At 47.0% G+C, this 71738-nt stretch overlaps 1 protein-coding gene across 1 annotated transcript; it reads left to right on the plus strand.

Annotated features, from left to right (window-relative positions):
- The first annotated feature begins 20889 nt into the window (after positions 1 to 20889).
- On the plus strand, positions 20890 to 49672 carry Chst10 (carbohydrate sulfotransferase 10). The gene is made up of 6 exons (XM_051152750.1): positions 20890 to 20995; positions 35594 to 35725; positions 42687 to 42778; positions 44807 to 45041; positions 47821 to 47926; positions 49083 to 49672. The coding sequence occupies exons 2-6, from the start codon at positions 35626 to 35628 to the stop codon at positions 49618 to 49620; spliced, it is 1071 nt and encodes a 356-aa protein (XP_051008707.1). The 5' UTR covers positions 20890 to 20995; positions 35594 to 35625; the 3' UTR covers positions 49621 to 49672.
- The last annotated feature ends 22066 nt before the right edge of the window (positions 49673 to 71738 follow it).

Genomic DNA, 71738 nt, shown 5'->3' on the forward strand with positions numbered 1-71738 from the left:
GAGACAGACGTTGCCATCATTGAAAATCAAGCATGCCAATTTTGCCCATTCAAACTGTTCTGAGGCCAAGCTGTTTGTGGTAACAGAGTGCAGCTTTTATAAAGCCTGAGTCTGTGGAGGAAGGGAGGGGGCGGGGTTGCAAAAAGAACTCTGCTGGCGGCAGTTTCTATAAGCTCCAAGTGGGAGCTGAGAGACGAAGAAACCCAGGAGGCCGTGGGGAAGCTGTGAGACTCCCAGGACAGAGCTGAGGACAGGAGAGACAATGACAGAGGCTTGGAATGGCTAAGGAAGCTTGGGGGGGGGGGCTTAGCACGCAGCCCCTGAGGGAGAAGGAAAGGAAACGGAGGATTTGAGGATTTCGATAGAGGGAAAGGAGCAAGTGTGTTAATAACTAGAGAGTTGCCCACATAGTGGGGCCCCGGAGGGTAAAGCAGGTTCCGGGAGCCAGAGAAAGGCTCCTTACCCAATAGGTAAGGAGAGACAAATGGGCAGTTGGAGGGAAGAAGCTGCTGGCGAGGCCAACTCTGGAATTTGGAACTTAATATGCTAGATGGTGGAAGCCAGCTGGAGTTAAGTCAACAACTTAGTCAGTTTGAAGTGTTGGGAGGTGGGCGTGGCCGAAAGGTAAATGTAGCATCTTCTACTAATACTACCTGAAGGGAGAGAACTCGGGAGCGGGGTAATGTTGGAGACCATTGTATGTTAAGAGATGTGATAGGCGGTGAAAAGAGAAGACTTTAGTGCGTGACTCCAAAGTTACCCTCTTTGGTTTGCATGTAAGTTCAGTTGAAGCCAGAGTTCTCAGACAAGGAGGCCATTCTTGGATAGTATGGTCCGGTTTTGAACTTCAGGGGTGGACAGCTGGGCCTTAGAGGGTGAGACCCCATATCCTTGGCTGGACAGGAAGTTTAATAAGGGAGAGGTGTCTGCCTGGCTAATTTCCAGGGATGGACGACAAAGGAGAAGGTCATCATCTATTGTATAAGCTTGGAATTAGGAAGAGATGGAGAGAGTAAGTCAGAGGCCAGTACCTGGCCAATTAATGTGGGCTAATCCCAGAGCCCTGGGGTAGGACAGTCCAAGTGAGATGGGTAGGAAGGTGAGTGTCTGGGTCAGTCCAGGAAAAGGCAAAGATGTTTCATGACTAGGGGGTCCAGGGGAATAGAGAAGAAGGCACTTCAGGGAGACACGACAGGTCTCTGAGGGGGTGGTGGAGAGGAAAGCACAGGGGTTGGGTATTACATGGTGAAGGAGATCTACTGCTAGATCGATGACTTGGAGATCCTAGACCAAGTGGTCGGTTCTGTTGGATTTTTTAACTGCCAGGAAGGAGGGAGTAAAGAGGAAAGATGGGGCACAGAAGAGTCTTAAGAGGTCAGAGATAAGAGGCTTTGGAGGGGATGTGGATGTTGATCCTGGGTTATATATTTGTTGGGGTTTAGTGAGGCTGTCAAGGCTGTCAGTAGGGGAGCAGGAAGGAGAGGTGGGTCCCTAGAACTCCGTCAGGACTCAGTAGGTGGCCTCAGCATTCAGAAGGAGATGGATCGCCCTGATACTGTGATGACTGCCCGAGGCTCCCTGTTGGAGATGGCAGTGGTCAGTCCAAGGGAACCCAAGCCCCTCAGTCAAGCATGGCAAGGCCAAAGAGGTCAGCTGAATGGCCATCTGGGCTTGATGTCCCCATGTCTCCAGGGGCATGGGTGCAGTCATCAGCCCAGTGTCTTTATGGATGGTACCTTGGGTGTGGTCTGGGTGGTTTACAATGATTCGGACTGGCCTGTGCCCAGTGACCTTCCTGACCAGTTTTGAGGGAAGGACATGGAGGTCTGAGGGTCTTGGGAGACCAGGGAGCCTGTGCTTTTGCTTTTGACTGGCTTAGAGGCTGTGACAACCATTTGATTCTTGGTTTTCAGGCTTTTCCATCTCTCCCATGGTACACTTTGAAGGTCATGGCTAAGATTTTCCACCTGAAGAGTCAAGGGTCCTTTCTCTAGATGTTGAACTTTGGCCCTAATATCAGGGAAGCGCTGGGCACAGTAGCTCATAAGAGGTTGTTTCTCACCTGGGATCTTGGGATCTACATTAGTATATTGTAAGGGGGCTTTTGTAAGGCAGTCTGGAAACCAAGATAGAATTTCATATTTATCCTGGATGGCCTCTTGGATTATTTTTTAGAGGGCAGAACTTTCTAGGGCAGAGATTTCCAAGGTGAGGATTGGTGGGATTTCAAGCCCTGAGCTTAGGAAGCTCAAGAATTGGTGGGGTTCACTGTTCAGGGATTGGTGGAATATCCTGTTCAGGGATTGGTGGGTTTCCTGTTCAGAGATTGGTGAGTTTCCTGTTCAGGGATTGGTAGGTTTCCTGTTCAGGGATTGGTAGGCTTCCTGCTCAGGGATTGGTGGAGTATCCTGTTCAGGGATTGGTGGGGTTTCCTGTTCAGGGATTGGTGAGTTTCCTGTTCAGGAATTGGTGGAGTATGCTGTTCAGGGATTGGTAGGTTTCCTGTTCAGGGATTGGTGGTCTTCCTGCTTAGGGATTGGTGGAGTATCCTGTTCAGGGATAGGTGGGGTTTCCTGCTCAGGGATTGGTGGGTTTCCTGCTCTGGGATTAGTGGAGTATCTGGTTCAGGGATTAGTGGGTTTCTTGCTCAGGGATTGGTGGTTTTTTCACCCCCCTTTTCCTATATTGTCCAATATAGGACAGGATGACCTTCCTTGCCTTGAGGTAGCTTTGGCTGAGGCTGACAAGGAGGTGCCATCGCTGTGGCAACTCCTGCAGGCAGTACCTCACAGGGCAGAGGCAGTGTCCTCAGGTACTGTAAGGGAGATCAGGGATCACATGGCAAGGTATTCAAGTCTAGAAAATAAAGAAGATGTTTGTTCTTAGGGTTTTGTGGACCAGAGAGTGGGTTTGGGGAGATGGCTCATACCATGTGGCCTAGTCTTCATGCCAGGAGGTAGGAAGTCACTGGATAAATATAAAGTCATAACACACTGCTGTCTTGGGCCTGGGCATGGGGACTGACTAGGCTTACAGATGTAAGGGAGATATCTATAGGAGCACAGCACACTTGACTCATCAACTCTCTATCCAGGAGAGCTGCAACAGTGGGCACGGCCTGAGCTCTAGGAGCTAGAGCACCTGCAGCCTTGTATGCACTGGTTTGAGAACAGTTAAAAAGTATGAAACGATGCATATATTGTCCCTTGCCATAATGTTTCACGTCATTGGTCTTAAAGACGTTTAGTGTGGGAAAGAATAAGTCTTGTTACAGGTGGTAGCAGTCTTGGCGGGCTTTACCCTTGGGGCACCCCATGAATACCTTGTGACAGACTGACTGGAGCCATCCTGGGTCTGGAATTCAGGAAGCCGACCTGGGAACCCCAACTGGACTATTGTCTTTCTAATTGACCCTCATTGGGAGAAGGAGACGGTCCTCCCCACATGACTCAGGCAGTTGGGGAGGAAAGAACAACAAGTTCAGCCTCGGCTGCAGTGCGTGGGGAGCAGCGGACCGGCTGGACCAGCACGCGGGCCAGAGAGACACATAAGGACCCATCCCGTGGAACAGGATACCGCAAGGTTCACTCTTTTGTCCCTTTAACCTTTTTCCTTCTTATATAAGCTAGTTGGGCTGTATAATCAAGTTTAATTATTAAGAAAAAGAGCCAACAGTTTAGACACACGCCATAGGAAATGCACATCATATCGTGACCCAATGCATATGGATGCATGGGTCTGTGTGTGTGCACAGTAGTAGTTTATGAAAGGACAAGAACCACTATTTCCTAGTCAGCACTCTTCTATTATTTTAAATGACAGCAACAAAGCATTAAATTGAATTCTTCACCCAATATCATGTGTAGCTTGAAAAACACAGCTTGCGTGTCATAAGCACTATATAGCCGCACGCTTTTATCATTGCTGTTATTATTAATCTATGATCCCCAGCATCTTGAACAATGCCTGGCACGCAGCATCTGACGGCTGTCTGTGAATGAGAAAATTCAATGATCAGTGCCTTTAGCTGAGTGCTTTCAATAGAGGGGTAGCATAGTGTGCACTTGAAAGGCGTTCTTCACCTTGATTCATAATGGATGAGGCCATCACGTAGGCCCATCTTTGCCTCTTAAAATTAATAGTAAAATAAATCTATCAGACACCAGGAGGGAGAGAAGCTGGGGGTGTGACTGCTGCTGCCAGCACGTATGGCCACTCGCTCGTGCGTGTGAGGCAGCTCTTTTTCCGCTGTCACCTCAGTCAAGGAAATTACTTGGGTGGCACAGTGGCTGAATTTTACCTTGAATTTGGGTCGCACTTTTGACTGAAAAAGGGAAGGCTTATAGATGCAATGTAATGTTGAAAGGAGTCTTTGAGTCTATCAAAGAGGTTTAAGAGCAGGAATAAGCAAGGAACCTTATGTACCACAGGGTTTCCAAAACGAGGGCAGGTTACTACAATCTGTAAAGTTTTAAATAGTCTACTCTAATAAATTGGACTATGCAGTCAAAATCATCCACGCAACTCTGAAAAGCATCTGAGCTTCCAGTCATGTGATCTAATGAAATATTTGGGTAAATAAAATGTTTCCATTCAAATGGGAAACACAGATGAAACGCCACTATTCCTTTTTGTGTTTCAGAGTCTCGGGTCCTAAGAGCTCTGAAGCAGGAGGGAGCATGCACTTGGGTTCCTAATGGCAGTTGTTTCCAAGACGTTCTGTGCTGCTGCCAGAGAATCAGGGAAGTCTTTAGACCGGAAACCAAGAGGGTGCAAGCCAAAATGCTGAGTGTGGCCCTGCAATAAAGAATAACAGGGCAGTGGGAATATATGGCTGCCTTCACTGAGCAAGAAGAGTTTCAGGATGATGACTACACGATCTCTCTGCTTTGTCCCCATAATGTCTGTTCTTGAATTAGCATAGCATTGTACAGCTGGAGATGTCTGGGACTTGGAGAATCCATTGACTCGGAGCCTTGACGGAGTCAGCATTCCCAAACGTTGCTCTAATCAGACTTATGTAGGGAGAAGTTTGTTGTTTGTTTTTAATGCTTAACTCTGCTAGAGTAAGGTCCTCCAGGGGACAGAACTCAGAGATTTGCATTTTGTTTACACATCTAAGGTGGTTTCCTCACAGGTAACATTTTCATCAGAGTCTTGGATAGTAAAGAGAACAGAGCATGCGCATGGTGAGTTTCCAGCTTTCCAGTCCATGTGGAGCCATTCTGAGAACAGCCCTAAAATAATGCTCAGGCATAAGACAGCAGGGGCTTGCTGCTTACAGTCTGTGCACGCTTCATTATTAATAGGCCTTATCTGTGAGGGTTTCATTTTTCCAAGCTACTTGAAGTCAATATTAGAAAAGAAATAGAACCAATTTTTCAAAGTGTCAACCCAGAAATAGTTTACTATAAGAAATGAACCCACTGTTGCATTCTGAGCCACACACTGTGAGGTGTATACACACACACACACACACACACACACACACACACATGCACGCACACACATATATATCTATATGTGTATATACATACATATATATAGAGAGAGAGACAGATAGACAGACACAGAGAGAGACAGAGGCAGAGAGAGAGAGAGAGAGAGAGAGAGAAGAGAGAGAGAGAGATTTAGCTCTTTTTTTTAATCATCTGACCTTTCTATGTAGCAAAGGCTAGCTCCGAAGCTCACAATCCTCTTCTCACTTCCTCCCATGTGCCAGATTATGAACGTGTAACACTACATTGATGCTATCTCAATTTTCATTCTTCATACAACTTAAGGGACAGAAAAATAGTTATATCCTTCAGTTATTGGAGTGAAGATAGATAATTACATTTTCAATCAACCAGAGAGATATTAATTACCTAACTATATGCTACATATACAAAATTCCGTGTGTTCGTTTCTTGTTTTCTTCCTAGATAAGTGCTTCTGCATTTCCCTTGTATAATATCCTACCATTCTTGCCTAAATATAAATATAAATATATGCACTTTGACATCCAGCTTCCACAGAACAGCGGACAGTGTAGAGCCAGTTGGGAACACAACCATCATTCAAAATAGCAGATTGATTTTCTATTAGAAAATTGGTTCCCATAAGCCAGGTGATGTGCCAGAGTCCACAACTAAGCCAGAATGGGAATCATAGCTCTTAAAGACTAGCTAAGCATTCTTTCCATCTGTGGTTCTGTTCCTTAGGAATATAAAGATAAAAGATTGAAGGTGTGCGCGCGCGCGTGTGTGTGTGTGTGTGCGCATGTGCGCGCGTGTGTGTTGCATACGTGCGTGTGCATGAATGCATGCATGTGTAAGAGTCAGATACAGAGTCAGAGAAAAGGTTATCAGAATTGGTTTAAGCAACTGTAGAGGCTAAAGATCCCTGCCACTTGCTGAGGAGACACACACACACACACACACACACACACACACACACACACTCACGGTGGTAAGACTTATCACAAGTGCAAAGGGTAAAGAATCATAGTTCTAATGTCCAATAAGAAGGCAGCTGTCTCATAATTCAAGGACGAAGAGAGTCTGCCCTTCCTCCACCCTCCCGTCCCACGCAGGCCCTCAGCATAGTTCATAGGTTTCTCAGCTCTGGTGAGTGCAGACATTCTCTCTCATCTATTGATTCAGAGGCCGACTTCTTCCAGAAACTCTGTCGCAGAAACATGCTGGGCTGATATTTTACGCATTATCCTGAACTCCCCCTTATCTCAGACAACGCAACTAATAAGATCAACGACTAAAGTGAGTATTTCTTTAAATCATTATGCATACACTACATTAGCACTCACTGATATGCGCTCACATATCACAGAACACACCCACCCAAAGTGGCAATTATCGTGTGTTCACAGACTATTTCCACTGTCCTCAAAGAAACTCTATACCTATTGCTGTTATCAGACCAGTATTGGCTTGAAGCCAATATCCTGGAGACAGAAGCAGAGAGGGGGGTAATTTTATTTACCCCTTATTTATTTACTCCTTATTTAAGGGTCCTTGAGGATGGAGAGGCATTTCCTCAACGCTCCTACTTTGTGACCTCAGAGGCATGAAAGGCTTTTATGTGGAGAAAAGGGGGCGGGGCTGTCCTAGTCTGATTTCTGTTGCTGTGATAAATACCAGGACCAAAAGCAACTCAAAGGGGAAAAAGTTCATTTCCTCTTACACTTCCAGGTCACAGTTCCTCACTGAAGGAAGACAGGACAGGGACTCAAGGGAGGAACCTGTAGTGGAAGTTTTCATTATGCAATGTAAACATATTTTTGTTTTGATCCCAAGTGTGGGATGTAAAACTTTTCTTTAGCTTATCCACAGCTGATAACAGCTCCATGAGAGGGCATGAGATCTTTCTTATCTGGGAACTGCCTCGTTCAGAGGGCTTGGTCTTTGCCAGCTGGGAAACATCCTTGTATGGACTCTGAGCAGGTATAAATGAGAGAGAGAGAGAGAGAGAGAGAGAGAGAGAGAGAGAGAGAGAGAGAGAAGAAAAGGAGGAGGAGGAGGAGGAACAGAGAAAGGCGCTTCAGAGAACTCTTCGAGAAGGCTGCTGTTGATTCATTCTGCTGTTATTGCTGCTGCTGTTTGTCGCTGCTGACTGCTGGAATCCTGATGACGAAGAGTGGAATCGCCCCAAGGAACTGAGTCTAAGAAGGTCCACATCGCCTGCCCATACTAACCTTCTTTCTTTCCTACCTAGGATTGGAAGGGAGGTAGAAGCATTAAGGAACCCCAAATAGAGGAATTAAAAAAAAAAATCAAAGCCTGCAGGAATCACTGAAGAAGGCTGCTCTGACTTGCTCCCTAGTTTCTGTTTAGCCAGCTTTCTTATATAGCCCAGAACCACCTGCCTAGGAATGGTACCTTCCACGGTGGATGGTCCACTTCTACAACAATTAGCGATAAAAAACAAAACAAAACAAAAATAACAAACAAACAAAACGCCCCACAGAAATGCTCACAGGCTAATCTATGGAGACAATTCTCCAACTGAAACTCAGTCAGATAGCTCTGGTCTGTGTGGAGTTGATAGCTGAGGCTAACTGGAAGGGACCTGCAGTGAGAAAATAGGCAGGAAGGCCACCTGCTTGAGGCATGCTTGCTCCCAAGGCCCCAAACCATCTTTGTTACTCAGATGTTGTTTTCCATCTTTATTCACTCTGGAAAAATGGCCATTGTCTCTTGTGCCATACTTGTAGCTCCTGGAGAAATCCATGAGTTTTCTTTTAATTGGATAACAGGAATAGCAAGTTCTTGGCCCACACTTTGATAGTGCTTAAAATTAGCCAGGTGTTCCAGTTTCTGACAACGAATGATAGTTTACCTGATGATGTCTGGGGACCTATGCTCTATGCACTTTCCCCTTTTCTGAAGCACTGGCCTCTATGAAGATCCCAGTCACTTAATAGGATTTTGTTTGTTTGACTTTAGATTTTTTTTTTCTAAGCAAAGGGAAACAAAGAACAATTTCCTAAGGAGAAATTTTGCAAAATAAAGTGAGTCTTAAACCGATGATATAAAACAAAATGATATAGCCTTGGTGGCCGGGTCATGAGTAGCTCTTCCCAGTTTCCGACCCTCTGTGAGGGTCTTAATTCCTGTCTCGACAGGTGTCTTCTTTAGACATTTAATACAGACACACACATGTGGTCCTTTGTGGTTGCTTTGTTTTCCAGTTAGCACAATATTTAAGGCTCACGTGTGCTACGGTATGTATAAGAACTCCATTCCTTTAGGACGTACTGCTTTTTAAATGCACTCGTTTGATGGCCGTCTGGATTGTTTCCTTGGCAACTGTGGATAATGATGTAAGCATTCCTGCCTTTTTTCACAGACATGTCCTTATTTCTCTTGAGTATTTTGAGTATATACTAAGGACTGATTTGCTGGGTTATTGGTAGCTATTCTTTTTTTTTTTTTTTTTTTTTTTAAAGATTTATTTATTTATTTTATGCATATGAGTGCTCTATCTGCATATGTGCCTGCAGGCCAGAGGAGGGCATCAGATCACATTATAGATGGTTGTGAGCCACCATGTGGTTGCTGGGAATTGAACTCAGGACCTCTGGAAGAGCAGGCAGTGTTCTTATCCGCTGAACCATTTCTCTAGCTGCTGGTAACTATTCTTAACATTGTGAAAAACAATACATTTTAAAAAGCAATTACCAGACTACCATTGTACATTTTTACCAGTAATGCATAAGAGCTCTTTTACCCCCAAAATTTGCTAATAGTTGCTTCTATGATTTTTATAGTCATTTTAGTGGATGTGAAATGATAGCTCGTTAAGATTTCAATTTTCATTTCCCTGCTAATAATGATGATGAGCATCTCGCCATGGCTATCGGGTATTTATACAGCTGAACAAATGTCTAGGCAGAACTTTCGCTCACATTTAAATTAGGCTATTTGCATTTTTATTATTAAATTTAAGAAATCTGTAGATAATTTGGGTATTAGTCTGTCATGGATGAATCTCAAATGGCCCCCAAAGGCCATGTGAGAAGGGCTTAGTCATCAGTCTGAGGGGCCATTGGAGGGGCCCACAGTTCTCAGGAGGGGGGTGTGCAGTATCAGTCTGAGGGGCCATTGGAGGGGCCCGCAGCTCTCAGGAGGGGGGTGTGCAGTAGTCTGCCCTACAGTGGCCGCAGTCTCCAGCTCCCCATCCCTCTATCATTCCTCCCCTCGTTCTTTCTCCTTTTTGTGCATTCTCTCTCACACATTCTCTTTTGCTGGTTCTCTCTCTCGCTCCTTCTTCCTCACCATCTTCTCTTGACCCACCCAGAAACTGAGAGTTTTCTCAATAACACTCTCTTTGTCTTAAAGGGGTTTTTAAAACCTCACCACAGGCCCAGAACCAAGTGACCATGGGCTGAACCCTCTGAAATCTTCCTTTTTCTTTCTTTCTTTCTTTCTTTTTTTTGCAGATTTCCTCATGTATTTTTTCATAGTCACAGAAAGATACCACATATTTCTTTATCATGTGTCTCTCTATATAAGATAGATAGGTATAGAGATAGATGATAGACAGACAGACAGATTTGAAATTTTTTTTTAATCTTTGGTTTGTCTCTTCACCTTTTGCAATTGCTTGGATATGTGTACCCCAGATTTCGTGTGTTAAAACCTTAATCCCAAAAGTCATATGTTAATAAGATTTGGAGTTGGATCTGAAGGAAAGTGATTGGATGTCCTCATGAGTAGATCGATAATAACCAATGCACCCATAAATAGATCCATTGCAGACGAATGGGCTCTTGAGATTAATTTTGTTATAAAAGTAAAGCTCCCGTCCTTTCTGGCCTGATTGTGAGGCTCTCCGCTGAACTGTGGCATGTCAAGAAAGTCCTTGCCAGATGCAAAGCAGGCTGATGCCAGCCCCACGCTCTTAGCATTTTCTTGGGATCTAGAATTGGGGTGTAAATAAGTGCCTGTTCTTTATAAATTACTTAGCTTGCAATATGTTGTTACAGTACCAGAAAGCGGAAGAAGACAAGTCTTCTGTGGAAATAAACACCATAAACCTTGAAGTCTGTTTTTGTTTTCTTTTGTGGCCTGTGCTTTCAATACCAACCCTGAATACTACTGTTGTACCTTAACTACGGCCTGACAATTTGGACAACTATGCGGTCCAGGTGGGCCTCAAACTTAGGACTCCAGCCTCAGTCTCCTCAGCTGCTGGGGCTCTAGGCCTGCACTGTCATTCCCACCTTTCTCATCACTTTTTGTCATTGTTTTCCTGGGATGCCAGTGAGGACAGGTACACAAGAAAAAGAAATAGAAGTCATTCACATTGAAGAGAGGAGTGAAGCTCTGTTTGCAGAGGGCATAATACTCCCAGCAGGAAATTCCAAGGAGTTTAAATTTTTTTAAGTAATAAATGACTTAAGCCACGCTATCAGACCTGAGCACCTGCTTCGGTGGGCTCTGGTTTGGGCCTGCTGGGCCTTCCTTTTCCTTCTCCTGCAAGTATTTTCTAATTTCACTTGTGAATTCTCTTTTAACTCTTTGGTTATTTGGAAGGGCGTTTCTGGATTTCCCAAGGTTGGCTCACCACATGGCATCTGTACTGTAAAGAGAGTTCTGACGTGTCCGGGACAATGCATAATCTACTGCCGTAGAGTAAGTTTCCACAGGCATTCACTCTGTCTGGTTAATAGGTAGGACAAGTTAGAGCCTGGCAAAATTAGTGGGTTATTTACTACTCAGCTGGCATTAGACTTTAGGCCTCAAATAATTCCTCAAAGGTCTGTATGCATGGCCCTCACAGTGACCCCATGACAGAGAGTCACTTCTTCGAGGCTAAGCAGGGCCATTGCAGACATGCCCTCTAAGATCCCAAGGAGAGCCCAGCTCCTTCCTCTTTCTCCTTTGCTCCTGGCTGGTGATGAGGCGGGTTTTACTCCACCATGCGCATGGACCACACTGTGGCTGCTGCCTTGCCATGAATCCCAAAACAACAGCATCATCGTCAACCACTGGCTGGAGTCTCCGGAACGGTGAATCAAAACAAACCTTTTTTTCTTTATAAGTTGATTTCCTCAAGTATTTGTCACAGTAACAGTAAACTGACTGACTAGCTGGTCACAGAGTTCAGATGGAGCTGTTGGATGCAATGGCTACCCGTCCAAGGTCTACATAAGATAGACCCATTACCATCCCACCGCGAATGGGGCAGGACTCAAGCAAGCTCCTCTACTAGGGGAGCTATAGGCAGTCCATGCTTCACAGGGGGAAGACCCTGCTACGTGGCCCCAGCTCACGTAAGTAACTCCCACCACGGCTCATGCAGGCAGTCTGGTAAAATGCAGTGGGGCACAAGCAGGCACACGGACAAGAAGGGAGGGGCACTTGAGAAGAAGAGCGGACTTGAAGGGAGACGGAGGAGCATAGCGAAGGCTAACGGGAAGGGACTTTGCTCACAGAGCATTATGTGCATTCTGCTGAAAGGTGCGAAAGAACAAACAAAATAAAATTTTAAAATAGCACAATGACTCATGGAATTGCCATTCTCCAATGTTAAAAAGCTGTTGATGGTCTGAAATGTACTTTTTTTTTTTTGTCAGATTTATTCTGTGAGCATCTCATATGTGTATACATGAGATATGATAATTGCCTACCCTCCATTCTCCCTTACAACCTCCCCCAGTCTGTATCATCAAGTCTCCTCTCGACTCCATGTCCTTTATTTTTGCTTAACGAACCACTAAGTCCATGTGTGCACAGCTGTGGGGGCCATGCAGTGGAGCAGGGGCGCCCTGACAGTGGCCATACCTCCAAAGAAGCCTGGTTCTCCCTCAACCAGCAGCTACTGACTGCCACATCGCCCCACCCCCTACTCCCACCCTACCCCTCACTCCCACCCCCACCCCAGCCTTCACTCCCACCCCTCACTCCCACCCCAACCCCACCCCTCACTCCCACCCCCACCCCAGCCTTCACTCCCACCCCTCACTCCCCCCCCCACCCCACCCCTCACTCCCACCCCCACCCCTCACTCCCACACCCCACCCCACCCTTAGCTGTCATGATCTTGTGTGTGTCTTATGCAGGCAACACAGCTGCCGTGAGTTTCTTGGTGCCAGAGCAGATAATGTCCAGAGGACAATATTTCATCAATTCCCTATATAGTTCAACGTCACAGACCCAGAGTTTCTTGATTTCTTAATCCAGTAACGTTTTGGGTTTTGTTTGTTTGTTTTGCCTTTAATTTGTTCACTTGTTCTTGAGATAAGGGTCTCACCAGTTAGTCCAGGCTGGTCTCACATTCCTTGCTTCCTGCCTTAGCCCCCTAAATGCCCTCGGTTGGGGCTCTAGTTCCATAATCTTTTTAAAAAATTTGTGTGTCGGGGGGGGCCTGCCACATATATGGGGGTGCCACGGAGCTCAGAAGAGAGTGTCAGATCTCCTGAAGCTGGAATTCAATGCAGCTATAACTTGCCTGACATGGGTGTTGAGAACAAACTGGTCCTCTGCAAGAACAAAACCTACTCAACCCCTGAGCTGTCTCTCCAGGTCCTGCTCCCACATGCTTGTCATTTAATTAGGCTATGATGTTAGGGCAGGCTGGTCTGTGAAGAGCATAGGTCTTGAACTACCATTGGCTGAACAAACAATAACAAAAAGTGGATATGATTGCTTTCTTATCTCATTCTATGACAGCAATGCAACTTCTTCCAAATGACGACTCCAGGGCAACTGCTGTGTCTGCCACCTAACATGTGGCACATATCACAAGGAAAAGACTTCAGGTCATATGATATAGCCTTAAGTATGAGCCATACTTAGGTCACTTCTGAGCCAGAACCTTGTCAACACACTCCAGACTTATCGTGTAGCCATCTAACTTCCACAAATGCCTCTTCCTGGGTCCCATCTGTCATGAGATGATTCATCCCTGCCATGGGCACACACTCCCCAGTGCTATGATGCATTCCCTGCACACACACTCCCCACTGCTGTGATGCATTCCCTGCACACACTCCCCACTGCTGTGATGCATTCCCTGCACACACTCCCCACTGCTGTGATGCATTCCCTGCACACACTCCCCACTGCTGTGATGCATTTCCTGCACACACTCCCCACTGCTGTGATGCATTCCCTGCACACACTCCCCACTGCTGTGATGCATTCCCTGTACACACTCCCCACTGCTGTGATGCATTCCCTGCACACACTCCCCACTGCAACACATTCCCTGCACACACTCCCCACTGCAGTGCATTCCCTGCACACACTCCCCACTGCAGTGCATTCCCTGCACACACTCCCCACTGCAGTGCATTCCCTGCCATGGGCCCAAAGACAATGGGACCAATATGAACAAACCTTTAGAACCATACACTAAGATTTTTTTTAAAAAAAAAACTCTTCTAAACATTAATTTACCTCAGGTACTTGTTACAGTATCAGAAAGCTGACTGCTGTATATGCAACTTTCAGAAAAGCTTTCTTGGCATAGTTAGGGCATGAGAAAAAGAGAGAAGAGGGGAAAACAATGGGCATTTCAGTCTCAATACTAGAGGACCTCTAGTCCACACATGCTTAATCCAAAGTGAAAGATGGGGGGCAGGGGGGAGGGTAATGATAGCATATTAATGCCACAGAACTCTTGGAGGGGCTGGCAGCTCCCTACTCACATAGGGTTAAGGCTTTCCACACAGCTCTCCCGGCATCCACTCGGCAGCGTCACCTCCTTGTGCAACAACATTTTTGTTTCTCTAGATGCATCTGTCCTTTCCTCCCATTTTCAAGAAGGACCTTGGTTTGGCTCAAACACAGAGCAGCCCACGTGGGCTGCTGATGACTTTGTGTGTCCCCTAGTGCCACTCCAACTTTGAATTTGAAAACAGTACCAAAGAGTACAGATCAGACACAATTTTCTTTTACAGTAAGGAATTCGAGTTTCTTTCAGAATAGCAGCTCCCAAAGATTATGATCTAAAGACCCATTTACACTCCTTAAAATGTTCCAGGATGCCCCAACGCTCTTAATAATCTCAGCTATGTCCACATGCTTGAGAGTATTAGAAGTCAAAGCTGCAAGGCTAACACAGATAATAAACCATTTAAAAATGAATATCAGGGGCTGGAGAGATGGCTCAGAGGTTAAGAGCACTGCCTGCTCTTCCAAAGGTCCTGAGTTCAAGTCCCAGCAACCACATGGTAGCTCATAACCATCTATAGTGAGATCTGGTGCCTTCTTCTGGCCTGCAGGCATATATGAAGGTGAAGCACTATATACTTAAATAAATAAATATTTTAAAAATTAAAAAAATAAAAATGAATATCCCCATTGTGCCCATTACTACAAATAATCCATTTTAAAGAAAAACAGCCATACTTTTGCTGTTTACATTTTACAAATCTCTTTAATGGTTAACATAGGAGAAAACATAGATTTGTACACATCTCTCTGCATGTTGTCTGTTGCAACACATTATTTTAGTCCAGGAATATGAATAAAATTCTTCACAAAGACAGGTAGAACAGAAGTAGAAATCTTTTATTATTTCTAGGTAATTTGGGCTGATTTTTTCCTTAACATTCATACTCAGGAGTGCTAGCTCATTAAACATTAGTACAACATGAAAACCAAATGTTTATCAATGAGTATATTTGCATCCCCTGACATTAACGCATTGGTATGGGGGTGTCTGCTCTGCTTCCAGAGACTCTAATGGGCATCTTCCAATTCAGTGAAATCTTGAGCTAACTATGTTGGGCTAAGGTTCAATTGCTCAGGTTAATGGTTTGATCACACAAGACTGCCTTTACTTTGGTGTCAGTAACCCACTTCCTCCCGAAGTTTCCACTGCCCCTCAAAATAGCAGCACCGGTTGGCGATCAACAACTTTGAGACTGTCCTGAGCTTCATATTCAAACCGTAATACCACAACTCCAAGTTTGACATCTGGCTAATATATGTCATAGAACTCAGGAAAATGGTTTACTTTTATACAACTGTAAATCTGCAGTAGCCAAATAGAGGTGATGCAGAGGGCTCCCGAGGGTCGGGGGAGGGGGCGGGGGACTGGATCCCGAGCATCCACGAGTTCTCCAAACAAGATCTGTTCTTCAGCCTGGAAACTCTGAGACCCAGAGGTTTTCATGGAGGTTTCACAACAGAGACTGTGTCTGTTAACACAATCTCTCACCCCTCTGAAGCTCCCACAGGATAATGCTCAAGGTCCCTACCTTCTAGTCAAGGCAGTCTTTTTGGCTTCCCTTGAGCCTGTCTAGAGGTGTTTAAGTAGAACAAAGGGCATTGCTATTTCTCAGGAGGCCATTAGGGAGTTATGATCTCTCACTTAGAAAGCAAAGGCCAAGCATATATGCCTTACCCACCTCCATTGTTCTATCATTATATAATATTTTTAAAAACAAGTATAGTTATAATACTACCAGCCTCAATAGAAAATAAAATCCTTAAATTTTGGAATCTTGTTAGATTCACAGCAATGGATGAAAGTATAACAAAAGCTTAAATTACCACAAGATATTAAACTTTATCATTGGCGAGAAATATTATCACTCATTTTCTTTGAAAAAAAAAAAACAGGCCCATTTCACTCATTTTAGAAAAAAAAAAAAAGTCCTTCTACTGCTCAGATTCAGTAGCCATAATTTATGAATCCTTGTTCTTTTGAGTAGAAAAAAAATTGAAGGGATTCCATGATGCTCTGGGCTCAAATTCTGTCTCCAGAAGAGTTGTTTACCCGGCAAAGCATCATTGCCAGGCACTGCCTCCCTCCGACAGCCTCCATCCGTCGGCACACAGTAGGCCATTTCTACCCACTTCTCATGACTAAGTTTTGTGAGCGCAACAAAATACAAAATCTAGAATCACTCAGGAAGACAGCCTCAGCGAGGAACGATCTAGCTCAGGCTGGCTTGTGGCTGTGTCTGTAGAGGACAGTCTTCGTTGTGTTAGCTGAAGGGGGAAGGCTTGCCCATTGTCCTGGGCACTGTTCTCTGGGTTTGAGTCCTGAAATATATCAGGACTCATAAAGAAGGCACAAGGAGGCGTTCCTGACTTCCTCTTCTCTCTCTGCTTCCACACTGCTGATGCCAGCTGGCCAGCTGGCCTCAAGCTTCTCCTGCAGTGATGCATTCTACCCCTCTACAACAGGAAGTCAACAGAAAGCCCCTCTCTTGGTCTTGGTAGTGTGTCTATTGCCAGGATAAAACACCATGACCAGACAACTTATAAACTAAAGCATGCAATTGGGAGTGCACAGTTCCGTAGTGTTAGAGGTCTTGATCTTCATGACTGGGGGCATGGCAGCAGGTAGGCAGGCATGGCCCTGGAGCAGTGGCTGAGAGCTTGCATCTGATAGGCAGGAACACAGAGATAAGTGAGAATGGTGCAAGCTTCTGAAACCCCCAAAGCCCACTCCTCCATGGCACACCTCTTCCAACAAAGCCACACCTCCTATTCCTTTCCAAATAGTTCAACCAAGGGGGGACCGATGATTCTTGAGGAGGGGGGGGCAGTTATTATCATTGAAAGCACAACACTCTTCTAATTTGTTGAATTTTTTTTTGGGTACAAAACAATCAAAAATGTATTTATTTACCATACACTGTCAAAGGTTCAACTAGACTTATTTTAAAACACACCCCCCCACACACACACATACACACTTCAAGACACCAGAGTTGTTGTGAAAGTTTCATTTATGATGTGTAAACATGTTTTTCTTCTAATTCCAAGTGTGGGATTCGGGGGCTGCTCCAGCTGATAACTGCCTGAAGGCACATGGTGTTTGTCATCTGTGAACTACCTTGTGCAGGGAGCATGGTCTTTGCCAGTTGGAGTAAAAGCCAGACCCAGAGAGAGACTGGGGGCTCTGAGGAAGAAGAAAGCTGCTGGTGCTTCCTCCTGCTCTGCCTGGCTGCTGTTGACACAGTTTGACGAGAAGAAGTCGGAGATCCCCTGAAATGAGGGTTAGACTTGCCCTAAGGAACCCAAGGACCCTGAACAGCAGGAAGTAGCCAAGGAGACCTATGTTCCTTCTCCCCCACTAACCTTTCTCTCCTACCTAGTGTCAGTGGGTTGACAGGGAGGTAGAGGCATCAAGGAACCCCAAATAAAGTAGTTTTTTTTTTAAAAAAAAATCAAAGCCTACACAGAATCATATAAATCAAGGAGAAGGGCTGGCCATCTAAGCAAAATACAATACAGTAAAATGATGGCACAAAAGAGAGACTGGACAGCTTGTGCCATGGCTCTTAACTGGAGATGTGCTTTGAGTAAATATCTTGCAGGTACTCCCAAGGCTCTACAGGACATATGCTCAAGGGACTATGGATGTTGGGTCTCTTAGTACACTCTGGATAGAGAGCAAGGCGGTCCTGACATCAAACAGTTCAGGCCACTCCTCTTTGAGGCTGACCACCAGATGTTGAGGTAGTTGTACGTGTGAGGACCTTCACTGTGGCTACACGGTGAGGATAGGCCCTGGGGAGCTCAGAGAGAATTTATTCCTCAGATCTTCGTTCATTATGCCAGCTTCTTCATGCATGGCTCCTACTCATTTGAGAAGACTGTCTGAATAGCTCCTGTTGTAGCCTGTGGTCCGCAGGACTTGAGGTGCTCCCCAGCTGGCCTGGGCTCCTTTGCAGATGTGCACAGCAGCCAGGCCACCATTTTGGAGTCCATCCATGCTGGTGCTGTCAGAAGGCCCCCTAAGTTGCTTTTTATTAAGGTATTTTTGCCACTGCAAAAGGAATGGCACTAAAACACAGATCACAGGAGATACTACTGCTTCCTAGAGGACATTCTCATGTGGGCCATCACTGAAAGAATAGGATACAGGCTGTGCTACCCATTTCATCCCTCATCACTCTGGTGCCACCAGATTGATTGTTTGGCAGTGAGCGTAACAGATAATATCCTTGTGTTTTACCAAAAAAAAAAATCATTTTGTCATTACAGGTCCTGTGAACACACTTTGGAGCTGATCCCGGGAAAGAATGCAATGGGAAAGGGGCGTTAGAAAGGGGAGTGGCAAACGGTTTTGACAGCCTCTGACCTAGGAAATGGATTCACAGGGTTTAAAGCACCCACAGCTGTATTGTCTGGGGTGTCCCGCTCTTGTTTTTAAAAGGGGCTGCTAGCTAAACTATGGGACCTATTAGCTCACAACAGGATAGTATGGAAATACAACTGCAGGAGGAACCGTAGGGCTGAGCCAGTAGTACCATATTGCAGCCAACAGTGCCAGAGACTGTCCTTGAGAATGTCCTGACTCAAGTCAAACATGAGCTCAGGTCTTCCTGGGGTCTTTGAATAAGATGGAGCCTACTTCTTAGTTAAGTAGACTTAATTAAAAGAATTAAGGTCCCAGAAACCGAACAGCCACCCATGTGACCCCTGAGCCAGTGGATCTCAAGTCCCTTGTTTTAACATTGCAAAGAATGGCAAGCAAGGAGAGCAGAAAAAAAGCTAGCAAACCTTTACCAAGGTAGAGAAGCTGCTCCCTGTGAGGAGGGAACTCTCAAACGTGAGCTACCAATTTGGCCTTGGCTGGACCTCTTTTATACCCATCCTTTTATATCCAGCAAACAAGTCTGATTGGGTCAGGCTGAGAGGCTTCTGTGTTTCTGAAGTGAATCGATGTGGGGGGAGTCTGGTTTGGGAGATATGGTGGCAGAGAGAGTACACCCAGGCTCCAGAAAAGCCTGCTGGTAGGAGGCCAGCTACATAGAGGGTGGCAGGATGAAGAGGGACTGGGGGAGGAGGCAAGTGTCACAAGTGCCAGGAGGTGAGGACAAGGGCTGGTGGGTAACTGTTCTTAGGACAAAAGCCAGTGAGTGGTCAGCTATAATCTTCATAAATTGAACCTTGTTAAATTCCCTGCTTCTGAGTTAGGTTGGTAGAAAACGTACTTCTTATCACACAGAAGCTGTGTTCTCAGAGCATAGTCCAGGGCCCGTGGGCAGGAGACCAGCCTTCAGGCTCAACCTACAGCTCTCGAGCTAACTTCACAGATAATGGGGTCGACTCCGCACTCACGATCTGCAGTGAGTTCACGGAGAGGCTTTCTGCTAGTCCTCTGCTGACTCCTTCTCAGATAAGTTCACTGAGAAACCAGAGCTGCCATTTTGTAATGCTCCAAAAGAGAGAGGGGCATGGTTCTCTGTGTAGCCCTGGCTGTCCTGGAACTCCCTTTGTAGACCAGGCTGGCCTCGGACTTAGAGATCCCCTGCCTCTGCCTCCCTATGCTGGGTGAGTGCCACCATGCCCAGCTAACCAGTCCTAATGCTTACACAGGCTTTAATAAGACCCAGTAAAATTCCCATCAGGCCAGTTAGGAAACTATGGATGGGTCTGGAGAGATGGCATGGCGGCATTTAAGAGCAGAGGACCTGAGTTCAGTTCCTGACACCCACACTGGGTAACTCACAACTCCCTCTTAACTCCAGCTGGAAAGGATACCCCATTCTTCCGGACTCAGGCGGCCCCTGTACTCAAGTACACACTCCCACACACAGGCACGAGCGCGCGCGCGCGCGCGCACACACACACACACACACACACACACACACACACACACACACACGCATAATTAAAAATAATAAAAGTCAATATTTTAAGAAGAAACTATGGATGGAGGAAGGTACGGTGCCTGGCACTAATGCTGACCTGTGTTCCTGAAGCTGAGACAGGAGGATTGCCTCGCACGCGAGGCCAATTTGAGCTTCATAGTGAGTTCCAGGACAGCCTGCGCTAAAATGAGGTATGGTCTCACTCCTTTAATCTCAGCATTCGGGGAGGCAAAGGCAGGTGGATCACTGTGAGTTCAAGGCCAGCGAGTCCAGGACAACCAAGGCTACACAGAGAAACCTTGTTTCAAAAAACCAACCAAATAAATGAATAAAAGAAAGAAAGAAAGAAAAACAAACAACTCTTTAGGGAAGAATAAAAATTTGTATTATTCCAAAGCTCATGTGAGCTGACCTTTTCCCAAGTTAAAAAAAAATTAAAGGCTGATTATTGATCTATTTACGTGTTCTACTGCTGTTATTATTGCCTTTTTCCCTAAGTTTTGGGTTTCCGTTCGCCTTCTCAGAGGTGTTTTCTGGCGCGGGGCTGCTGGTTCATCTAATTTCTCCACCGGAGAGTAAGTGGAGTCCCATGGGGACCCGGGGACCTGGGAGACGGGGCCGCGCCATGCCTCCTTCAGGTTTCCTGCAACGCGGACGCGCGCGCGTGCACGGCGGCGGCGACGCGCAGGCCCAGGCCCAGACTCCCGGGCAGCGGTGGGCGGCGGCCTCGCGCCCCGGAGCCAGCACGCACCCCGCTTCCTCCTTCCGGTGTGGCTAGGTCTCTGCACCCCGCGGGCCGCGGGTAGCCGCGCGGAGGCCTAGGGCGGGGCGGCCTCCGGGGCTCCCGGGGACGCCCACAGGCCCCGCGAGGCCGGAGCGGGGTGCCGGCGGCCGTGGAGGAGCGCGAGAGCGCCGGCTGCACGGAGGGTGAGCTGGGGGCCCGGGGGTGGCGGGTCTCTCTGAGGTGCGGTCGCCCATCCCCATCCCGGGTGGACGGTTGGGTGATGGAATCGGCTTTCCTTGGCGAGCTACCTCACTGTGTGCTGGGCGGATTTACAGACGTCCCTGGATGGAGAGATTCCCGGGAAGAGCCTTCATCACTTAATTATGCAATGAGGCGGCGTCCTTGCGCGGGATGCAATGATGAATGGAATCAGTAATACTTGTACCATCCATCATCTACCTCTGCCATCCAGGGCTGGGGATTTGCGTTTGTAATTGGGTGTGGAAAGAAGAGAAAAATTCCCCGCCGGGGTCCCAGGAGCCTGCGGGGAAGGAGGACCAGGGGGAGGAACCTGTGCACCCTTTCCGAGGGAGCGCATGGTTGAGCGCGGCTCCTGGGGCGCTGGGTGAAGGAGCGTGCCGGCAGGTCCAGGGTGCTTACCTCCGACTTTCTCTACCCAGAGGACTGTTAGAAGTTGGAGGTCTAGGAATCAATTTCTGTGCTTTCTAGCTGGAAAGATTAAACAGGTTTTCCGAAGGCTGGTGACCATGAAGTAACAGAGCAGTCAGGTTCTGGTTAGCTGAGCAGCCAGCCCAATTGTCTAGAAATTTGTCCTGACCAGGCAGAGGCCCTGGGCCACAAAGATTTGGCTTATTGCGTTGGTCTGTTCCAACTGTTTGAGACATTCTTAAAATGGGGCAGCTCAGCTCCGTTCTGGCTTGCTGATCGCCAGCCAGGACTTCGTCTTTTTTTTTTTTTTTTTTTTTTTTTTTTTTTAAAGAAAAGCCAGAAAGAAAGAAATAGTTTTCTACCTTCCATCCCCAGGATAATTGGGACATAGTTCATTTTGAAGCAGAATTGGGATTTCAAGATGAAAACAAAAATCTTTGCATGTTTGCTCTTGACTCTGAAGAAAAGACTCTTAAATAAATACCCAAGAAAGTCTCCCCTACCTACAAGTGAAAATAGGGTTTGAGGTGTTTTGTTTTGCTTTGCTTTGCTTTTGTTTGTGGTTTTTTTTCCAAAGCTGAACAAAGAGCATTGAAAAGAAAAAAGAAAAACAAACAAAAACAAACAAACAAAAAAAGCATTGAAAAAAATGTGTAAATAGCCTGGGTCCACTTGTAGTAATACTTGGGTCATTTTTGAAACTTGAAGAGATTATACAATACAGAATTAGGGAAGAGCGGGGGGGGGGGGGGGGGGGGGAGGGAGAGGAGACAATGCAAGACCTGCAGAACCAGAGAGTCTTTTTTTTTTTTTTCCTCTCTTCACACAGTCTGGAATTGTTCAAACTATGTGACATGAAGTTGCGTTTAATTTTAACCCTGAGTTTTTTGTTGTTTTTTTTTTTTTTTTTATAGAATAAAGGCCATTGTCTGCCTATTCTGCCAACAACCCTATTAAATCTGTGATCTCCCTCATCCTGTGAGGTTGACTTTTATCCCATTACTCATTTATCGAGTGACTTTTGTCTGGAATCTGCCAGGTGCTAAAACTTGACAGGACGTAGAACCCAGAGTGTGTCCACTTTTAGAACAATTGATGGTGCTGTGTAAAAATTATTTACCTAATGTCAAGAAATGAAACAGTGGGGTTGGACCAATCTTGGTAAAAACATTTCATTAATACTTTTTATACGAAATCACAGGAATGGCTCTTAAATAGCTGGCACTCTTGGCACATTTGAAATATAGTCTTGTTTAATCAAGCAATACAGAAGCTACCTGCTCTCTGTGAGGAACCTGTTATGCAAAAATATACTCGAGCAGCCCAACTGACTGTCTACCATTAGAAACTAAGTTATATTAAGAAAAGTGACCTAACTTGCAGGGTAGTCTTGGCTTGGGTCTTTTTGTTTTGAGTTGGGGGTTTTATTAGCCTGGTCTGGCTTCAAACCATGCAGCAGGGCTGAGCATGGAGCCTGAGGATAGCCTTGAATTCTCACTGTTATTTTAAATAATCCTGTCCAGTGACAAGAGGAACCATAAACCTCATGCAGGGCAAGTTCAGCATGGGAGATTGACCCCTCCAACCTCAGGCCTCAGATGGTACGTGATGAAAAGTGTGAGCCCATCAGGTATTTAAGATCACTGCTCTTCAGTGTCTGTAGCGCCTCCTTTCTCTCCTGCATAGAGACTTTAGGGAACTTAAGCATCTGACCATGACTAAGTACAGACACGCCCTAGAGATGGTCCCTTACATATAGTAGGGGCACGCACACAGCAGCTAGCACCGAGTTGGTACCGGGTGTATAGCCTTCGGCATCTCCTTTCTCAGTATTTCCGCCTCCAGCCCTCTTCTTGTCTTTCTCGCTGGACAGAGTTAGGATGTTGGAAGGATGGACGGCAGCAGAGAAGACAGAGGGAAATTCTGAACTCTGTTTCAGAGAAACTTGCATTATGAATTTACAGGCTCAGTGGCCTGTGACAGTACTCCGCGTGACAAGTACCTAGGCTGCCCTGTGCTTTATTAAGTTATAGTGTGATGAATTTGTTGCTATATCACAATCCGAATCAAAAAGTATGGTAGGGCAGGTAATATCCCCATTTTTCCAGCCTTGGGGGCTGGTTCTTTTCCTCCCAGGCTTGCCAGCCCCTTGTTAGGGTCAGACCTGTGAGGTTTCCTTTGTGTCTGGAAGGGTTACAGAAGTTGAACACTGTATCTGAGGAGGCTGAGGTATGTGTGCCAGAGTGAGGAGCAGGGCTTCCAGCCCAGGCCCAGAAGGCAACTCGGCTCCTCGGCCTCCTCCAGCCCCTCCTGTTCGTGGTGCACCAGGGGCACTGGCCTCCTTGTAGCTTCCAGAGAGTCCTAGAATCCAGACTGTGGCTTTCTCACCTCTCCCTCACTTGCTCCTCTCCCCTTTTCACCAGTTTTGTTTTTAATCATAGTAAGCTTTATTATATCGGATTATATATTCAAAGATACAAACAGTTTCAGCCCTTTCTCCCCAGGTGTTTTATTCAGCTCACTATGAAGAAAGAACTGAGATCTGCGTACAGTCTTCCCGCGAAAGTCATTGCAGGGTCATTGCAGGGCTGGTGGATTGCTCTTTCAGGGTTTATAATTGGTGCACGCTTTTACATTTATCACTTTGTACACTGTGTGTAGTGTGCATGTGGGGGGTGTGTATGTGTGTGCGTGTGATATGCTCATGCATGCATATTTGCTTGTATGCATGTGTGTGCATGTATATAATGTGTGTGTGTGTGTGTGCGCACTCGTGTGTATTTACAAGTATATATGTGTCAGGGTACAGCGTGCGGAGGTCAGAGGACAACGTCTCACATTTACTCCTGAACCATCATCTCATTGGTGCAATGTGTGTATTTTTAAGATTGACATCAAATAGTTCAGAGTCGCACAAACAGGCAAAGAATCTACGTTGAGCAGGACCCTACTGTGTGGCACACCAGCCCTGTACTAGGTGAAAAGCGCTGACTGCAGGCACCAAGCCCTCAGAGTCCTATCAGGTTATCAAAAAGAGACAAACAATTTGAAATGGCTCTAAGTTTAGAGGGAGACACTGGTATCTGGGGACAAACAATAGTCTGCTGAAAAGTAACTTCACGTCTTTTAAACTAGTGCTCAAAAACAAAGCACCCAGGGTCATTCTTAACTTCTTAAAATGTACCTTTTAATGAGCTGCCAAAAAAAAAAAAAACAAAAAAACAAAAAAAAAAACTTCCAATCTTTGAGAATATATATTCAGGACTAGTGAGCCATGGCAGAAAGACAATCAAATAAGCAAAGCTGTTAGCATTCTGAGAGCAAGATCTTATCTCAGCTGTAGAGATGAGCTGTTAGCCCCCAGCCCCACCTCCTCACCCCCACCCCAGACTGACAGGGAGCTCAAGCTCTGGCCTTGTGCTCTGTATCCCATGCTGCCTGGACTCCAGTGAGAATGACGATGCTGGCTCCCCGCATTCAGGTGTCTGTCTCTTTGCCCCATCCTAGCCAGCAGCTATGTATATTTTCTCTAAGGCTCCTAGCTGCTCCCAGTTCCCTGGGTGTGGCTCAGAGGTTGTGGCCCATAGTCACCTAGCAGCTGGTAGTGTCAAGAAGCCATAATCATGCTAGTGGAAGGCACGTGGGCACGCCCAGTGTGGAATGGTGGCTAAACACCCACCACCTTTAACACTGTTCTATCCCAGGGGTCCTGTCTTTCCTGCCCTCACTAGTCTGCAGAGTGATTACTAATCTGCAGAGATCTCACACCTTGCCTGTCAGTCTATTATTGTCTGTTAATGGAGTGGGGAACATGTGTCGCTGTGTTCTAGGCGGCTCAGATCAGCACTGGGCGACCATTACCGAATGAGTGACTGACTAAAGCCTGACAGTCGACTGGGACCTTGTTACAGAGCCTTTCCTAAACCAGTGTGTCCACATGGAAAGCAGAGAGTAGTGGCTCAGACTGGATCACACAGCAGGAAAGACTTTATGCTTCCACAGCGGAGCAGTGTGGACACCTGAGACAAGTGAATCCATAGGCATCCTCTTTTTAAAATGCAGGAGAAAGAAGGGTTGCATCCAAGGACGGTACCTGCTCTGTGGCTGTCGATAGTCCTTGCAGGCGTCCATGTGTGTGCTGCCTCTCTTTTGTTCCAGAGGCTTCTTGCTTTCTGCATCCAGTCACCAGTTCTGCCTGTGGGTTTTCAGAGCCCACCCTTTGGCTTGGAAGCAGATGTTGGCATCTTGACACGTATAAGTACCACTTAATGCCTGGGAGAAGAAAAGCTCTAAAGATGGATACACCAGCTCCTGGGGCCTGGGGCTCTCTGCAGGGGCGCCCTGTGACCAGAGCAGTGTGAGGCATCTGCAGTTCTGCCACCACCGTCAGCTGCATGTGCCATCGTGGGCTTGTAGTGGCTCCTTGAACCACGGGGAGTTAATTGCAGCAAATGCCAGGCTTTTTGAAGGCTATTTATCACCTGGTTACCGGAAAGCACTTGCTGTAGTAGAACCCTGAAGGAAGGACTGACTGCCGTCCAGTCCCATGGCAGATGGACGTTGGGAGCCCAGGCCTGAACTGCCTGGGATAGTGATCAGCCCCATGGAGAAGATACGTATTCAGGGACTCGGTTTGGAGAACAGGGCGTACTTAGAGAAGTGAGGCTGAGGGGATTGGAGGTGCTTTTTTTTTTTGTTTAGACAATTGGGTGCATTGTCACAGGGCTTCTTTCCCCATGGGCCCCAAATCTTAATCTAGAGTCCAGTTACCCAAAAATGGAAGTGCTAGAAAAGATTCAACTCAGAACAGTGGCGGGAGATGGTCTTAGATTCTAAGTAAACTTTTTTAGCCATTTATCAAGAACACAGGTAATCAGAGCATCAGTGGACTGCCATGGCTCCATGAGATTTCACAACCAGTCCTAAAAATGGAGGGAGAAAAGCTATTACACTAGGATGTGCCAAGAAGAATATTTTTTCCTTTTTTTAATTAAATATTTTTTATTTTTACATATACATTTATATCATTACACACACACACTAAACTCCCTACAGCAAGAAGAACCATGACACAATCAGGAATTATATAAATGTTACATTCTTAGTGTTTTGGCTGTTTGTATTTGACAGCCTTGAAGAGAACATCTTTCCTATCTTGGTGCGTCTAATATTCTGAATGTAAATCAATCTCCATCACATCTTGTCATTATCAACGTAAAACATCTGTCTAGACCTAAAAACATCTTAACCCCTAAACAACTAAGCTTAATCGTAAAACTAAATTATCCAGTCTTCAACCCAATCAGAGACTTGAGAAGGAATAAATTTGATTGCCTGAGTATGTCGGGAGCGCAGGTTAGCAGCTTCCCAAATGTGAAGATGACAGAGACAGTATGCTACCTGAGCAATCACCCAAAACTCTCTTTTTAAGCAGGTCCTGGAGGGATTGACATGGACACAGAAGTTTGAGGAGGCTGAAATGGGATGAGGGTGGCTCGACCAGCAGCTCCCTGTCCTAACTGCTTATGAGACTGTTGTGCAGAGCTTGGCAACTTGCTCTGCTGTCACCTCCATAGACTTGTCAATACCCAGGGCATTGCTGTTTCCCAAGCTCGCTGGAGTGATTCTAACATAAACCAAGGCTGACAACCACTGGCCTCAACGTACAGCCAGACTCATCAGATATGGCTGCTGTAACCAGCAAGGAAATCACACCATGCTTAGCGAGACACACCTTTCTCCTGGATCCATCAAAGTCTTACACTCTGTACTGTGAGCCTTACTAGCTCACTCACTGATGTCGGGGCTGGAGCTGGGAGTGAGAGCGTGGGCATGTGTGCATGTGTGCATGTGTGTACAAACATATTGAGGCCAGAGGTGAACCTTGGGTGTCATTCCTTGGATGCCATCCACCATGATTTTTATTTAATTTATTTAATTTAATTTATGTGTATGTGTTGTGTCTGCTTCTCTGCATATGTGCCCTTATTATTCAGTGCCCAGGGCAGCCAGAAAAAGGCATCTGTTCACTCTGGAACTTGAGCTATAAGCAGTTGCAAGCCAATAGATCTGCATTCTAGGGACCAAACTTGGAGCCTGAGAAAGAGCAGCAAGTGCACCTAACTGCCCAGCCATCTCTCCGGCTCCCACCTTGATTTTTAAAGACGGGTTTTCATTGACCTGGATCCCACTGAGGAGGTCTGAGGCTAGCCAGTATGCTCAGGAACCCTGCTGTCCCTGTCGCCACAGCACTGCGATTACAAACCTGCGCCACCACCACCACCGTGCTCAGCTCTTCTGTGTGGGCTCTAGAGGTCAGACTCAGGTCCTCATGCAACAAGCACGTGACTGACTGAGCTGTCTCCCCAGCCCCTCACTCCAGCTTTTAGAGGCGGAGATACAGACCAAGCGCTTGGCCAGGTTGGTTTGTACTGATGAGAATGCTCCTTTCTCTGCGGTAGAAGTGGACCATCGCCAAGTGATCGTGTGCTTTTTGCCTCTTTGAGCTTCAAATCAAAATTTAAAATCAGGCCACCTCACTTCCTGACATTCTGTATGGTTTTTTTTTTTTTTTCCCTTCCATATGAGAAAAAGGCATAACTTCTGTTAGAGCTGCTGTTTTCTGAGCCACGTCTGCTCTACCTCAACTGTTCTCTAAGCCACATGGATCGTCCTTTCCCCTCAGGTATTCCAGGCATGGGACCTGGCCTCTTACCTCCTCTGGCGAGGCCTCTGTGCTCAGGTCATGGCCTCTTGTGGTTTTTATAGTACCATCTCCTCCCAACACCACCATGTACTACTATCTTTCTGCTTCCTGTGGGCTTGTTAGTCTCAAGAGTCTATAAGGACACGTGAGACTGTTCTGTCTCTAACAGCAGATGAAAGAAGATATGTTTTCATGGTGAATTAGAGAGTGATAGCTTTTTTAATTAATTTGACCGTTAAACTTAATACATATGCATGTGTCTGTGCCAATCAAATGAAATAGAACACAATTGTTACTTCAAAGGAAATAAGAAATAGTTGCTCTTGGCCTGAGAGATGGCTCAGTGGTTGAGAGCACTGGCTGCTCTTCCAGAGGACCCGGGTTCAATACTTAGCACCCACATGGCAGCTCACAACTGTCTGTAACTCCAGTTCCAGGAGATCTGACACCCTCACACAGACAGCATGCAGGCAAAACACTCACGCACATAAGATTAAAAATAAATCATTTTTAAAAGTTGTAAAAAAATATATAAAGAAGTACCTGTTCTAGGTAGGGGTTAGTATGGATGACCATGGTCTGGGACATGGATTAGATGCCACATTCTAACTACTAACAGTTTTGTCAAGTTTTATTGTAACACAATAAAGAAAAACACACATCAAGACAGTTTCCGGATAAATTAACAGCAGTTATGTAAGCAACAGCAATGTAGGGCAGTCTCTCCTATAGGTCTCAGATATGATCTGGTGGCGTTCTTACCCTTCCAGTTGGTAGAAGCTAGGGGTCTGCTCACACATTCTAAGTGGATTTAGCAAATAGTCACAAGGATGTTAGGTCACACACAGAGCCGGGCAGTAAATAGATATTTAGTGTGCTGACGATAGCCCAAAGTAAGTCACCTGGAAACCTGTGGCAGTCCATTCATCTCTTCATAGTCACTGACGCTTATTCTATTGGTTTTTTTTTTTTAAAGATGTATTATTTCTGTGTATGCATGTGTTTGTGTGCATGCATGCGCATGTGCAGGTGCCCACAGGGTCCAGAGATGGCGCTGGATGCCCTGGAGTTGGAGTGAGCTGTCCAACATGGGTGCTGGGAAGTGAACTCTGGTCCTCTGAAAGAACAGAAAGCGCTCTAAACACCTAAACTGTTTCTTCAGCCCCTTGTTGAAACCTTATTTGTTTATTATTTATACAATATTCTGCCTGCATGTACACCTGCATGCCAGAAGAGGGCAGCAGATCTCATTATAGATGGTTGTGGGCCACCATGTGGGTGCTGGGAATTGAACTCAGGGTTTTCAGAAGAACCGTCAGTGCTCTTAACCCATGAGCCATCTCTCCAGCCCCATCATTGAAGTTTTAAATCAGAACATTTAACATGCTGTGGCTTTTCTTTTGGGGGAACTGTCTAGCCCCTCACTTCTGAGGGTCCTGTGTTACAAAGAGGACAAAGTGGCATAGGGACTGAGGGCCATGGGTGCTTTGAGAGAGGACCAGGCTGTAGTTTCACTGGTTGGTGCCTACTGAGTGCAGCTTGGAAGGCAAGGGCTGTTGCCTTGACTTGCAGGCCTTTCCCATGTGCCTGTGGTAACCACTTTGTTTTCTCACTATAGACTGTGAGGTGGGGAGCTCAATATTTAAATACTGTTTTCCACCTGCTCTGGTGCGCCCCATGGGCAATGCAGTCTCCCTTGCAAGCCTGGTTTTGCTTCCTCCCTGTCTATCCTGCCGTAGGGGAAATCGCACCTGCCTCATCTGTTGCAGGCTTTGTGTCTGATGTGGAGAAAGTACAGCAGCTCAGACACGCGGAGGAGGAGGGGCTCCAGCTTAGAGCATGCATTCCCTTTAAAGAAAACCCAAATACTTTCAACAAAACCACAGTGAAATGTTTGGAAAGGGTGTTTCTTATATTATTCTCTGCAACTTATGCTTAATTGCTCATTTTTAAGCAAATAAGAATTAACTAAGGAAGACTGTGTATTTGCTAAATGTTCCAGTGCACATTGGCTTTGCCAGCTCATCAGTTTTTCCTGGCTAGAAAAGTGCTTACCTCCTTTTCCCAAACTGCACATGGTAAAGAAACTATGGCTAATGCTACTAAAGTAGAAAAAAATTAAAGAGCCATGAAAAACATCAGGGTACATGTGCATAAGTGACATTCTTTGACTTTTCTTTCTTTTTTTTTTTTTTTTTTTTTGGTGAGGTTATGTGCTATTGAAAAATAATCTTTAAATGCAAATGTGTCTAAAGTAAAAGCAATCCTCCCGCCATCGTCTCAGGGTGTTATTCTGAGTACTATGGGTGTGCAAATGCACATAGTCACATTCTCTAATGCAGCATATTGTTTTTATTAGCAATTGGACCGGTCCTGTACGTTGCTTCTCCACATACTGAGGATATGTGGTAGCCCTGGATCTACACAGCAGGCTTGTCATTTACTATAGTATTTTTTTTTTTTTTAACTTTAACGTTTTGGACTCCAGCATGATTTCCTAACTCCTCCATCAGCACTTTTAAAATTCATTTTATTTTTATTTATGTATATGCCCAGGTCCATATGGGTATGCGCATGTGCCTGCAGGTGTTCACAGAGGCCAGAAGGGGGCATTTAGTCTCCCCGGAGCTGGAGTTACAGGCAGATACAGGTGTTGGGAACCAAATTCAGGTCATCTGGAAGAGCAGAAAAGGCTGAGGTGTGTCTTCGACCCAGCAGCATGCCTGAAAATCGTGGTAACTCAAAGATATGCACATACTGTGACTTGGAAAATATAATCTGATGTCAAGTAATTTTGAACTCATAAGAGCTTTTACTGTCCCTGGTGAATTATTGGATATTAAACTAGTGGCCTCTCGCATGCGGAGGCTGGAGTATTCCGAGTCTCCAGGGTGGCATCAGCTGTAGGAAGATGGAAACATGGGCAAGCTGCTTCCTCCGGTCTCGCCGCATGAGCCGCTGATCCAGTCCCTGGTGTGTGGATCAGTTGGCGTGGGCTCACATACCTGGAGGGGGAGAGGCAGCGGGCAGTGCTCAGCAAAAGCCTGGGGCTGTCAGATGAGAGAGACCAGCATTGGGACACCAATGGGGCAGTGATGAAGGAAGCTGACCCTTTGTCTACTCATGGTGTGTGTGTGGGGGGGGGCACGTCCTTGAACATGAGTGGTAAAGAGCTCATAGCAGGACACGGGGTCTAGCCTGGGCTGCCATTCTCAAGACACCAGTAAGGCCTTGGTGCTAATGTTCTTCTCACAGGTCCAGTTGGAACAGAGGTTAGCGTTTGTGCACATAAGCTTGCTAAGTCCTCATGCCCCACAGGAGCCCCCTTGTATCTTATGGAGGGCAGTAGGTGAGCTGCGAAGTAGGTAGGAGGGGCATAGGAGCCTTGCAATGACTTTTCTCCTTCTCCCAAGCCTGCACAGTCACTGGGCTGAGAAAGGAAGGGACTGTCTAAATGTCAGCTCTGAGGACATTTTACACACAATGTGTAAGATTCTAGATGGCCTGAATGCAGCAGTGTCATTATTAGCCAAAGGAAATAGTGTTTCATTATTAGCTAAGGAAATGGAGTTTTTAGCTGAGGAAATATAAAATTACAAGTGGCCTGGACTCAGCTCCCATGACAATAGCATTGTCAGGCGAGCAAGCTGGAGGCCGATGACGAGAACAAACAGAGCTGTAGCAAACTAAGGAGACCAAGTTAAAAATTCTCCCTAGCCCCCATCTCAACCCTGCCCTTGGAAGTTGCTGCTCTTTTCTCGTCCTATTAGAATTTACCACCCTAGACCCCCTATTGTTAGCCTAGCACTCTTTAACTAACCATTGTCACTGAGTTTTACTTTTTATAGAAGATATTTAAACCCTGAGCTTCTGGAGCACAGGGTCTTTCCATTTCCCTGGAGTTTGGTGGACCCTGACGCATCAGCTTAATAAATTCCTTTGCTTTTGCATCGACTCTGGACTCTGGCTCTCAGTCGGGATCCCAGAAATAGACTCAGGTGATCGGAGTCTAACAAATGCACTGGAATTAAACTTCTTGGAAGAGAAAAGAACACTCTGGGTGTTACTGTGAGCTGTGTGGCTGTTGGGGAGGTAACCACAACAGGCTGCCATGGGAGCCTCAACATGTTGGCACGTGTGCAGATGGTAGTGCTATTCACAGGAATGAGAAATTTGGTGCCCAGACAGCTATTCATGACAAGTCTGCAGCCACCCAGCTAGGTCTCGAATAGGATAGGCATGCCCAGGTACCCAGCCCAGCCCTGGGAGTCCCTGATTTAAGGAAGCTGCAGGGCAGGCACGGCTGGGCTTTGTAACCTCTGGCTGAGGAGTTCCTCCCTGTGACACCAGATTGATGAGGCCCTGCATTGCAGAAGACTGTTTCTCCATCCCTCCCAGCTCTTCGTAGTGGTGGACCCAGTGGGAGCAGAAATGGGACCCCTTTAGGAGACCAATCCCACTGGGATTAGAGTCTTTAACTATAAAACCCCCACAGCCTGATGCTGGGCACAAGCATGCTCAGGGACCAGAATGCCCAGGAAGTACACCAGGCATGAACAGAGCAGGTGGCAGAGTGGGCAGTGCTTGGGAGCCCTTTGTCACCTCTGTGCAGAGTAAGCAAATCTGTGTGGGTGAGGGGACAGCCTCTTTATTCCCTTGCTACCCCACCAACCTGTGTGCTGCAGGCTTTCTCAGCAGGCCACTCCCACTCGGCCCATGGGGATGTGCCTCCTTCAAGTGTCATAGTCTGGAGTTGAATGGGCTTGGGACTGCAGGATCTAACACAGTGTAAGTCTCCTGTCTGCAGGATGGAAAAGCAAGGAGTCATCTCAGGTGGCATCTCTTCCCTCCTCTCCTGTCTTCCTGGGACATGCTGCATAGCCGTACTCATTTCCAGCCAGCACATTAGAAGAGTGTAGAGTAATCTGGAAAGGGTAGCAAAGGATTGGCCAACCTAGTTTGCTGGGGTCTACAGCAGGGAGAGTGTCCTTGACCTGGGCCAGCAGGTCCGTCTTCAGTGACAAGGTCTCATGTGGGAAGGCCAGGAGATGAGAATGACAAAGAAGATAGAGAGCCGGGGTCAGGGGTCCTTGGGCAAGGCGTGTCTTAAGGACAATGTCTTACCTGCTATTTGGGGGGTAAAAATGGGGGGCAGAATCAGCAGAAAGTCATCATATAGTAGGACAGAGTTAGCAGGAAGCTAATCAGTGTTGCACAAGGCGAGCACAGGAAGTGAGAGATTGAGCACATAACAATTTGGGGGCCGATAACCATAGCCCCGAAGGGTGGAAAGAGTTAGTTTCTCAAGATCTAAAGCCACAGCCTCCCGCCTCCCCCAAGGCCCTGGCTCCAGGCCATTTCTGGCTCTGCCAGGCATGTTTCTGTTTTAGAGAAGGAACTACGGTTTTTCTTCATAAATCAGGGCTTCAGGGAAAGCCTCGGGCCTTCTAGCCCTCAACACTAGTTCTTTGTTGCCGTGGTTTCTTTTCATGTCGACCCCGGGAGGATGAAGGCCTCCTGTCCGAGGTGGGATATGGAGGCTGATCAGGGGAGCTAGTGACCTGAGCCAGCCTGAAGTCTGATGCAGGTTGAGATTTCAGGGAAGTCTAGAATTCTACTTTGCGCTGAGCCGCCCCAGTGAGGAAGAGAGAGAGAATGAGACACCCCAGAAGCTGCCCAGTCTGTCTACCTGAGGCAGTGGAGAGATTTGGCATGTCTTCTAACAGATAACACTGCAAACACTAAGCTGAATCCAAGTGTCAGAAAACAGCCAATGGCTTTGTCACTCTAGGTATGTCCCATGCAACATTTAAAACATGCCTAAAATTTATGTTGTTTCCTAGAAACTTAAAAGTGGTGTGTCCCACTTCTAAGTGTTTACTCTGGCAGCCTTGCCCCGGGGACGTGCCAAAAACACTAGCCCCAATATACCAGCCCAGGAAAATGGAGATTATATTTGTTTGAGTAGATCTGCAAATGTATTGGTTTATATTAAGTTTAAACTTAACTGGACTCCTATATTTTTGTATAATTTGGCACTCATGCTTGGAAAGCCCAGAAAACACACTGGACCTGAGAGTACCAACAAGACACCCTGGGAAGGTACAGGCAGCATGGAAGGCGGTGAGCTCCCTGGAACAGCTGTATTCAGACAGGTGCTGTGGAAGGGACCTCGGTGCTGCAGACGCTGGGCTCCGGTGGTGTTCTAGAGTGTAGCACAGGGAAGAAAGAGGAGTATTATATTCCTGGTCTTGGCTGACCTGTGACTAAGCAGGCATGGGAAGTCGTCACCCACTATTAGTAGACTGGAGGACTGGAGACCAGTTCTCTTGTCCGTAGTGTTGGCTGACCACCGTCAGCTGGCGGAAGTCAGCCCAGTTTGATCTTACATGGTCTGATCTGGCTTCAAGAAGTGACACTTGACTGAAACATACTTGTTTGCCCCTCATGCTGAGGATGGACAGTGACTTCCTGGTTCCTGGGAGTGACTTCTGTGGCAGGCTGAGGAGCAACAGATGTGCCCTGCATCATGTGCCCCACCAGGCATGCCCACCGCCAAAGTTCTACACTGGTCCCTGCAGGCAAATTACCTGAGGCCGCAGAAACGCAGGGGTTTATTTGTTTTTTTCCTTAGATCCTCTGTGGATACACTTAGTCCACCTATCAGCATTTTATTTTATTTTATCTTTTCAAAATAATTTTTTTTATTAATTTATTCTTGTTACATCTCAATGGTTATCCCATCCCTTGGATACTCCCATTCTTCCCTTCCTCCCATTTTCCCCTTACTCTCCTCCCCTATGACTGTTCTTGAGGGGGACTTCCTCCCCCTTTATATGCTCATAGGGTATCAAGTCTCTTCTTGGTAACCTGCTATCCTTCCTCTGAGTGCCACCAGGTCTCCCCCTCCAGGGGACCTGCTCAAACTATGGCACCAGCCAAGGACAATACAGGCCGTAAACTTCAAACCCCTACCCAGATCTAACCAATGGACAGGACATTCTCCACAGCTGAGTGGAGAGTGGGTCTGACTTTCACATGAACTCTGGTGCCTCATATTTGACCGTCAGCTTCTTGTGCTTGCCTCAGTATGCTCTCTGCACTCCAGGAAGCTCCCTCTGGTCCTCTGCAGACCTCCTGCTGGACCCCTCCTTCCATGAGCTTCCTGTGACACTGACCTGGGAGACAGGAACGCAGAGGGAGATCTGACCCATCAAACCCGCCTGGATTCCAGCATGATGTTTGTTCATTGTTAAGCTGGGTACCTATTGAATGTAAAATGTTAAGTAATGTCAAGTCGTAACAGCCACTGTAGCAGAGTAGAAGCGGTCCCACTGGTACTGGTTCAGCTCACCGAAACCGCCTGTGCTGTCTTACCACGTTTCATTGCTTGAAGTGGCAGAGGCATCTCGCTTGTGTCTTCCAGGAAGGATCATTGAATGGCTCCTGTTTGACAACATGCACCAGCAGTGGCTCCTGCTGGCTGCCTGCTTTTGGGTGATTTTCATGTTCATGGTGGCCAGCAAGTTCATCACGTTGACCTTTAAAGACCCGGATGGTAGGTAGTGCTTCGCGGCGGCATGGACGTATGTGACACTGCAAGTATAAAGGACAGCTGGCCTGACCAGAGGAGACTAGGGGGGAGGGGGCTGAAGATGGCTGTGGGGAGTTCCTCTCGATGGCTGGAGCCACCTTGTTGGAATAAAGAAGCTTCCTTGCACCTGGCAGTGAGGAAAGCCACAGGCTCTGCCTCACACCCTAAGACACACAGCCCTGGTTGCTCGGCTGTGCGATCGTTGGTTGTCTTCAGCATGGCAGAAGGGGAGGTCGTTTATAAGTGTAGTGCGAGGTTCCAACTCCCTTTACTGACAGAGACTTTGAGAGGAGGTGGCTGGAGAGCACTAGGTTTTGTCTGACTCTGCTTCCTGCTGTTGTCTTTTGTTAACCTAGCTTCAGTGGCTGCTCACAAAATGGACGCATTCCCTGCTCTGACGTTACCAGCTGAGGTCCTGGTCAGTGAAGGGCTGCCACGTGCAAGTAGGCCTGTGATGTTGTTTTCAGCTCTGTAGCACTCCCTCTGGCGCCAAGTAGAGGAGCTGAGGAGAGGAGGGACATGGGCTGCTGCATGAGTGGGGGGCGGGCGTGGGGGACAGCTCGTCAGTGGTGCAGAAAAGCAGTTCCTAAGGAGGTGGGGCACAGAGCAGCCTTGTGCATCTTTCCGTGGTTCGCAGCTCATCAGAGGTGCACCTCTGCCAGCAGTGCTCAGCACTGACAAACGTAGGAGTTTCACCAGGTGGCTATGAGCTTCTTCTATATCCCCAAGAACTCCGGGTGTGTTCTTAGCTATTTTAAGGAATCTAATAGCCCACCCTTCTCCATCCCCTGGCCCACTCTACCTGTGGAGGAGCAAAACTGGAAGGAGATATGCAGAGAGAAGGCAGCGGGCCCCTTAGCATGGTTTGCACTCAGGATTAATTACAGGCACTCAACACAGGGCAACATGGCTGTTGTTACAAGTCCCATCGTCTTCCTCAAGTCCTTGGGAGAAAGCTGCTGGGGCTTGCCCAGCCCGTGGGAGGGGGTTACACTTGCTGCATTGGATGTCCAGGGCCATCCTGTGGTGCCTGGGGCCGGGGCGGGGGGTGCTTCATCAGCAGGTTGAGTTTGAAGTCTGGGAGCAAGGCTGGAGCTGGAGCAGCCATTTCAGTGTCACAGTTGGGGATTTGAGCAGATTCAGCACTGTGGACAGAGGGTAGCTCTTGTCCTGGAGGCACTTACGCTTTGTAACCTGCTGATGATGGCACAGATAAAATTCAGATTTCTCAGGTGAGCACCAGCACCAAACGTGGAACAGTTTGAAAAGCTGAGAAAGCATGCTTCTGAGGATAACATGTGACTTCCAAACCCTAGCTTTATCTCTTAGTGAGGAAGGCACGGGAGGGTGAGCCACAAGATTAGATTGATTGTAGTTTACTTTGTTTTCAAAACCAAGACAGTGTGTACTGTGTATCAGCGAGACTTCTGTCTGTCACAGTTTCATAATTGAAGCCTGGTAACACACACTTTCCACCCTAGCCCCTCTGGAAGCCCATGCTCGAGTTAGAGACCAGACAGACCACAAGTGAGGCCCCTTCTCAACAGCCAAATATGCGCCCTTGCTCAGGGAGCGGCTCCTAAGCACCTCCCCAGGGGTCTCTGGTAGAAGCCCGGGCACTGCGCTCCATGCTACCGGTCTTATGCTGACTTGCACAGACACCAGAATGGAAAAAAAAAAAAAAAAAAAAAAAAAACCCAAACAAACAAACAAAAACAAAACAAAACAGAAGAGACATTGAAGATAAAAAGCCAAGGAGGAAACGGATAACCCTTATTTAGTAGAGGTCAGAGGGCGACTTGTAGGAGGCGGTTCTTGTTTTCACTATCTGCGCCCTGGGGTTGAGCTCAGATCACTCAGGCTTGGCAGCAGGTGTCTTTCTTTGCCCACCGAGCCACCAAGATAAAAACTCACCAAACAGCTCTGCCTTAAGGCTAATGATAGAAGGCAGTTTCTCTTCACGCTGATATTGGGGTGGCCATATAGCCTGCTCCTGGGCGACTTCAGAGCCAGGGTAGTGTTAGCCTCGGTTTACCCCAACATGAAGTTCAGGAGAGGGTGCTGCCACCCTAAAGTATGCTGTAAACGGAGCCAACACAAGGATCTTTTGCTATTGCATGGCTTAAATTACAAGTTCCCAGTCATGAGTCAGTCAGTCAGTCAGTCAGTCCAGCAGTCAGAGTATCTGATGGGACACAAAATGCATTCATTGCTCCTTGGCTTCTTTTGTTTGCTTGCTTGTTTCTGTTTTTTGAGACAGGATTTTTCTGTGTAGCCCTGGCTGTCCTGGACTCACTTTGTAGACCCAGACCAGGCTGGCCTCGAACTCACAGAGGCCCGTCTGCCTCTGCCTCTCTGAGTGCTGGGATTACAGGCGTGCATCACCATGCCCAGCTTCATTCTTCATTCTTAATTCTGAGTGAACTGGTATACACAATGTCTTGCCAGTGTGAGTGCTTAGGACTGGGTGAAGAATCTGGAAATTAAGTCCACAGAGCACACCCTGGGCTAGGGGTGCTGCAGGCTTCTCTTTCTTCCCACTCTGCATCGCTCTGGGCCCCCTGTCAGCGGAAACCTTTCAGCCACTGAGGGGCTGGGAAACCAGAGGCGACTGTAAAGTGCTGGCTATGGGCGCTTCTCTCATGCTGACATTTATTTTATAAGCATTCAACCCGTTTTGGCTTTTGAGCCGAGGGCCACATGTGAGGATCATTGTGAGGAGGTGACTTACAGCCCTGTGGTCCTCAGAGTGACGCTCCCTGGTCTTGGTAACACAGCTGCCCCCGGCCGGTCTTTCCTGCTGGCTGTCTCCTCTTGGAGCTGGCTCATAGTGTGGCGTCCCGGACACATCATGTGTGTGTGTGTGAGTGTGTGTGTGTGTGTGTGTGTGTGTGTCTGTCTGTCTGTCTGTCTTCTCGTGTCTACCTGTCCATCATGGTTTTCCTGGCCACCTCAGCTGAACCAAGAGCTCATCTGCCCTGCCCTGCTGCTCAGCAATAGAGCATGCTGTTATTTGTGCAATGACCTATCCTTAGTAAATTTTTCTATTGAACAAGAATCCAATGCAAATAACCAGATTATATTAAGGAAAATAAATCCAACCCAGTGATAGGTATTTAGTGTCATAATTTGCCAAGATTTGAAATAATAAACAACCCTTGAGTGAGTCTGGGATACGTGTACACATAGTTTTCTTTTATCTGTTGGACTTTCTCTTTCAGCCAGTCCTTGGCCGGATTGCAGCCCCCTCCAGCTGCTTCTAAGTGTGACTTTGGACTATTCCCACACTCTGCCAGCCAAATGGGCATTTGGCTGAGCTGCAAGGCAGGAGGCAGCATCATTGAATAGCATGGTGGGCAGTGAGCGGACAGTTGTGATTGTTTTTAGGAAGGCAAAGCAAAGCAGCACTCCATTTACAAGTGTAGGCATTTTGTACAAAGCCATAAACAGCCATCGTAATGGCTGTTAGCAGACATCATCTTAGACCTGAAGAGGCCCAGCCATGCCTCACGGATCACAGCCCTCAGCCCTGAAGCTGGAGACTTGTTTCTGAGTGCCAGAGTGAGAGGGACAGACCTCTAGTCACAGCAGGGCCGCTGGCCGCTGCTGAAGAGAACTCCCTACCAGCAAAACTGCAGAAAGCAGAAACTAGGCCACGCAGTGCTTTCTGCTCTGTCTGTAGTCAGACAGAGGGATGGGTTAGCTGCAGAGAGAATCCATGGAGCTTAAACTAGTGAGAATGTCCCCACCAGAGTACTGACTTCTGTGAGCTCTGAACATGGGAAATAAGTTGCTTTCTAGAAGCCGTTGGCAAGTCAGTTATTCAGCATGAAGAACACATTTCTCTATACCAAAGACATAAGGAAACACAGGTTGAACAAATCCATCTAGCATGTCGACACCGAAGGTGACAGGTTGAGTCTGTGGAGATTGATTGGACCAATCAGCATGGGTGTCAGAGCCCCTGCAGTGCAGGCAGCAGTACTGGGGCGGGTGGCTACGTACCTTCCTCCACCAAGAATGTAGCTCCAACCAGGTTTGCTTTCACTCAAATGTAGACAAAGAGAAAGACGGTTGTGGGGTCCGTGAAGACGTGCCGCAGGGGCTGTGGTGGAGGCCAGTATCTGAGGTGTGGAAGCAGAGGTCTTATAGGGCACAGTAGGATGCATTTGTCCTCGGTGTGCAGAGAAGAACCAATTCAAAGGCAGCTGTTCAGTAGCCTGGCTGGACAAGAGGGGAGGCCCTGCAGTCACCAGCACCTGCTGCTCTTCCAGAGGACCAGGTTCAGTTCCCAACCCCCACATAGCAGCTCACACCTGTCTGCAATGCCAGTTCTTCTGGCTTCCATGGGTACGAGGCACAGATGTGGTGTAGATACACGTGTAGGCAAAACATCCAGCCACACAAAGTAAATAATAAAGTAAATTTAAAAGAATAGCTATCAAACTATGGCACTAGCCAAGGACAATACAGGCCGTAAACTTCAAACCCCTACCCAGATTTAGCCAATGGACAGGACATTCTTCACAGTTGAGTGGAGAGTGGGGACTGACTTTCACATGAACTCTGGTGCCCCATATTTGACCACGTCCCCTGAATGGGGAGGCCTGGTGGCACTCAGAGGAAGGACAGCAGGTTACCAAGAAGAGACTTGATACCCTATGAGCATATACAGGGGGAGGAAGTCCCCCTCAGTCACAGTCATAGGAGAGGGGAGTAAGGGGAAAATGGGAAGGAAGGAAGGAATGGGAGGATACAAGGGAGGGGATAACCATTGAGATGTAATATGAATAAATTAATAAAATAAAATAAAATAAAAAGAATAGCCAGACTTGAGTGGACGGGGGCTAGAATAAAGCAGGCATCTCTGAACCAAGAGAGGAAAGTTTTTGTTAAATGAAATACTTTTATATATTTTATATGCTTTTATTGTATATTTATGTTTCTGTGACACTTTGAAATTTTGTAAAGTACATGTTTGTTTTCAGAAACTGGTAGATTATGTCCAGATTTTATTTGAAAAGTTCCTACAAAATTTGTTTATTTCAAGTTCTGCTCTACTGAGTGGCTTGCAATCTACCCCTCTAGTCTGACATACAGTCACACGACTTCTGACATGAACACAGAAATTCTAACCTGACTGCTGGGGTTTTGTTTTTGTTGTTGTTGTTTGTAAATTAATGTTTTTATCTGGAGATCACCAAGAGGTGTCATGCAGTTGCAAGAAATGCCATAGAGGGACTGGAGAGCTGGCTCAGTGGGTCCTCTGCGAGAGGACCCGGGTTTGATTTCCAGCACCCGCATGGCAACCCACAGCTACCTTTAACTCCAGTTCCAGGAGATCGAATGCCCTCTTCTGGCCTGTGTGGACACCAGGAACACACAGGAACACAGACATATATTAAAGCAGAATAAACATACCTATAATTTTAAAAGGAGAAGGAAGAGGAAGAAGAGGAGGAGGTGTTGGAGAAGAAGAGGAGGAGGAGGAAGAGGAAGAGGAATAAGCAAGCTAGCAGTGGACAGAGAGCTCCTGTGTTCTATTCATCGTCTAAGCCCACATGGTAGCTGCTCTTAGAACTGCACTGCAGTGTCATAGCCAGGACACTAGCATAGATATAGCCCTGGTGCAGAACACTTCTGTTACTGTGAGGGTCCGTCATGTCACCCTTGGTGATTGTTGTCTTTTGGTTTGGGTTTGGATATTTTTTTTCCCCAATCTAAATCCAAATTTCATTGTGTAGCCCAGAGTGATCACACGCTTGCGTTCACCCTGCCTCAGCCTCTGAAGTGCAGGGATTGGAGATGGATGCACCGCTCTGCCTCACTGTGTTGCCCCTTCTAGTCACATCCACACACATGCGCCCTTTCAGCCTCAGCCCCTGTCCCTCTGTGCGATTGTGTCAATCTGTGACCTTGTTGTGTGACTTACACAGCTCCGCACAGCACTCTCCCAGCATGCTGACAGTGTTTTCAGTGCCCTTTCATTTTTATTGCTCAGTTGTATTCCGCTATATAGATGTACCCCTGTTTGCTGACCGCCCACCCATTGAAGAGCATATGGGCTATTTCTCGCTTGAGGTTACTACAAATGAAGCTATTGTGAACACCTGTATGTGGGTTCTTGTTTGAACATAAATGTTTATTTCTCTGGAGAAACACAATTGCTGGTTCTTGTTACCATATTGTATTTTTTTTCTTCTTTTAAAGAAAATTACCAGACCCTTTTCCAGAGTGGCTTTACTACACTGCAGCATTGTACACACGGCCAGGTTTCTCCACATACCACATACGGGCAGCCACATGGCCGCTGCTCTTTCTTGTATATTCCAGTGGGTCGTAGTAACCGTCTCCCTGTGACTTTGATTTGTGTTTTGCCTCGGGCCAGTGACAGGAGTGTCTTCAGGGAGACGTCTCTGCATATCTTGCTCCTATGCAGATTGGCTTGTTTGGTTTCTTATATGCCTCAGCTGTTGGCCTCCTTACGTCATCAAGACGCAGGCTCTCTGTCAAATACAGGGTTTGGAGATGCTTCCGTGAGCCCACAACTTTCCTTTTCCTCCTCCACAAACAGGTCTTTGCAAAGCCTAGGCTTTAAGGGCGAAGTTCTGTTTCTAAAGGGCTTTGTCCTGTTTGCTCTTCTTTGAAGTTTCGTGACTTTGTGCTTCTCAGTTGAGTCCCTGGATGACTTTGTGCATTTTTAATGGTGTGAGAGAGGAATGGGCCAAGGCACATTCTGCCAGTTGCGGTCCTGCTTGCTCCAGCTCCCTTCCTCGAACAGACTGGCCTCCGAGTTGGGTTGCCTTTGCCAGGAGCCAGTGACGCATTGCTGGGTGGGAGCACCGTTTCCTGGGGCGCCATTCCACCCCACGGACTTCTAGAGTGTCCGACACCATGTGAGAACGTTTGTGACTCTGTCCTCCAGGGTATGGTGCCAAACAGGACTTTGTGTACCTGACGACCGTGCCGGAAGCAGAGAAGCTTAGAGGAGGGAAGCAGTTTCCGGAGGATACGAAGGTGAGCACAAGACCTGCCCCTGTGACAGGGAACAGTGCACAGCGGCCCCGTCTCGTGGGAGCAGCTTCTCCTAGTGGCTCTCACAGGTTCCCCCACCTATGTCACTGCAGCTTGATTCATGGTACAGGTCGAGAACTCCTAATGTGAAAATCTGACATATGAAACCGGTGCAATCTGAAGTTACATGGTGCCACAGTGGAGGTTCCCATAGCACAAAGCTTTGTTATGTGCACCAAACTGTTTAAAATATTCTACATGGTTAGGGCTATCGCTCAACGCATCAGCAGCTGCCTAACATGTGTAAGGCCCTGGGCTCAGTCCCCCACTGATCCCCAAAATTGTACAAAATTCCCTTCATGTGTATATTAAAGATAAGTGAATTCCAGGATTGGACTTGAGTCCCTAAGATATCTCATTTTTGTAGATGGAATATTCCAATGGCCAAAATAGCTCCAAATCTGATGCACTTCTGTCCCCTGGCGTTTTGGATCAGGAATAGCAAGGGTCATTCAGGCCGGAGTTCCCTGGCTTTCTGTGTTACCATTCATTGCTTTTGCTTGGATTTGCGAGGCCGTGGGTCTTCGGTGCTACCTTCCTCATCACAATGCTCTGAGTTGGCTGTGCTGGTTCCTTCCTGATGGATGCAGTCTTGGCTTCATCTGGGGATGCAGTGTGTTCAACGGGGTCAGGAAGAAACTGGGACCGTGAAAAGATTTCTGGCCCAGAGAAACATAGGACCAGCCTCCAAAATGTACGGCTGAGCATCTGGCTCCAGAGCAAGGGAGAGGCCCCCAGGGACACGGCAGATAACAGCTTCCCCGGAGCCTTCCACGCCTGGGCACCGGTTCTGTGTGTTTCTCTGCAGGGACACTTTCACACAAGCTCTTTGTCCCCCGCCCAGGGAGAGGGATACTCGCAGGAGGGTCCCCGCTTTGCCAGTCCTCACGCTGGGTCTGGAAGGTGGAGATCACAGTTAAGCCTCAAAGGACGAAGTGTCGACCGCTAAAGATGGTTGTCAGTCCAGGACTAGAGTAGGGCAGAGGGCAGGCTGCCTGCCTCACAGAATGAAAATGCCAATGAGAACTCAGAACGCACGGAAGCATTCCAGTCAGAGCCACAGGAGGCTGCTATGGTCTCTTTGTGGAAGGCCCAGGTCTGCAGAGCTCTTTTGAGAGAACCCAGGGCTTGGGTCTTTAATAGAATATATTTAAGTACACGAGTAGAGAATACAGCTGAGCTATTTGCAGAGCAGTTCCAAGTGAGAGTCCCTACTGAGAAGGAACTGCACCCTGGAGTGGTCCCTTGCTAGATGCAGCTTCTGGGGCAGACCCTCCCAAATGCCACAGATGCACACACAGACACACAGACACACACACACACACACACACACACGCACACACACACACACTGATCAGTAAGGCCTACTGAACACTAATCTATGTGTTACTGGTACAGCTCCTCCTGTCTCACCCACCCCCCTCTGCTCTTCCTCCTCAGTGTCCCTCCTCCCCCACACACACAGTGAGTGTGCTCATGTGCGCACACATGCACGCAGACTCCCTCCACGCCACACACTTTACCCAGCTAAGAACCTTGTAGCTGTCACATGCCCAGTCAAAACTCTAGCTGTGGAGTGAACGGCCCTGCTAACCTTCGGAGTCATGGAAGATGGGGGGGGGGGTTGAGGGGTTGCGGGGGGGGCTTGAGTCCAGGACTGCTGGTGTTAGGGACATTCTTCTGTTGTGAAATGTCCCCATCAACTTCCTCCGCACTTGGAGATCCAGCTTTCTCGTCTTCTCAGTTTATCAAATCAGTCCCCTAGGGAAATCACAGGAACCAAGGGCACATCTGTTTTCCTGGCCACCTGTCTCCATCTTCTTTTGAACTCAGCAAGGCTGTGGAGAGGCGCTGAGAAGGGCCCTGTGAAGTGGCAGGAAATGGTAGTTATCAGTCTAGGAATGGGAAGAAAGCGAGCGAGAAGGGGACTCTCCCCGTCTTCATAGCCACAACCCTCTCTGCCTCTTGCAGCCAACGGGGAAGATGCTTTCGGACGGCCGCCCCGACCAGCCGCCCGTTTATCTGCAGCGGCTGGAGCTCATCAGAAATGCCTGCAAGGAGGAGGCTCTGCGCAACCTCTCACACACCGAGGTCTCGAAGTTTGTCCTTGATCGAATATTTGTCTGTGACAAGCACAAGATTCTTTTCTGTCAGACTCCCAAAGTGGGCAATACCCAGTGGAAGAAAGTGCTGATCGTCTTGAACGGTGCGTGTGGCAGGTGGGGTTGCCCAGGTGCGATGAGAGGGGCGGGTGCGGGCGGCATCGAAGGAGGCGATGGCGTCATCTGAAAAGACCCACAACTTCCTGAAGGCTCTCTGTGCCTGTGTTCTGCACCCCTATCATACTGTAGAAGTTGGTGGGGTTAGCTTGCTTGTTTTGCCTTTATGGTCCTGGGTGTGGAACCCAGGGCTATGTGCATGTTCAGCAAGCATTCTATGACTGAGCTGGGATCCCACCGGCGACTCCTCTAACCGGGGTGTTTCAGTCATAGAGCCAAGGACCGGATTTCCTGGGTTTTCACAGCTATAACTTGTCATCGTCACTCAGCTTATCCACCCCCATTATTCCTTCTTCTCGGTGGCACATGTGGTGTCTGTCTTCAGTGACTCAAGGCTGACACATCCCCTGAGGCACTCTAGTCAAAGAGCCCCACAACCAGAGCCTGGGAGGCGACTCCTGCCTCCTGGGCCTCAGGCGCTTCACCAACTCCTCTGTGCTGGCTGGGCAGGCAGAAACTACACCTCGTTTCCTACCATAGACATAAAACAATAACTTAGCTCGCTTCAGAAAAATCTGATGTTTACTGGGGAACAAATTAAGTCATAGAAAAATAAGTTCATACGCTATGATTTTGATTCCTAACTACTTTGTTTAGACACCAGGTTTGTTTCCATCCAATTAGTCTAAACTTACCTATAATAATTATAGGATGTCTGTTAAAATTTGGAAGTCACATCCTGGGTACCATGGGACAGGCTCTTGGGTTTCAGCCTTGTGCCCATAGCTGCCAAGCCCGTTCCTGGCAGTCCTGTCCAATGTTGGCTACCATTCGCCCTTTGTACAGGTCAGTTGGAGGGCACAAAGGACAGAGCCTCATCTTCTAGGGACAGTGTGTAAGGTCACTGCGCTCCTGAGATTATAGGCCAGTCGGCTGGAGTCTTGAACAAGGCTACAAATCCAATTGAAATCAAAGAGGATACACAGGCTCCCATATGGGCCATGGCAGTGGGAAGCATCCTAACTCACTCACAAGGGTGGGGTGAAGTAGCAGTAGGCTACGTGAATGTGCGTGTCAAAGCATCTTACTGGTGTAGCTTCTTTGCCATTTCTAGGAGTCACAAGTGCAGGGCAAACTTCCTGTGCTTGTTAGAATGGTGTACCCTGTTTTCATGTATCAGTCACAAATTATTTAAATTGAAAACAAAAGAATGCTCCTTGACCTCAACACCCACAAAATGTTTAGTGAGAAAAAAAAAGTAAATTTATTTTAAGAAAGCTTTGTATCATCCAACCCATTGCTTTGTTTAGTAGAAACAGGCAGCTTGCTTATTTGTAAAGCAATGTGGACTCATATATTCTTACTTCCTAAAACAGAAAAGAAATAAACAAACCAAAGCAAAAAGCATAGGCTTAGGCATGCCAGGTCACATAAAGCAGAGAGGACCTTGTGGCCACCCTTAGCCGACCTCCAGTGTGCATGGACAGTTAGTGGACCCAGTTGCAGATCTGAAACACTGGGTCTTTCATCCTCTCCTGGTATGAACTGATGGCATGGGGGGCCAGGGGGAGGGAGGGAGGGAGAGGGAGGAGGAGGGAGAGAGAGAGAGAGAGCTGGAAAAGCAGGGTGATAATGAGAAGGAATAGCTTGAGGTGGGTGACAGGAGAGGAGGTGAGAAGAGACAGGATGCCAGCATGGACTCAGAACCGTGTACCATGTGCCTGTGACACTGAGGGACCCTGGAGGCCAGCATGTGCTTTGGTACGCTAATAGGTACCACATTTAGCCATTTGTCCCTTCTGCCAGCAATAAGGTATGGGGGAGCCGGCTTCACAGTCTCCTGAGGATGCTGGCTTTTGTCTAACCACCAGAATTTGGGGAAATGGGGTTTGCCTTGTATCTGACACCCCACACCATGGTCAGACGCGCCGACCACAGCACTTCCCGGTGCTCTGCACCAGGGCGTTAAGTAGATGGAGGAAAAAGGGATGGTCCAAGGCTGTACCTCTTGTGTGGTTGACTCTCAAGAGCGTTCTCCCGGTGGGTAGTCGGAGCTTGACAGCACTGGGTCAGCATGAGGCTAAATGTTACAGGTCACAGAAGCTGGCCAAGCCTTAGGGCCCTGTCACCATGTGTTTCCATTTGTCTACGCTGGGAAAAGACAAGTCCACCTAGCCCCTGCTAAAGCCCAGTTCTACTGCCTCCGCAGACATGCCGTCCTTGCCTCTGATGCCAGAATTTCAGCTAGGATTTCTCATCGTCAAGTACTTTTGTTGTTCAGCATGTGGGCCGCCACGGAGTTCTGTGAGAAACACCACTGGTCTGGTTGTGCTGTGCTACAAGAGCGCAGGCTGCCATGGAGACAAGGACCTGGCAGTGCTGGCTGGCTGGCTGGTGTGTGTGTGTGTGTGTGTGTGTGTGTGTGTGTGTGTGTGTGTGTGTGTGTCCATGTCACAAGGCTCCAGCAGGTCTCAGAGTAGAATGAGCTAGCTTTAGGAAGATTTAGCCTCCTCGGTACAGTACCAGGGCTGTATTCCCTCTGTTTCCGCCCTTCCCCAACGGAACCGTCTTTCCTCCTGTTAGCGGATGGATAGTTTCTCTTCATTCTGTTAATCCCTCCAGCTGGAGCTCAGGGGTGTGCACACTGACACTGGTAGTGGGCTCCTCGTATGTTGTGGAGATTATGGGGCCTGGGGCGATACAGATAGTCACTTCTGAGGGTCATACTGAGGCAGCCCATGCACCGTCTCCTCTTGTTCCCCCCAGGAGCATTTCCTTCCATTGAAGAGATCCCTGAAAACGTGGTCCATGACCACGAGAAAAATGGCCTTCCACGACTCTCTTCCTTCAGCCAAACAGGAATTCAGAAGCGGTAAGGGCAGCTTCTCAGAGGGGAAGGGGAAGGGCGGTCCTTCCAGCAAAGCCCCAGCCTCAGTTTTACTTGCTGTGTGGACCGCAGGGTCCACCGTGTTGTGCTGGGATGTGTGGGCAGTGCTTGGTATCCTGTTCACTGCAACCTTCAGCCCTCCCGAGAATTTCAGAATGCTTTTCCCGACCTAGTCACAAAGGCCATTAAAGTTTGCATCACATTATTGCCAGAAGCGGGTAGCACTTTGTGATTTGGTTTTGTTAAGTTTTTGTGCATTCCTTACCTAAATATGGTCCTTTCTCCATTATAAAGAAAGTGTGTGCACACTCTCCCAAGGCACCACGCCACTTCTGCACGTACTTCCCCCTGGGGTAGTGGTATGAGCAGCCAATGAATGAGCCACGTTCTCCCACTGTTAGCTGTGAAGTCCCTTTACAGAGCCAGACTGAAGGGCTGTGACTACAAGCTCCGCCGCCCAGTGTCAGGGCCCCGGGGCCTTCCTATTGGAAGTGTGCAGCCTGGCTTCCTGGTTCCTCTTCCCATTCTTTCCTTTGATTTTTTTTTATTCCCACTGGCATTTGGGGTGGAATCCTTAAAGCCCATAAAAGAAGTCTCTGGGCTCGGGTAATACTGACTCACACTTCTAGCCCTGGCGGTTCCCTTCCCAGGAACAAAGCTTGGAAAAGTTTTTGAAGTTTTGAATTAGCCAAGGAAAACAACGCCTTGACTAAACAGTTTCTCATCAACCCCAGAGGATGGGCTTGAAGCAGTTTTCTTTCTTTTTTCTTTCTGTCTTTCTTTCTTTCAGATTTATTATGTATGCAATGTTTTGCCTACAAACCAGAAGAGGGCACCAGATCCCAGTATAGATGGCTGTGAGCCACCATGCGGTTGCTGGGAATTGAACTCAGGACCTTTGGAAGAGCAAGCAGTGCTCTTAACCTCTGCGCCATCTCTCCAGCCCATTGAAGCAGTTTTCTAAGTTTCTGTTTCCTCACCTGTAGAATGGGTAGATAGCAGCGTTCGGTGCACGGTACTCAGTGTGCACTGTGTGCCTGAGACACGCACTTTCCACAGGGCCCAGCTTCCTGTTCCTCCCCTCCTACCATGTCATCCATTACCTCCTGGTCATCTCTTGTCTTCTTTTTTTCTTCCTCAGCTTGAAAACATACTTCAAGTTTTTTATTGTAAGAGATCCCTTCGAAAGACTGATCTCTGCCTTTAAGGACAAGTTTGTTCACAATCCGCGCTTTGAGCCCTGGTACAGGCATGAGATAGCCCCTGGCATCATCAAGAAGTACAGGAAGAACCGGACTGAGACCCGCGGGATCCAGTTTGAAGACTTTGTGCGCTACCTGGGTGATCGGAACCGCAGATGGTTAGACCTTCAGTTCGGGGACCACATCATCCACTGGGTGACCTACGTAGAGCTCTGCGCACCCTGTGAGATAAAGTACAGTGTGATTGGACACCACGAGACCCTGGAGAAGGACGCCCCCTACATCCTGAAGGAGGCTGGCATAGACCACCTGGTGTCCTACCCCACCATCCCTCCAGGCATCACCGTGTACAACAGAACTAAGGTGGAACGCTACTTCCTGGGCATCAGCAAACGAGACATCCGGCGCCTGTACGCACGTTTTGAAGGGGACTTTAAGCTCTTTGGGTATCAGAAACCAGACTTTCTGCTAAATTAATGCATAGGACCCTTGAATCTCACTAGGTCAGGGGCTGGCTAGGTGGCAGCCTGAGCACAGAAGTGGCACTTCCTCCACCATGCCCTGTGGTTCTGTACACAGATGATGTTGGGCTTAGCTCAGATGACTGACGCCCTGAGGGCTCCCCTCCCCAGCCTGTGTCATTAGGGGGGTCACTAGCCATCACCCCATGAGAGGTTAGGAAAGACTGAATGTTTGCAGACTGGTGGACAGACCCAGAGGACACAGCGGTTAGGGCCTGCTCCCTTTAGCTGTCACATTGGCATTGGCACTGGCGGCTGGCCAGGGGTCAGGCGGTGTCACCGTGACCTGCAGCTTATGCAGACCCAGTGCTTTCAGGGGAGATGGAGGTGCTGCATGGCTGCAAAGGTTACAGTGGCCGTGCAGGGTCAAGTATAAGTAGACGTATACCTCTTTCTTCCATCTTGGCACAACAGCAGCCACAGAAGCAGATCAGATGCCTCTTGAGCCTGAGGCCCTGTGACGTTTGGCCGTGGTTGTCACAGAACAGTTTGAGTAGTTTCCCCTTTCATGACCCAGGCTAGCCCATTTTTCAGACCCTCTGACCCTACAATCACCGGCTTCGTTCTAGAGAAGGATTCCCTTGTAGAAAGTGAGGGCACCGTAGGAGCATCTTTGAGGACTTGGAACTGAGCATGGGCAAAGAAGAGCTGGCTGGTCCTGGGAACTCAGGATGCTGTGGGATTTGGTACCTTTGTCCTGGACTGCCCCATCTGTGTGAGCGGCAGGGGCTTTTCCACCTGTCCTCCACAAACCTCACAGTCCTGAGAGGGGAGAAAACATGAAGCGTTTCCAGTGGGTGACACAGGCACCTGCTGAGGACAGGCAGGCGTGCCAGGCCTGCCCTGCAGAACCCAGTGCTGTCTACGCGCTGCCGCGTCTCTTCGTGTCCTGCAGCCCTGGTTCTCATAGTACCCGCCAGCATCCTAGACTGAAAGGCCACAAGGTGGATAATCAGATTCATCAGCAATAACACCCTGGATGAGAGGCCGCCTTTGGCAACATGTCATCCAGGCCTCAGGCAAGAAGAAAGCCACAGCAGCCATCTCAGCTGCCAACCAGCTACTAAAGATGACCGGACAGTTTCCCTAAGTGAGTCCCTGGCACACACATCTGCCCAGGGTTGGGAGAAATTGTGCTAGCTTTTCCTAGAGGCCATAGCTCTCCTCTCGTAAAACCTTCCTGAACTTGTAAATGTGAAAGTAAAATAAAATTTAAAATATGTGCCAAATCTGACCCGTGAGTCCCAAGGGAGGGGCCTCCGGGGCCACAGGTAACTGCAGAGGGCTGCAAGCTGAGGGCAGGCCTGGGCCTGGGGACTGAAGGGAGGCTCAGCGCTCCCTTGTCAGCTGCCATGCCACGAGCGTCATGGTGGGTTATTTATTAGTGAAGTTTGAGCAAAGACTTCTTGAAATCACTTCAGGCCTAGGTTGCTGATCAGAAGCCTCCGAGTTAGTCTTGATTAAAGTATCATTTTCTGTCAGAAACAAAAGTATGGCTGGGTTGGTATGGTTTCTCTCTTTCCTTCCTTTCTGGTGTTCTGATCATTTTCCTAACATTCTTTGCCAAACAAGTAAATATTTCTACCACAGTACGTCTGGAACAGGACACCTCCAAACACCATGGCTCCTGGTCCCAGACAGCCAGCAGCCCCAGAGTGACTCAGCCTTACCCTTTTCCCGTGGTCTTGGAAGGGCCTTTTTGTCTTCAAAACCACAGCCCTCATCCTCTTCACTCAAGGAAGCAGTTCTTTCCCCCGTGTCTCCTGACCCCACTACCAAGTTCTACCAAGTTCATCACGGTCCAGGCTGTGGCTGTTCTGCTCCCCACACTGCTGTGCGGAGGGATAGTTACCCTCTCAGGCCTGACCTTAGCCCTCTCCGGCCCTCAAACCTGATCTGACACTGGGCCTCATAGCTCGGAAACCATTCTTCGCAAGACGGGAGCAGCACACCCACCTTCTAGACTCAGCTCTGCAGGGTGGACCTAGCTCTTTGGCTTGGTCCTTCCCCTTCAATTTAAAGCTTTGGAAGGGGCAGAGAAGACTGCCAGACCTCAGTCCTGCCCTCCGGTGTTGGCAGCCTCACCCGGTTCTCCTTGTGGCTGTAGGAAGAGAAGCAGTCCTGATCTCCAGATAGCCTGTGGGCCCGTTTTTCTCAATGCCGGGTGTTTACAGCCTTCTTTCTGCCTGCTTTTCTCTATAAAGGAGATTTACAACAGTGGGTAATAAGCTGTGGTCCAGCCAGTCTATCAGTGGTTCACTACCAACGCATGGGCCAGTAGTTGTCCAGTAAACAAGGCTGGATGTCGCATTTAGTCCTCAGGATACACCAGACCTCTGAAGGAGTGTGCTCTGACGCCATCAGAGTGATGAACTTACCGGTGAGGGCAAGCAGGCAAAGAGAGCAAGCTTCCTTCTTCCATGTCCTTTATGGACGCTGCTAGCAGATGGTGTGGCCCAGATTCAAGACTTCTCACCTCAAAAAAATCCAGATTAAGAGTGGGTCTCCCATTCTGTTGCCTGCCTTTGGATCCCTTTCCCCTACCCAGGCTGCCTTGTCTGGCCTCAGTGGAAGAGCACGTGCTTAGTCCCGATGTGACTTCATGTGCCAGAGCAGGTTGGTACCGGAGGGGTGGGGTGGGGGTGGGTAAGCAGATTGGTACCGGGGAGGGGGCTAGGGGGCTGAGGGGCTGGGGCTCCCCTTTCCTGAGAAAAGGGTGGGTGGGGAAATGGGGGAGATGGGACCGGGAGAAGAGGAAGGAGGCAGCTTCAGTGGGGATGCATAAAGTGAATAAATAATTAATGAGGAAAAATAGTGGGTCTTCCCACTCAAATGATTTAATTAAGAAACTCCCTCACTGGTGTGCCCAGCTGCTCGGAATTTAGTTACTTCAGATGTCGTCAAGGTGGCAAACAAGAACAGTTATCACAGGCTCTGTAGAGATGACCGGTTTTAGGGCCACGGTTCACACCCACGCGATTATGTTCTGTCTCAACTTACTCTCCCATTCCTTGCCATCTTGGTAGGCTGAGGATGTTCAAAGCCTTCATATCCTGGTGCCTCCTGCTTAGTAACTAAGCCTCCAACTCCTTTCTTTGTTCTCACACTTTGTCACACAGGTGGTCCTCAGTCTGTAACCATTACTTCTGGATAAAGTCATTGTAAACTTAAAATGCCTCGAGTCCAAAATGCATTGAGTATCTTAACCCAAGGGCACGGTAGCTTAGCAACACAGCACACTGGGGCATCAGTTGCTCACTCTTGTGATTGGCTAGCTGGCAGCGCACTGCTGCTGCTCAGCATTGCATACTGTCAATCTGGGGGAAAGGATCCAAGTTCAAAGTACAATTTCCACTGGATGCATATCGATTTCACACCATCAGAAAGCCAAAGACTTAAGTAAAAAAAAAAAAAAATCCTAAATTGGGAGCTGTCTTCCTACATGGTGGGGAGAAGCCACAGCACTCCTCCAACACCCTGGCCAGAAATTTCAGCGAAATGTTGGATAGTTGCACTTGCAGGTTCTACTTGCCACCAAAAACTCCAAGACGTTCACACTCTATCCAGGTTCTTTCCAACTCTGTACAACATCTTCTCTTTAATGTGTGTCCCTGACATCTCTCTGAGACCACCCCAGAATGGCCTTGACATCACTCTCTCTCCTACCAGCGTCTTGTTGCTTTCTTTTTTTTTTTTTAAGATTTATTTATTTATTATTATGTATACAGTGCTCTGTCCGCATGTACACCCGCAGGCCAGAAGAGGGCATCAGATCACATTATAGATGGCTGTGAGCCACCATGTGGTTGCTGGGAATTGAACTCAGAACCTTTGGAAGAGCAATCAGTGCTCTTAACCTCTGAGCCATCTCTCCAGCCCTCTTGTTGCTTTCTTTAAAGGATTTATTTAAATGTGTGTGAGCATGTGCCTGAGTACATATGTGACCACATACAGTATATAGGTCTCCTTGAAAGCCAGAAAAGGATGAGAGAGAGAGTAATGGGCCATCATGTGGGTGCTGGGAACTGAACCCAGATCCTCTGCTAGAGTAGCCAATGGTTTTAGCCACTGAGCCATCTCTCCAGGGCCCATGTTTGTGGGATATTCTCTAAGAACAGGAGCTGTGTCTATGGCTGTCTCTATTTTCTGAACAACACCCCTCTCAGGAATCTCCTAAAAGCTCTGTATTTCTTGCATGCGCCTCAGGACTCCGTCCTTGACTATTCCTGCAGCTGCTCCCACAGTTTTAAGTAGTTAACACAGCAGCCCCTGCTTCTCAGTGCTGTTTCTCTCTTAACTCTCCCTGGGGTCCTGGGCTAAATCACCGCAGAGCAGCTTGTTTCTCACTGTTCCAGAGGCTAGGTGTTCCAGGGGAATGCAGACAGCTCCCATCCGTGGTGCCTTGCAGCTAGCTGCCTTGCTGCCCTCAAAGGCAGAAGAAAGGGGAGTGCTCTGGCCTCACCATCCCTCAAAAGACACTCACTTCAGAGCTTCACAGTCATCACCTTTTCCAAATCTATCTCCCATGGGTCCCTATCTCCACACACCATCCTATTGGGGATCAGGGCTCCGATGTGAATTTGAGAGGGGATGAGAGCCCCAGGACAGAGGCTCTGCAGCTTCCAAGTCTGAGAGCGGGAAACCCTGAGATACCTGTGTAAGGTAGCACACCATCCGGTGTTCTCCTCAGAGACTGTGTGTGGGAGTTTGAATAAAAATGACCCCCAAAGGCTCATAGGAAGTGGCACTATTGGGAGGCGTGGCCTTGTTGGAGTAGGCGTGGCTTTGATGGAGGAAGTGTGTCCCTGGGAGGTAGGCTTTGAGGGTTTGGAAGTTTAAGTCCAGTGTCTCTCTCTTCCTGCTGCTGCTGCCTATGGATCTGAAGGTAGAACTCTCAACTCCTTCTCCAGCACCCTGTCTGCCTATACACTGATAATGGACTAAACTTCTGAAATGGTAAGCAAACCCCAATTAAATACACACACACACACACACACACACACACACACACACACACACACACATACACACACAATTGCAGTAGTCATGGCCTCTCCTCACAGCAATAGCACACTGACTGATACAGGGTCATCATAAATGTAGTGTTCTCCTTTTGTATGTCATTAGCTCTGCGGATGAACACAGTCATGTATCATCTGGATCTTGCCTTTTCCAGAGCTCTAGTAAGCCCTGAAGGTTCACCCTCGGCCTCCAGACCTGGGGTACAGATGGTGAGTGCATTACCAGCTTTTCTGTCTTTCCTGGTTCTAGGGCTTTCTGCCACCATAAACAGAGAGCTGTAGCACCCGCCACCCTCTACTACCTGCTCCCCACCTCCAGGCAGAAATCCTGTCTGAGTCCCATAAACCACCCCTAATTCCATATCTTTGTGTCCGGGTAATTTTGTCTTTTCCAGAAATTTCATGTACCAAGGATTTTGAGCTCTGGGAATGGATTCTTTCCCTTTGTGTCTGTGGTCACTTAGGTCACTCATGTTGTCCACTTAAGGACAGTTGGTTCCTTCATGACGCGGGTAGGTAGTGCGTGCAAAGGGCACACTGCATCCTGCTTACCGTTCGGTCCTCGGTGGGTGCTTCAGGTGTTTCCAGGATTGGGCTTTATTCCAGTGGCTAAGGTGGCTGTGAGTGCATGCAGAAACCCTTATATGGATACTAGGTTGTCATGTTATGCTGGCTGCTGCATCGCAGGTTTTTATTCCGCAGTGCTGGGGATTGAGCCCAGGGCTAACACATGCCAGCCAAGCATTTTACCACTGGGCTACAGCCTAACCCTAGATAGTTTCGGATGGAAAGAAAAAAGTAAAAGCAATATTATGACTTTGAGGAAGCCGCTAAGGCACAAATCTAGAAACAATGTCAGTATTACACGGGGGATAAAACAAAAGAGTTAGATATAAGCAAATTACGTGAATCAGTTCTCTAGGAACTGGGATAAAAACGGAGTCTCGTGTTATAGCAAAGCCCAGTGCTTTGTGTGCTTTTTAAAAACAAATACGAACAGGGGCTGGGGAGATGGCTCAGCAGTTAAGAGCACTGGCTGCTCTTGCAAAGGAAACAGATTAGACTCCCAGCCCCCACATGGCAACTCACAACCGTCTAGAATCCAGATGGGTTAGACGCCATCTTTTGGCCCCCATGGTCACTGCATGCACATCAAGCATGCAGGCAAAACACCCATACACATAAAACAAAACAAAACAAAAATTTGAGGAAAAAACTAATAAAATAAGTGGTTACCATAACTTGAAAACTTTAAAAAATGAGTATAATTAAACAGTTTCAGCAATGCATTTTCTAGTTCTCCGTTATTCTGTAGGCATTAGAGACTTACAACACAAGGCTGTAGACAATTAGGCCAGGGGCCAACCCACAGAAAGGCCAAGAGGGCTGCACAGATGCAGGGACACCTGCTGTCGGTGAGAAGAGAGTGACAACCTTCTCCTTCCTCCCACGGAGCCTGCACAATCCGCTGGAGTTCTTTTTAAGTATATAGTGTTTCACAATTTCAGTGTCCCCACTGGCTCTCACTGGTCGTGTAAAGAACCAAGACAAATATGATCACTCATGCAGCTTTAGATAAAAGTGGTTGAGGACCTCAAGTCTGGGTATTATTTTAGTCTGCATCTTTTTGCACTCCAAGGTGTACTAAAGATGTCCTCAAGCTTGTGGGTGGTAGGTTCCAGGCCAGCTGCATGTCCCCACCGTCCTCCAGGGGGCGCTGCTCTTCCTTGCCTGGCTCCTGTTAAAGCCTGCCTCCCTCTGTAAAGTCACTTGGAAAAAGTCGCTATGGGAGCTTGTTGGAAGCTCTAAGTATGTCAGTTGGAAAACACTGCTGTTGGAGAGTAAGCCCAGCATCTGTGGGGTCGGAATTGTGTTGCTTAAGTGAAGGTAGAAATAGGAAGAGAGCCAAGTTTACAGAGCAATTGCTAAAATTCTCCAAGCTGTCAGAGTGGGAATTCTGTCTGTTTTATTGGATTATAAATTCTTAAGGCAAATAATAGAAAGCTTCGTTCTCAGAAGGCAATCCCCAACGAAAGGCTGCCAGCACCTGCAGAGCTTGGGTGGAGGCAGCAGTGGGATGTCAATAGGTTTTGTATGACTTTACTGTTTTCACCCCTCCTGGAGCAGCCACAGAAACAGCTGGGGTGAGTCGCAATCACTGCAAGTCTTGCTCTGGAAGGGATAGAGACAAGTTGTGGGCTCAGAGCCCCTGTTCTGTTAGGGTAGGAAGGTCTCCACTTGCAGTGGGGGAAACAGCTCCTGGACACGGTGTCAGCCTGCCTCAGCCTGAAGGGACCTTCCTAGGGTTTTGGATAAGAGGCAGGAAAAGTCTCTGACTTGCCTATTAATCTCTGTCAACAGAGGCGTAAATGATGACTAAGCATTTTGCATTAGTGAGCCATTTTTCTTTTCAAGTTGTAGACAAGTATTCTACAGGAAATAATTGTAAACAGAAAAATCATGACATTAAAAAGATTCATGTATGTATGTATGTATGTATGTATGTATGTACGTACATATGTATGTATATGTGCTTGTGACATCAGTACGCTGACAGCTTCCAGTCATAGCAAAGAGGGGTAAAATGCATGATCCCTTTGTCTTTGTGTAATACAAAGGTGTTTTCCCTCTTTAAACCCTGTGCACACCGTAGACAGACTGTTACAGTGTTTTCCCTGTTTTTAGACTGGCATTCACTAGTAACGTTCAACCAGAACCACCTGAGATATTTGTCACCTACATAGAGAAACCACCTGATTCTGCTTTTGCAATCTGAATGGCAGGTGACTTTAAAATCCCTGTGGGGACTGCATGGGCATGTGATGACCTGGCAGCACCATGGCGGGGACAGCAGTACGGACAAGTACTGAGTGATGAGGAAAACCGAGAAACAGCCCTAACTACAGGAAGGACCGTGTGGGCAGAGTCAGTGTGGCAGGACTGCTTTGTGTCTACTTGTTGTTTTGGCCTGCTTGCTTGCTTGCTTCATCCCCAGATGGTTCTGGAAAGTGGAAACTAGAGTCCAGGAGGTCCCTGAAGCTGAGGCAGAATCTGCTTTGCGGATAAAAATATGTTAGGACCTTAAGTGTGTTATGTTCATGGATTGTGTGTGTCAGGACTTTCAGGGGAAATTCCCACTGTGCAGGCTCGGCTTTGGGGAATGTGAGAAGAGAAGGGAAGGCCACAGGGCTTTGTCTGGTCCATCGCCTCGCTACCACTCAGCCAGTGCTCATCACCTCTCCTAAGGGTCGGCTCCTGCAACAAGTTCTGAGCACACAGAGTGACTAGTGGTTGCTTCACACAGGAAGTCACACTACCCTGTGTGCTGTGCATGTGTGCAGTGGTAGGAGTGTTCCCTAGAGTTAGTTTTCCTATGCTCTGGGCCCTAGGACTTCCACACCTCAGTTTCAAAAACTGTGTAACAGAGGCCATTCGGTAAAGGAAGTGGTCACTATCGGGTCCCCACCGTCCTCCCACAGAAGGCTCTTGTCCACTCACTGTTTGGCTTTGATGCCTGAGAATTCTCCACCCTCCATTTGGGCATCAGCACAATTGTAGCATAGGAGCAATTGTGACATTTAGAAGGGATTTACATTAGAGTCTAATGGGCATTAGGGGTAGATCTTACATGACCCCAAAGACCCATGGGTAAACATCTGGGTCCAATGCAACTGTGTTCAAAGATGGGGCCTTCGGGAGGTAATTGGATTAAGATGGCTCAGACCATACCAATGGGTCAATGCGTTCATAGACTCCTAGTTTCAGGGAGGCTATCTCTATGTGTGTCTCTCCTCTGTCCTCCTCCACCTCTCTCTGCCTGTCACTAATTCTCTGCCATTCTGTCTCTTGCTTCTTTTCTCTCTGTGTATGTCTCTCTTCTGCCTCTCTTCTTCCTCCTCCACCCCTCTCCTCTTCCTCTTCCCTGACGTCACAGCATGATGACATGAGCAGCTTTCTTTGCCACATATTTCCGCCATGATGGATTGCCTCATTGTAGGCCACAAAGCCACAAAGCCAACCCGCAACGGGCTGAAATCTCTTAAACCCCTTAGCTCCTGTAAGCCCACTTCCCCAGCAGCAGGAGCTGACTGCCACGCTGGGACAGCATTTCCCTGTTCTTTCACTGTCTTGACTCCTGACTAATCACTTGGCCCTGGCTAATCACCCCGCCCCGTGTGCCCTTTCGGCTTTTCTGTCAGCTTAACTACACCACCTACCAGCTTGTGCTGTGCTACAAGAGCTGATGCCATTTCCCTAAATTTCAGTATTTAGGAAATGTTACAAGCTAAAATGCTCTGAAGGCCTTGGGTGCCTTAGTAAATAATAAGGCTATAGGTTTAATGATGACAGTGAAAGATCTTGGTTTTAGGTACCACCGGGTTTTTCAACAACAGCACACCTGTCAGGGAAAAAAAAAAACCAGATGCAATAAATAAAGGACAGTGTTATTCCTGACGTAACCACCATCAAGCAAGAACTTTTTCAAGGCTCAACACACGGGACATGGAAAGCTGAAAATTCATAATAGGAATATAATGTAGGGATGTAAACACACACACATACACACGGAAAAAAAAAAAGAGTTCAAAATCACCCATGGCTACATAGATAGTAAGAGGTCAGACTAGGAAATAACTTGAGAGTGGCCTAACTCAGTTGAGGATCTTGATGAGTGGGTGCAGGGCGACTGGAGTTTCACTCACGAGGTCAAGAGCACTAAGTGCTGCATGGAACAGGAAGGAGAAAGAGAGGAGCGGCTTTTAAATAGCTAGGATGAGGCCAGCTGACAGCCGTGTTATCAGCAAGCAGTAATACTGTTACTTGTATTTATCGTTGTTTAAGTACTACAAGGCTTGTTTTATTAAATCCGTAAACGTTGGTTCACAGTTGGAGCAGTGGGATGTGTAATGCAGGATCGGGAGCTCCATGGCGTCAGTGATACAGTGAAGGTCGCTGAAATTAGATGATGTGAAAACTGGATAAAGAGGCGAAGTTGAGCACACACACCCGCCTCCATCACCTTTCATCTGTCTCCATTACTTCTTTCAAATTTCTTTCCTTCTCACCTTCCAATTCAGTAATTCCCCTCACTATCCCATAACACAACAGATAAGGACAGCAGCCGCTGTCATGTAAAGGGCACAGCGAACCTCGCGATGATGATGAAAAAGCATCAGACACAGTGATCCAGACAGATAATAATCTCCTAGCAATAACCGACAATTATCTTTACAGAGCAGCCCAGCGGCAAAGCCGTGAGAGGAAAGATTATCACCGGACGGACTGAAAACAGGAAATGAGACTAAGGAAGGAGATGCTAGTCCCCCCAAGCACAGCAAGAAGTGTGGCAGAGGGTGCTCACTCTTATGGGGACGCTCCAGGTCCAAGGGCACCAGAAAGAAGAGACAACAGGGGAGCGTGGGCAACGTGCGGTGATAGGCTGGAAAACTAGGTTCGGAGTACCCTGGCGGGGTCGCCCTCTGCCCGGCTCTTGCAAAGTGGACATAGCAGATGACTTTGCTCTCCATCTGGAGTGACACCTGGGATGCCCATCGTCTACAGATGCACAACTCCTGAACCATGAACAAGGAGATGAGCCACTTCACCCCTGGCTTGGGAGGAAGTCTGTCTTTGCCACCACAGATGGAGAATAACCGCTAGCGACATGGGAGACAGGAATCCCGAACCTAGTGGTGAATCCACACAGGACGGAGAAGAATCAGGCACTGTGGCAGAAGGTGCATGGAGACGGAAGTGCCGTGCACCACAGCACGAAGAACTCAGCACAAACAGGAAATACCAAGCATGCGCAGTGGCTGCTAGCGCACTTAATCAGCATGTGAACGTGGCAGAGGCTACCGGGTAACCAGTCTCACCTGTCTCATCTCAGCATCGGTTTTGCGGTCTTATTGTGAGTTGGCTAGCTCTACCATCACAATTTTCTCCGTTCCCGTGTCCTGGGAGCCCATGGAGTTGTTCGTTCTCCGGAAACTTTGGAAAACAAACCTTATGCTATCAAACAGGCCTGAAAATGTTGGCAAAGAGGACACTTTTGGAATGCTTTTTGCCTTTCCTGTGGTTATTGGCCTGTGCAAGTTTTCTACATCACCTTAAACAAATTTGGGGGCACTTTTATAATCCTACAAGTTATCTTCATTTCCAAACGCAAAGAATTAAAATTAATTTGCAATAAAAATTTTGGAAAGTCCTAAAAGCTAAGAAAGAAGAGCTCCGTCCTTCTGGGACCTCCAGGCAAAACCAGCTCTTCTGTTTTTCAGAGTTAGGCTCTCAGAATGGGGAGGTTGCTGGCCTTATGTGACCTAATTTGTGAGACTTTGTTGCAGTGCCTTGAGAGACTGACATAGACATTAAGGAAAGAAAGAAGAGAACTGGTGTAAACTCCTATTGTAATCATATTTTATTCTTCATTTATAGTTCTCCCGAAATGTTTCTCTGCACTTGACTCACTACCTGGCATCTTTTTCTCCGCTGCCTGATTCGTTAGAAATTGGTCATTCCATGGAGCAGTTACTCTGTTATATATAGGCTCCTGACACCCAACCCTATTTGGGTGTTAGCTTAGGGACTGTGTGTTATTTGCGAATATTCTTATATGCTGCAGAGGACTCAGGAATACATCCCACATATACTATCTTCAACTACTTCTTTAAAACCCTAAAAGAGTTAAGGAGGAGACACGTGAATTTAATTATACAGAAATTTATAACGCCATGATTCCTGTGGTCCCTATTTTGTGGTGTCTGGGATCACTTGTTCCCAGTCTGTAGAACTTCCTTACCATGTTTGGTAAAGTCATCCTGGCCACACACTAAGTACTCCAGGACACCGGTTACCGATGCCTCTCTGCCCCTCTGCAGTTTGGAGTGATAGCTTTGTTGGCTATAGGACGTGGGGTGGCAGCTGATCTTGTTTTCCTTGGAGCTCTCTAAAGGAATTATCCTATCATCGTCTTTGGCTTCCAGGGTTTGCTGAACCGTCCCTCTAAGAGGCAAGCTCCTTCTTGCTGGCTGCCCTCAGGACTCCCTTCCTGCGTTTGGCTTCCAGCAGCTTTACACTGAAGTGTGTACTTGTAGGTATCCTTGAGTTATCCCGCGTACAGCCCAGCGAGCTGCTGGATTGCTACACTGAAGGTTTTCATCACATCCACACAGGTCCCATTCTTTATCTCTGCACATACGCTCTGTTCTCTTTGATCTCGGCCTTTCTTCTGTTTCTTCTGCTTCATCCTGGGGTGATTAATGGAGTTTCAGGTTTCTCTGAGTTTCTTTTCTTTATTGGTTTTTTTTTTTCTCCATTCTTCAGATTCTCCTTTCTGTCAGTTTCAAATCTACTGTTGAGACTCTGGGTTTTCATTTGTTTTGCTTTCCACTGCCAAAATTTCCACATATGAGTGTGTGTGTGTGTGTGTGTGTGTGTGTGTGTGCGCGCGCGCTCCATCTTCTTACTGAAATCTATATTTTGCATATGTTGAGTTTGGGCTTCCGTGACTCACCTGTAACAGCCACTTTCTCTCTCTCTCTCTCTCTCTCTCTCTCTCTCTCTCTCTCTCTCTCTCTCTCTCTCTCTCGCTCTCCTCTCTCTCGCTCGCTCTCTCTCTCTCTCTCTCTCTCTCTCTCTCTCTCTCTCTCTCTCTCCCCTCTCATGGCTGTTGTGAAAGAAATGGCAAACACTATACTGTGGTTGTCTGAGACTCTGTCAAGCTCATCTCTTCAAAGGAAGTTCTCCTAGCTTCCTTCACAGGCTGCTGTATTTGGACCTTCGGTCTCCCACTGGTGACACTATTTGGGGATGTCATGGGAACTTTAGGAAGTAGAGCCTGGATGAAGGAAATGTCACTGGTGTGGGCCTTGAGGTTTTGCAACCTGGCACCACTTCCTGTCCCTTCTCTGCCCTGGTCCACCCATGCAATGTGTCTGGCCAGCCCACACCGCGGCCTGTAGGCCCTCCCCACTGTGATGGACTGTCTGGACAGAGTGAACCTTTTCCCCATTAAGGTACTTTTTATCCTGGTATTTTATCACAACAACAAAAAAGTAACTAGGACAAAGTTTGCCAAGTACTTAAAGCTCTCAGTAGCTAGAGGTGCACATTTGTGTGATAGACACTCATTACTAAATATGCACGCGCACACACACACACACACACACACACACACACACACACAGCACTAAGGACACTTATCAACCACATGGCATGGGATTTCCTTCACTCTGAAATAAAATGGAACCTCTGCTTAGCCCCAGAGACCTGAACTCTCCTAAGAGCCCCTGTCATGCTGTCTTCCATGGCATTAACTTTCCTAATGAATCCCTAACCAAAAGACTTATCTTAGTGTCCCTCTCAAAGCCCAGGGACCCTGTAATGTAATATTGTCATCATTTCTTCTTTCAAATCTTTAACCACAGTTCTCATTAGTACTTGAACATATTTCAAATGACTATTTTGAAATCTCTTCCTGCAAAATCCGATCTGCGACACTGTCACAGCGGATCTTTCTGTCTACTTTCCTATTTCCTTTAATACATCTTTTTTGTTGTTGGTGGTGGTGGTGTTGTTTTTGTTAGAAACTGGTCGTTGCATGCTGTAGTAACTCTGACACTACCCCTCCCCAACATGCTGTTGTTGTTGATTTAGTGGCAGGCTGGATGATTTTTGTGAGCTCTATTCTTGTCACAGCCACCCAAGTGTGGCGCTTCCGACGCTGCTCAAAAGAGGCCAGGCTTGGAGTGTTCAGTCACTCCAGGATCGTGGCAATGCTTTGGCAGAGCTCTCTTTGTTTGCTTTACCACACTCAACTGTTAAGCATCGCTATTTGCCAGTTGGTTTCTATTGGATTCATCAATGCCTGCACACAAATTGCTTCACAGACGAATCCAATCAACTTTAGGATTCTTTGAAATCACATTCTTTCAGGGAGCTTTTGACATTAGTTCTGTCTCATCCTGCTTTGTGCTTTCTTGGTCAACAGCTGACCTGTATATGCAGTAAATGCATCGCCTCTCCCAGATGCCTTTTATCAAATTTGTAGCCTCAGCTCCAACTCCACTCTGTTGCCCATGACATCAGTGTTTCCAAAAGACTTCACAGCTTCCCACAATATATATATGCTCAGGAGACACACACACATATATACATACATACTAGGTTATATATAGAACATACACATATATGTATAAACTTAAATATATAGGATATGTGTGTACACACATATATACATGTATATGTGTGTATATATGATATATGCATACATATATATGTGAATAAGTAGGAGATATGAGTACATATATACAAATAAGCAGGAGATATGTGTGTGTGTATATATATGTATGGTGTGTATATATACATGAGCAGGATATATATTTGTAAGTATATATATAAACAAGCATGGACACATACATATATACATGTATGTGTGTGTATCTATGTGTGTGTGTGTAGGATATATATGTGTGTATAAATACATACATTTACATGATATATATGTGTATGCACAGCTATGGATATATATTCACACACATATATGGATATATCCTGTATATATGTGTTTATGCATATATATGTGTGTGTATATCTTATATATACACATACGTGCATATTTGTATGCACACCCACATATGTATATGCACATGTGTACACACATATGTGTGTACATATTTATGGTATACATATAGACATATATGTGTATATGTACACATGTATGTGTATACATATAGACGTGTGTGTAGGGTATATATATACAAGTTATAAATAGGATATATAAGCATATTATATATATTGCTCATATTCTTGGCAAAATCCCCAAGCCACTGCTCTGGAACTAAGTATGAGGGTGTTATAGGACACTGTTGCTGGGAGGATGTGAACAAATGTCTATTCACCTCAGAGAACCCATGACAGACCAAAGTAAGGATACTACAGAAGTCCATCATGGTGAATCAGCAAGTGTTAGTGGAGTTGCTTGCTGAGGCAGAAATGACTAACAGACAGCTACACCAAATGGCAACATGGGTGTCAGCTCACCAAACCCTGGATCACACTGCATGACCTGCAGGCAGCTCAGTAGGTTAGAATGTTACTTTTAGGCAACTGAGGTGGACTGAGCCTTTTTTTTTTTTTTTTTCTATGTTGGATAGTGTTGGGAACTGTTAGGCTTGGGACCCCTGGGGCCATGCCCTGGCCGGTATGCAATTGTTATTCTGTCCTGGCAGCAGCTTCCTGTTGTGAACATTGTGCCTCGCTGAGCTGAGCACAAGTTCCTGTTTTGCACCCTGGTTACCTTGGTTACGTGGTTCCTCTTGTCCTGGGGACTTCCCATCTACATTGTCTTGTATTTTTCCACCTGCCTTTGTACTGTATAAAAGGCCTTGGCCCCCTCCTCATTAAACAGTGTTCTCTTAGAAACGGATGACCGGCTGTCTGGACTGTTCTTCAACTCGTAGTCCCCCGCTTGATACATCGGGGTATTTGCAGCGTGGGTGCTGCAGGATAGTCTCTGTCTCTTTGAGGCAGCTTGGCTGGTCTGAACCTTTTCTAAGCACCTGACTGAGAGTATCTCTCAGCAGGTTCTTACAATTATATAACCCTGGAGAGGAAGTGGGGGCTGTCTAGTGAATGTAATCAGTTTCAGGGACTTCCTAAATCTAATGAGTTATATACTTCCGGAGTTTACCATGTTTCCCTACAGGATATACTATTTTACCTCCCTTTAGAACTGCCCTGTGTCTTAAAAGCTTCCTTCCAAGATTCCAAGATAAAACCTTTATCTCAGAGGAAGCTGTTATGCAACTGAACGTAATTGCAAGTTTTCCTTTGAGAAAGCTTTAGTGGCTGACCACCTTGTTCTCGGAGCTTCTTCAGAGGATGGCTTAGACCACTGAGTTTCCAGCCTTCCTTCTTTCTAATGCCTCTATGTCCTTTTAAAGCTGTACACTGTAAAATGACCAACACAGATATATTGCTATCGCGTTGTACAGTTGTCTCAAAATTCATACAGAGAAAAAAATAAGAACAAGCGTCTAGTACATTTATATTGTCTTTTATATTTACCTATGTAATTACCTTTGCAAATGCTGTTTGCGTGGTTTTTAAAAACATTTCCCCAGGCCCATTGAATCATGGTCATTACCTGGAAATAAGTTTGGAATCAGCTGCAATCCCTTTTCACCTTCTTTGTGACTTCTAGATGTTGAATTTCAGTGTGATCGTGGGCTGAGCTGGAGTGAGGGGACAAGGACAGGGATAAAACGCCACAAAGGTCAGTGACTTTACTAAGAGTCTGTCTTTTTGTAGAATAAAATTTCTCTAAATTATTGCAAGTCTTTGGTTATTTCAACGTTCTGAAAACTTGGTTGTGACTTTTTAATTTAATTAATTAATTAATTTATTTATTTGCCCAATTTTCTCATCACTGTTACAAAGGAAATAAAAATTTAAAGTCCTTGCTATGATTACTTTTTCTGCTATCATTTTCTCTGTGTGGACGGAGGGCATATGGTGGTGGGCCTTATTTTATTGTTGATATTGGTCATCCCTTTATTCTGTGCTTTGATTACCAGTGATGTGGGCCTTAATTAATGTAGGCAATTATTTTTAAAAGACAGGATTTAATTGGTTTTTATCTATTGGTGTCCAATCTTTAATTTTATTTTCTCCTCTGATCTTTATTTTTTACTTCTGCAGAATCTACTTTCTTTTCTTTCTTTCTTTCTTTTTCTGATATAAGAACTGAGATGGTTGATTTGAGACTTCTACCCTTTTCAGGTTTAATCATTTAATGCCATAAGAGTTCCCCTTGGTTCCACTCTCCCTGTACACGTGCTTTATTTACACTTGTGTTATAACCCTCAGTTTGTGTTATAATTTACATGCAGTCTACATCTGTGCTATGAGTTTTGTTTGGGCCATCCTATTTTACCTACGGGTCATTTCATTTCTCATGTTCAGAAACTTTTTGTTCCCTTTCTTTTCCTAAGGCAATTTTCCTAGAGACTCTATTATGGTGACAGAGTGTTCTCTGCGAGATTCAAGTAACTTAAATTGCACTCCAGTTTGTTCTGAGACTTGGGATATGACCTGTCTTGGTGCATGTTCACGGTTGCTGGAAGGCGATGCTCGGCTGCTGTTTGTGCTCTGCCTGTGCCATCCCAACCAGGCTGTTTGGTTGTGATGCTCACGTTTATATCCGTGTTAAATTTTTTTATAAGTCTAGCAATTCTAGCAGGTTCTGAAAAACATGTTAAAAATCCCCCAAACAGAAGAGATTTCTCTGTTTTCATTTTGTTTTGTTGCTTTTTTTTTTTTTTTTTTTTCAGTTTTAGCCTTCTAAATTTTTGTCTCAGTTATTTCAAGGTTTTCTTGTAGGGTTCGTGTATACTTTGGGTCATTATGTCTCGTTGCTAAGTTGGTTCTCTTTCTATCACGTAGTATCTGTCTTATATCTCTGGTCTCTCAGAGGTGCTGTTTCTATTTCTAGTTGACCTCCCTGGCACCCAAATGTGATTGTTTTGGAAAAGAGAGACTTGACTTCTTTGGCATTCTTTGTGCACTCCTTGCCATGGAACCCAGGGGTTGCCATGACAACCCACCCCAGTGCAGCTACACCTCTAGCCCCATGAAAGAAAGAACTCAACCTTCAGACCTCATTTGTCTATCTTCCTTACATTTGAGGAAAGTTGTTTCAAATAAGCCAGAGGAAGGACCAAAGCTTCACGGCAGTGCGAAGTAGCTTATAGGTAAAGTGAGATATTCCAGTGGCTTCTCGGCATCATCTCCCACCGAGCCCAACAGACTGCAGAACACAAGGGACGTGGCAGCAGCTTCTAGAAGCTTCTATAGACTCGGAATTTGTACTCTTCCTGAACCTCTATCTAATCCTGCTGCCAGCCATGGCAATAGATAATGCACGCTTTTCCTGGCCGCGTCACAACGTTACTTCCTACTGCGGCTGTGGCTCCTGATGATCCCTGTAGCCTTTCCCTTTATCTGAAATAGAGGGAAACACTCCTGTCCCTCACAGAGCCCTTTCTCTTTCTCCCCCTCGTCCCCTCCTCCTTTCTCTATGAGTTATCCCTCACTTGGCCTCTCAATACATACTACTTTTTCTCTTGGAAATTTCTCCCTTCCAATTTTGTTTTAAAGCAATGAGTTTAGAAGAGAAAAATAATGTTAAAAATATACAAGTGAGGGCGAAGAGATGTCTCCGTGCTTAAGATAGTTGCTGTGCTTCCGGCGGACCTGAGTTCAGTTCTTGACCCCAGGTCAGGCAGCATCACCTGTAGCTTTCTGTAAACTCCAGGGCATTTGATTCTCTCTTCTGGCTCCCACAGACATATACACATAGAGACATACACACGTGTGTGCAAATATAAATAAAACCAAATCTTTTTTTAAGTAGTTAAAAATATCATTATAAAGGAGTACAAACTTGTCAGTCAACACGTGTGAGTAGATAGGGGTATTTGTTCCAAGGCATGCTGGGAAACCTTTTCTCAGAGTCTTCGGTGTGGCTGGATGGTTTTGATTGCATTGCCATCAAGTGTATCTCTTCACAGATCTTCATTCTTAGTACATCTCACCGGATCCACAATCCAGCGTGAGAAACCCTTCACGCGTGTCCTGGTCCTCCTTAGTTCACGCTCCTGGGTTATATACCTCAGGGTTGAATGCCCTTTTGGCCCAACCAGTAGATTTACTTTTTTTTTTTTTTTTTTGGTGATACAAACTGATCTTGATTGTTTTCTTCTAATCTTCCTCCCTGCCGGTTGACTCATCACACTGAAAATATGAATCACCTGTCCATTTAATCTACCTGATTGCACTTTCTTTTCCTCTCTGTGTTTCTGTCACAACTTACCATAGGCTATGTGCCGGCTTCTGTGTGAGATCATAGTGATAAAGGTTGAGCCCAGGACTTGGCACAGGCTACACAAGCACTCTATTGCTGACCTCTATTGCCTTGTCCCGCTGAGTTACTTTTAAATAGGTGGAGCCAATTGAGATGTAATATGAATAAGTTAATAAAATATATTAAAAAAATAAAAAATTTTTAAAAAGAAAAAATAAGTAACTAAGTAAATAAATAAATAGGTGGAGCCACTGTGACACAAACTATAAGAAGGATCTAGACATTAAGCAAAAGTACACACAAACACACACACACACACACACACACACACACACACACACACACACACGGAGAGATGGGCAGTTCCATAAAGGCACGGAGGTGGTGGGGGTGAGACTTGGGCAGTTCCACACCTTTCAGAATTGCTGATGGGTTGCTTTTTGGCCAGTGCAAGAGTTGAGTCCTGTTCGCAGGTTTGGGCTCATGCGCCAAAGCACTACTCAAAGGTCTCGAGAGGGCTTCTGTTTGGAGGAGGAAGTTGTTTTGCACATGAAGGGCAGTTGGCTCCTCCAGCCTTCTCACCCCCAGCAGCTCATGCATCCCCAGGTGTGGCTGAAGCTGCAGCCAGGGCCGGAGCCTGGCCATCGCCTTGGGTTGAGAAAATGAAGAAATGACCAGCACCCCATGCCCTGAGTCAGGTATCAGCCGAGGAGGAGGTTATGCAGGAGTCCTGGCTGATTCTCAGAAGACTCCCCTGAGATGCGTTTTATGAGCTTTGTCTCATCAAAGATGGTTAGCAAGTTTAAAGCTTTGAAGTTGCCGCGTGTTAAGGTGGAACTAGAATGCAAACTTAGGTCTCCTGGTTCTCTATAGCCATCAGGGCTCCGCCCTCAGAGACAGATAAAGATCCTTCTGGCTGCTGGGCGTGGTGGTGCGTGCCTTTAATTCCAGCACTTGGGAGGCAGAGGCAGGCAGATCTCTGTGAGTTCAAGACCAGCCTGGTCTACGAGTGAGTCTAGGACAGCCAGGACTACACAGAGAAAGCCTGTCTCAAAAAAAAAAAAAAAAAAAAAAGAAAGAAAAAGAAAAAGAAAAAGAAAGAAAGAAAAAAAGATCCTTCTGGCCTTGCTGTCTGTCACACAAATGCAGACTCACCCTTCTGCCAGTGCTGTGCTCCTGGACTTCTCAGCTTCCATAGCTGTTAGCCTGATAAACCTCAGTTCTTTATAAACTACCACCCGTTTACAGACGTTTAATTATAGCGGTAGAAAATAAACTAAGACATAAATTAACCATGACAGGTACTAAAGGAGCCTGGAAAGAGGCTCCTAATTGGGTTGATAATTAGGCGGAAGTTAATTACAATGGATTTCTAAGTGTCACAGTACAGAAAAGGAAAGGCAGTTGGCTGGGGGAAAAGTCAAATGAATGACTAAAGGGCAGTTAAAAGGAAGCAGCCTGGGCTGTTCGAGGAGGGGCTGGGGCTGGCCCTGGTGGACACCTGGCACCACCCAGCCCTGTAGAAACTTACAGTAGCCAACACCTCACACATGACCTCCAACAGAGCACAAAAGTGACATTTAGTAGAAGCCATTGAAGTGGCCCCCCAAGGGTCCCATTAACAAGATGAGGGCTCCTGCAGGCTCACCTCCAGGTGCTCATCCACAACCCTACCTGGATGGTATACCTGGAGCTGCCACTTTGCTAGCCCCTGCCATCCTCACGGTACGATCTGATGATACACGAACATGGCGTCACCTTGGCCACCGTTAAAATGATGATACCTCTTCTACCCGGCCTGTTACACTCCACAGAGCATCCCATGTTTACTGTTTCTTCTGATCCTGAAAACAGGCCTGGAGATTGGGTAGTCACTGTTCCTCTGTCAGCGCCTCTAGTTGCATAGTAACAGGTGCAGTCATGACCCGGCCCACGCTTCTGCCGCTGTCTACCGGTGCCGGAAAACAGGTCTGATTTTCATTAGAGAAGAGACAGGGGAAAAAGCGTTGCTGGAAATCCTGGGGAGTCCCGACTGAGCCACCGTATGATACCTGGGGAGTCGGTTCCACTCTTGGGTTCTTGGTTTTGATAACGGGAGAATCTAAGGATAGACACAAACAGAAGCTTGAGGACAAAGGACACACAGAGCCTGAGTGCAGCTTCGGAGAGTTCAAAAGCAAAGCCCCGGGCAGGCAAGCTGGGACCCTCACGGTTGCGGAGAAGGAGAGCAGAGATTGAAGAGAAGAGGGAAGGAAGCCATGCTGCTTCAGGTCGACAGCCGAGGTCAGCACAGTCAGGGATCTGTGTACCAGGGCGGGAGCCTTAGAAGAAGAGTGAGGGCGTGTGAGTCTGGAAATGGAAAGAAATTCTTGGGCTCTGGCCAGCATCACAAAGAAAAAGGCGCAAGAGAAGACCCAGTCCAAACTCTGAAAGGCAGGCAGACCTAAGGAAGCCCATGGCTGCTCCTAGGGACTGTACTCGGTCCCTTCCCAGGTGTAGGGGTGGGGGTGGGGCATGGGGAGGGCTCTTGGTGTGAGTGTGGGGGTAGGTCATGGGGAGGACTCTTGGTGTGAGGGTAGGGGTGGGGCATGGAGAAGACTCTTGGTGTAAGGGTGGGGCATGGGGAGGACCCTTGGTGTGAGGGTGGAGGTGGGGCATGGGGAGGACTCTTGGTGTGAGGGTGGGACATGGGGAGGGCTCTTGGTGTGAGGGTGGGGGTGGGGCACGGCAGAGAAAGAGTGAGGTGGAGCCTGCCAGAGCCTAGGAGACAAGCTGTATGTGCTGCAGATGGCAGAGCTGGAGAAGTGACCCCAAGCTCTTTAGAGCACCCCAAAAGGTTAAGAGTGAATCTTAGATATTAGACATTGCTGTTTACACAGTTGGAGTTTGGTTTTGCTTTGTTCAAATTGTGACTGTGCCCTGGTTCTTTCCTCTTGTGGCAAGAAAGCATTTAGCTTAACTTTGATTTTTTTTTTTTTGTTTTGATTTTTCTTTTTTCCCTATTTTTTATTATATTTTTACATATACATTTATATTATTACACATAAATAAAATAAACTACATACACCAAGAAGAACCACAAAACAATCAGGAATTACATAAATGTTGCATTCATAGTGTTTTGGATATTTGTATTTGGCAACCTTGAAGAAAGCATCTTTTCTATCTTGGAGTCTAAACTTCTAAATG

The sequence above is a fragment of the Acomys russatus genome, chromosome 11, assembly GCF_903995435.1.
Source record: "Acomys russatus chromosome 11, mAcoRus1.1, whole genome shotgun sequence".
NCBI lineage: Eukaryota > Metazoa > Chordata > Mammalia > Rodentia > Muridae > Acomys > Acomys russatus.

Coding starts and splice junctions, on each gene's coding strand:
- Chst10 (XM_051152750.1), top strand. CDS start 35,626: ATGCACCAGCAGTGGCTCCTGCTGGCTGCCTGCTTTTGGGTGATTTTC. Junction 35,726..42,686: donor GACCTTTAAAGACCCGGATG/GTAGGTAGTGCT, acceptor TCTGTCCTCCAG/GGTATGGTGCCAAACAGGAC. Junction 47,927..49,082: donor CAAACAGGAATTCAGAAGCG/GTAAGGGCAGCT, acceptor TTTCTTCCTCAG/CTTGAAAACATACTTCAAGT.